The 70,917-nt window shown below is 50.7% G+C and overlaps 1 protein-coding gene across 2 annotated transcripts; it reads left to right on the top strand.

Annotated features, from left to right (window-relative positions):
• The first annotated feature begins 50,031 nt into the window (after nucleotides 1-50,031).
• Nucleotides 50,032-67,755, top strand: Meox1 (mesenchyme homeobox 1). 2 transcript variants are annotated; one of them, XM_041636183.1, is made up of 3 exons: nucleotides 50,032-50,494; nucleotides 65,725-65,897; nucleotides 67,542-67,755. In XM_041636183.1, exons 1-3 carry the CDS (start codon nucleotides 50,032-50,034, stop codon nucleotides 67,662-67,664), a joined length of 759 nt encoding a protein of 252 aa, XP_041492117.1. In that variant the 3' UTR covers nucleotides 67,665-67,755. The 2 variants fall into 2 exon arrangements, with proteins under 2 accessions (XP_041492117.1, XP_041492118.1); XM_041636184.1 differs by lacking the exon at nucleotides 65,725-65,897 and having other exon boundaries at nucleotides 67,542-67,727.
• The last annotated feature ends 3,162 nt before the right edge of the window (nucleotides 67,756-70,917 follow it).

The raw sequence follows: 70,917 nt of genomic DNA, 5'->3' as shown, positions 1-70,917 counted from the left end.
TGGGATTATAAAGTGCTGCCTGTCTTCCAGAAAGCAATCACACAGTCTATCAGGAGCCACAGATCTATCTCCCTTCTGCAAGAATAAATAATTCTAAGTGCAGAGACATATATATCAGACCTGCATGGCTGCATCCTACCCATCAGATGGACGCTCACTCAGGCCATGCAGCCAGAGCCATTAGAAGGGTCCTTGGCCTTAGGTGGAGTGTACACCCATCCCAGAACTGATTGGCCCTGCTACCTGAAGACCTATCCCCAGCCAGATTTTACCCAGCGAGTCCCCATGATTGATCCCAAAGGGTGTTTGGAACATCTGGTGTCTTCTGGTACTTTCACCACTGTAAATATAATGGAATTCTCTTGTTGGCAGCTCCTTTCTTTAGCTTTTTTCTTGGAACAGGGTCTCTGATCAAGGTTATTTTGAACTTACTACGTAGCCAAGGGTAACCTTGAATTTGTAATCCTCCTCCTTCCACTTCCCATACTGGGACTGCAGGTGTGTGCCACCGTGTCCTGCTAATGCAGGGCTGGAGATCAGACATGCACACTGCATGTGTGCTAGGCAACACTCTCCCAACTGAGCTCCCTCCGCTCTCTATGTTCATCCCTGGTGGAATATGTTCATCCCTGCTGCCAGGCGGTGGTGGCGCACGCCTTTAATCCCAGCACTTGGGAGGCAGAGGCAGGCGGATCTCTGTGAGTTCGAGGCCAGCCTAGACTAGAAGAGCTAGTTCCAGGACAGGAACCTAAAAGCTATGGAGAAACCCTGTCTCAAATATATATATATATATATATATATATATATATATATATGTATGTATGTTCATCCTGGTGAAAAATTTTCATCCCTGGTGGAATATTTTCATCCCAAAAGTCACCAGAGCAATTCAATGAGAATTGACCTGGAAACACAGTTGATTGTCTCAAATTCCTCCACCTAGAAGGACACAGGCTATATGTGTTTCTGTTTTAGACTCAGATTTGCTGACTGTGAGTTTCTAAGATATGAAAGTCAGACAAAGAAGGAGAGATCAAGGAAACAGGTTGATGTATGCTGTGGACCAATGGGAGGATGATATCATCTGCATCCCAGTGAGAGGAAGTGGCCCTTGCTGGGTCCGCCTGAGTGAGTGTCCATCTGGGGACCCCGATGGGTAGGATGCAGCCATGCAGGTCTCACGTACATGTCTCTGCACTTAGAATTATTTATTCTCCCAGAAGGGAGCTGTATCTGTGGTTCCTGATAGACTGCTTGATTGCTGTCTAGAAGACAGGCAGCATTTTACAGCCCCACAGCATGAGCAGTCCAGGAGGGGACCACACTCTCCGGAAGGCATTAGTATGTGTTAATGTACGGTAGTGGGATGATGGGCGCTCTCCCAGGCTGGCAGGCTGTAGAAGAGCAGTGCTTCCACCCAGCAGTGAGAGAGAGCACGCAGCTCTTTAACCCCTGGGGCCCACTCCAGATACATTTGCGAGGGATTTAAGGGTCATCAGTAGAGATTGCTGAGCCACATGACCAGCGTGGGGTGTGAGCCTTGAAGTAGGAATTTACTTAGGTCCCTCTGTCGAAGGCTCAAACAGAACCCCTCTCTATCACTGACAACTGCCTCCACATTCAGCTTCCTGGGGATATGAGATGGGCGGGGCCAGAACCATAGCCAGGGATCATATCAGAGCTACAAGGAACAGAAAATCTGGGCTGTGGGCAAAAGCAATTGTATAGCTCTAGCCTGGCTGCCTTTAAACTTCAGGGGTTGCTAGGCATTAGCGCTGCCTAGCAAAGTATGGCCGTTCCCCAAGGCTGGCCCTCTGCCTGTTGCTTTGAAGACTGAAGCATGACCATGAATTTTAGGGGTGGATGTTAGCAGTCATGTTGATGGTAAAGAATCCGAACTTAGAATTCCAATCAGATGATATACCATTAAAAAAAAATACCACTCCAGCAAGGTCACACCTCCTAACCCTTTCTAAACAGTTCCACCAACTGGGAACCAAAGAGTCAAACATATGAGCCTATAGGGGCCACTCATTCAAATCATCACACCTGTGAAGACACTAAAGCCACTGAATTATACACCTTAGGTATGAGACCCATCACAATGTATTTTAATGTAAAAAATTTAAGAAAATCCAGTGATGGGTATAATGTTCTTGGGCTAAAGATGATCTATCATCTATCATCAATACAGAGTTTTACTGGAACACATTGAGAGACAGTGAATTTATAACATGTGAATGATATGAAATAAGAAAATAATCAATGAGCAGAGCAGGGTGACAGTAATCCCAGCAGTAGGGAAGTGGAGGCAGGAGGATGGGGAGGTCAAGATCATCCTCGGCTACATACATAGTGAGTTAGAGGCCAGCCTGATCTGATCTCTACACCCTCGTATCATCTGCACCATGGAAAAGAAAAGAAGAAATAGAGCCCACAGTACCTGACATATTCCAGATGGAGTTCTCGGAACGTCTAATGTGGAACTCGTCCCCTCTCTTTCCCCTCCACTCCCTTCTCCTCTTTTACTGTGCCAGGGATTGAGCGGGAGTCTTGGAGCATGCTAAGCATGTCCTCTCCCTCTGGACGACCTTGCATTTCTAACCAGCTCCTAGGCTGTGTCCTTTTGGACTCGGAATATACCAACATGTTTTGGCGGTCTAGTTATGTCTAGATCATACAATTGCTTCCCACCCCCTCCCTCTGTTAACCTAATTGAATTTAATCACATTCATCTGGGACTGGAGAGTTGGCTCCGCAGTTAATGGCACTGACTGTTCTTCCAGAGGACCCAGGTTTGATTCTCAGCACCTACATGGTGGCTCACAACTGTCCGGAACTCCAGTTCCAGGGGAGTTGATGCCTTCTTCTGTTCTCTGAGGGTACTAAGCACACATGAAACACACATGCATACATGAAGGCAAAACTCTCTCTCTCACACACACATACACACACACACAAAATGTAAATAAGCATATAAAATACTAAAAGAAAATAATAAGGAATGCTAAATGCTGGTGCCGGGAAGAAGTCAGCTGGGAAACACAGGTTTTGAAAGCAGGTTCCTGTAGGGTCCAAATGGCCTTTCCTAAGACAGAGAAATGCCATCAAGAGAAGAGATGACACTGGAGCCCCAGCCAGACCACAGACAACAGGGTTTTCTCTTGGCTGCAGCATGAGCCATCCGGCCAGAAGAAGGCCACCTGCAGAGCTGTGGGCTGTGAAAACCGGTCTGTGTGAGCCGGGCCCCCAGCCTGGGAACTCACAGTGGGTATCCCGGGACCTGCACAACCTCAGGCTTCTGTCTAATGAATGGGAAGATGTTGCTTCCTTCCTTCCCTTCGAGGCATTCCAGGCTTTTCCAGTGACCACCCAGAACTTAAATAAGCGCTCAATGGGCATGGCGAGATTCCATCACGAAAATAAACCTAAATAATATCCCAGGAAATTGTAAATTGTGTATTTAGGAATCGGGATGGACGAGGTGAGGTATCCCTTCCTCTATTATAGCTTTCGTGAGATGAGTAAGAATGCTCCCCTGGGCTAAAGTTAGAGTCGACATACAGTTTACACCAGGAAGCATCCAGTCAGCCCTCAATTTGGAGCACACATACTTCCAGGGAGAAATCTCTTCCGGGACCCACAAGATCCTCACAGGCAACACCAAGGGCAGAAAGGCCTTGGTGTGGTCCATAGACTCAGGAAGGGAACGTAAGGCAGGCTGAGTGGTTACCACCCACCTGGCCACAGCTCACATGCTCTCCCAACTTCCACACCACAGCACCCTGAGAGAGGTTCCAGATGGGGATGGATGTTTGGGATGGAGAGGCCGTGTGTCCAGCACCATGGAGAAGCAGAACTCTCAACCTGAAGCCAACTCGTCTGATAGATTTTTTTTTTGTCTAATTGCTTCATTTAGCATTTCCTTTCCCCTAATTATTATCATAATTATTTTATTTTTATGTATGTGTTTTTTGGGTGTGTGGAGGGGGTATGTGCGTGTGTGTGTGTGTGTGTGTGTGTTTGTAGGTGTGTGTGTATGTGTGTGTGTGTAAGCCAGATTTCTACCTCAGATGTCCTTCCTCAGGGGCAGTCCGTCTTGGTTTTGAGACAGGATCTTTCTAGGAACCTGGGCCATTTTAGGTTAGGTAAGACTAGTTGGACAGCAGCCCCAGGGACTTGCCTCCCCTATTAACTCCCCGAGCTGTGATTAAACCTATGTGCCACCACACTGAGCTCTTTGTATAGGCAATGGGGAGAACTCAGGACCTCATGATTGTGCGGCAAACATTTTGCCTATTGGACTATCTTCCCAGCCCCTGTTTTTAAAGTTTTCTTTGATGGTGCTAGGGATCAAAAACAGGGAATTTTCGTATTCTAGGAACTTAAAAATAAAAAGACTTAGATAAGGAGTCAGACTTGGTAGCATTCCCCTGTAGTCCCATTTGAGAACTTGAGGCAGAGAAACCAGGAGTTCAAGGTCATCCTTGGCAATATAGCAAGTTCAAGGTTAGCCTGAGCTACAAATGAGATCTTGTCTAAATAAAATAAAACAGTAAAATAAAATAGACTCTTAGGTAAGTCTATATTTTCCTTTATGGATGTGACTGCTCTACTGTTTGGTTCATTGATTATTTGTGTGTGTTTGTTTTTGTTTTTTGAGACAGGGTTTTTCTGTGTAACAGCCCTGGCTGTCCTGGAACTCGCTCTGTAGACCAGAATGACCTCAAACTCCTCAAACTCCTGCCTCTGCCTCCCAGATGCTGGGATTAAAGGCACGAGCCACCACTGTCCAGCCTTGTTTTTTTTTTTGTTGTTGTTGTTGTTTTGTTTGTTTGTTTGTTTAGAAAGGCTTTTACTATTTAGGCCAGGCTGTCCTTGAACTTAAGTTCCTCCTGCCTTGATTTTCTGAGCGGTGATACTATAGGCAAGAACATTACACTCTATTCTTTTTTGGTTTGTTTTGGTTTGGTTGAAACAAAGTCGGCTATATAGAACTCACAGTGATCCTCCTGCCTTAGCCTCCCACGTTCTAGGATGATAGGTGTGTGCCACCATGCCCACTCATGCATTTGCGTCCGTAGCTCACGGTAAGACTAATGTCAGAGGGGTAACACCAGCAGCCTCCCAACTAGACACGCTCTGCAATCTACCTAGAACCCTAAGGGACAGTAGCCCTGCTCCATCCTGGCATCCAAGGTCGAAGAACCCACCAGGAACCTGAAGTGATGAGGGGTCCATGAGAAGTCAGCTGACTTCCCAATGCTCCCAATGGGAGATGCCAGGTGAGACCCGGAGGCTGAGGGGCTGTGTGCGGAGGGAGAAGGACTGGCTGGGAAAGTGACAGGCTCGTTCGACGTGAACAAGATGTGGGTGGATTGGCAGCAGAGCCGGGACTTCTCCTAAGAGGCTAAGGAAGACAACCATGACTGTGGCCTCGCCTCATCTCTCTGCTGTTTCCCCTACGCCCACGAGTCCCTGGCACTACAGAGTTGCTCTGGAAAGGAAGATGAGAAAAGCTCAAATTCACATTTGCAATTACTGAGTCTAGCTGCAATTGATTAACTTCAGTTAGCTGCAGCTGGGCGAAACAGGATCTCAGCGAGACACCAGGAAGAGAGTTTGTTTCCTATTCAGCCCCTGCCCCATAGCAGGTCATTTGTTTCTTCTTTTCGTTCAGCCACTGGCTGACTTAGACATACAGCCTTCCTGGCTGTGATCCCTTGGACTTCTGGGCCTCTCTGCAGCCACCACAAAGTTCAAGGTGTAGCCAGAGTACATGCAGGACATACCCCAGTGGGGCATGGCCCAGAGTGTTGTTTGCCTTAAGTCCTTCAGAAGACAACTGGTTATGAAAAAAATATAAATAAATAAGCCATCTCATATAGCCCAGGGGCCCAACAGATTGTCCTGGGATGTAGTGGAGTAGATCCTGGCCTAATCAGCCACCAATTTACAGCCCTGAGGCAAGAGCAGTTAGAAAGTATGGCCCCTCGGACTTAAGAATTTCACCTGTGTGGAGCGGGGAGCATGGCTGAGCTGGTTGGGTGCTTGTCTAGTATTTATGAGACCCTGAGTTCAATCCCCAGCACGGCATAAACCTGATCTGGTGGCACATGCTTATTATCCCAGCACTTAGGAGGCAAGGGCAGAGGCGAGAAAGTTCAGAGCCATCCTTGGCTACACAGTGAGTTTGAGGCCAGCCTGGGCTACATGAGAGAGCGAATGAACGGCAGTTGGTGACTGCTTTTGTTAAGAACCAACTGGCCAAGTGTGGCGGCATACACACCCATGATTACAGCAGTTTGGAGATGGAGGCGGGAGGATTGTGTTGAGCTCAAGGCCAGCCTGGGCTTGTAAGACCAGTAAGACCTTGCCTTTAAAAAGCAAGCAAATAGATAAAAAACAACCCAAAAAGTCAGCTAGTACATCTCTGACTATTAGTATTTATTGACTCCTTACTATCTATATTGAATTCCTACTGTGTGTATTAAATAATTATGTGTATTGAACACCTATGCTGTATACAGAACGCCTATGTGTATAACATATACTGTATGTATCAAACGCCAACACTGTGTATAGAACACCTACCTACTGTGTGTACTGAACATCCACTGTGTGCCAGGCTATTTTAGGCAGCGATATCCCTGAATGAACAGGCAACATGAGCTTAACAAATGAACCTTGAAGATCTGTTTTTGTCTCTGCTCCCATCAGCCCGGAGGAAACAGGTGTCCCTGTTTCAAACTGAGAGGTCCTGTGATAAATATAATTGCAAGGCACTTCCTACCCACCCACCTCTCCTCCCCCTCAAATCAATCCCCAGTCAAGGCCAACTTCAAAATCCCTCCCTCGATTCCAGCAGATTCTGCAGATTGTGGGAAGGTCCCAAGAGGAACAATTTTTTTTTTTTAAAGAAATGCAGAGAGTTTAATTCCTCGCGGCTGTGGAGGTGATTTTCATTCATCAGAATACCGAACAGACAGGTCCTGGGAAGGCCCTTGTGCTGGGCCCAGGTTGCCCTGGTGGCTCTCTGGGCTGGGCCCCAGGCACGAACATTGGAAGGCTTTGAAAGCCTCCGCTGCATGTGGCCTCTGGTTTTACCACTGGCTCTGTGGGCAGTTTAATTAATAAATGTCCAGTGCTTGTCATTTGTCATTTGTGAAACAGGAGGGGAGGGGAAGTGCCAAGAGGCCAGGCAAGCTTGCTCTGAGCAAGGTACATGGACAAGTTAAAGTCCTGCCTATCAATCCCATGGACCAGCCCGTGCTGTGCCTGGCAGCCCCATGCCAGGCCTCTCTCTCTCTCTCTGATGCCATGCCCATGGTTGTTGGGGAGCCGCATTGGTGGGAACCAGTTCCATTCTCGCTACCAAGATCCTGCAAACCCCCTTCTTGAACTCTGTGAACTCCGTAGGAAGGTAGCGCCCACCCACCCACCAGCACCAGATGAAATGGATGGCGGCGTTTGTCAGGGCCCAGCACAGGGTCTGGGGCACAGTGAGGGTTCAATAAACTCGCCCAATTAACAGAATCCTCTTCAGCTACCATGGCACATTCTTGGGTTTGGGGAGACAGTGCCTGGGGAGAGAGGCGCAGGGGGGGGGAGGGGCTGGGAAAGTCAGGATGGGCTGATTTGTGCTGCTTTGTTGAGTGAGTCCAGGGTTCAGAGGCCCAAGAACTGAAGTCAAGTTCACATCCCTGTGTCTGTTGGCTCCTGCCTGGCTCTGTACTCTTTACTCCTGTGCTAGGCTGGGGCGATGTTTGTGGCTGGGTAACCTCCATGAGTACAGCAAAGGGAAAAGCGATAAGCCACGATGAACCACCCTCAGCACTGGAGTCTTCTAGGAGGGAGGGCGGTAGGATGGAGACTTACATTGGCTAGGGCTAGTCACACCATCTCTCAAGCCTAAGTCAAGTCAGTGGGTCAGAGAAGTCAAATTCTTCTTAAGAGAAGCAGACATCTGTGAGCATTGGCACTATGAAGTCCATACATGCCCTCGGGCAATGAGGAGAGAGAGAGACAGAGACAGAGAGACAGAGAGAGACAGAGATATCAATGCAGGTGCCGGGATGTAAAAAAGGCAAGGGTCAGTGGCAATCAGGGAGGGCCTCCTGAGGAGGTGACAGGGAGTCGCAAAAGGAGGAAGAGTTCACTAAGTGGAGAAAAGAAAGAACATCCCGAGAAGGCAGGGGTGAAGCTGTGGGAAGGCAGGATATGCTGGGTAGGGGGTGGGTGAATTGGGTTGCTCCCCCCCCCCGCCCCCACCGCTGGCTTTGCCCACCAAGCTAAGGACTTTAACAACTCTCCAAGGGAGAAAGGGGACATTTCAGAGTAATCAGACATGACTTTCAGCCCTAGAGAAGGGGAGACAGGATGGAGGGCTGTTTCTTCCAAAATGCAAAGAAAGTCACGGCCTGGGGGTTCATCAGGGAGAATCCACAGGTGAGGTTTCCTGCATTGCACCAGGGATCCGCGCAGTCCCCTTGTGGTGCCTGGAGAGTCACGCTGCAGGGCACTGGACCGAGCCTGGGTCCCTACCAAGCCCCGCGGACCCGCGCGACCCCGCGTCCTCCCCCTCCCCCATCCCCACCGCCACCCTACGTCCCATCCAGCCCCTCCCGGGCCCCCGCAGGACAGGCCTGGAGGCTATTTGTGTGGGATCCGATTGTAATTTGGGCCCCTGTGGGCCGCAGTCAATTGTCGCGTTTGCACAGCGCCAGGCTGAAATAGCCCGGCGCGCGGCCCAGGAAATGAGCTCAGGCCCAGGCCGCGGCCAGCGCTGGGCTACGGCCTCCCCTTCCCGGCGCCCGGCCGCGACCGCCCGGCGCGGCTATTTTTTCATTTGACCGACTTCAACAGGCAATTTGAATTATGAGCATGAAAACGTGCCCTGGGCTCTGTCTGCCACTGAAGGCTCGGAGAGAGTGGGAGTCGCTGGCACGGGTCCCCAAGAGGCTCCTCTGGGGTCGGGGTGGGGACGAAGTCAGGCGGGGTCTGGCAGGCCATGGTTTCAGGAGGCAACAAAGAAAGTCATCATCCCGTGGGGACAACTGACAGCTTTACAAAGTGGAGTCTCACTGTTAGAACATTCGAAGGACAGTGTATCCATCTTGGCATCCCTTCCACAAAAGCTATTGGTTACACACACACACACACACACACACACACACACACACACACACAGCTATTGGTTACACACACACACACACACACACACACACACACACACACCAAGCATGCTTGGATACGTTTGTCAGTATTGCATACAGAATTCTGAATCTGAAAGTTTAAGGAAATAAATGAGTATTTTTATTAGTTATTTGAGACTTTGATACAGTGTATTTTGACCACATTCACTTAGACTCCTCCTGCTCAGTGCTTCCCAGATTCATTCCCATCTCCTTAACCCTGCAGGTTCAGGTCCTTTAAAAAAAATTAATAACCAATCCATTCCGACGTGTGTCATCCAGGTATTTCTGGGTGTGGGGCCATTCACTGAAGCATTGGTCAACCTATCTTGAATGACTTCTTTAAAGAAAAGCTTTAAAGAAAACTGACTCTCCCTCCTCCAGAGGCTGATTGCTGCCCATAGCGCCTAAGGTAGGGGTGAGGTCTCACTGTGACTGCCCATGTGCCTCAGGTAGGGGTGAGAACCCAATGTGGCTGCCAATAGTACCTCAGGTAAGGGTGAAGACCCAATGCCATAGTGCCTCAGGTAGGGGTGAGGACTCTTGAACCCCTTTCCACTCCGTTCTATAATGCTGGCTGGGTTGATCTTGTGACCATCTTGAGCAGGCAGGTGCCACAATGAGGTCATGCATGCAGTGTCCTGTGTGTCCAGAAGACAGTGACTTGCTCTGGTCCTCCCTGACCCCTGGCTCTTGCAACCTTTCTGCCCTTCTTCTGTGGAACTGGATCTGAATTTTTTTTTCCCTAATCGTTCTTCCTTTTTTCTTTTTCTTTTGAGACAGTCTCCTAGGCTGTAGCCTAGGCTGACCTCAGACTCTGCACTGCCAAGCAAGACCTTGACGGTCTGTCGGCTCTCCCTCCCTGCCCCCCACAACCTGGGTGCTGGAGAAGTGTGAGGTGCCACCCACAGATTATGTGGTGCTGGGACTTGAACTCAGACCTTGTGCGTGCTAGGTGAGCCCTTTACCCACCCAGCTACATTCCCTAAGCCTCTGAACTCTCTTTGTCATCACTACATAATTTTCAATCTACCTTTGGTTAGTGTTTTGTTAGATGAATGTATCATAATTTATAGGCCCAACCCCCTTTTGTTGGCTGGTGGACGGCATCTCTGGTTTTCCCCATCATAAATAACACCCCAATAAATGTCTCTGTAGATACCAAAATTGTTCTGCCTTCCTGGTGAATTATTTCCTCAGGATTAATTCCCAGGAGGAAGATGATGAGGCCAAAGGTTGGAAACATTTTTATGATACTTGGTATTGTGACCAAATTGCTTTCCAAAGGGTTTGTGTCTGATGATTTACTGTTTCTAAAGAAGGAAGAAACCAAGTGTGTACAGTGTTTACACACACACACACACACACACACACACACACACACACACACACACGAAGAGCATGGTGGCCTTGGGGACAAGGAGATCAGGTGCCTCCCGAAGCTCCAAGTGGCCGCACAATAGAGGCCTAGCTGAAGATGGACTGGAAGGTGGGAACGCTGGGAAAACATGGGAACTTTCTAGAAGCACGGGCTGCTAGGAGTTTTGGACTCGCTCTTTTAGCGTTTCTTTTGCTCCTGTCAGTTGTTCAGATTCACCAGTTCCCACCCTCCATCTTCCTGCCTACCCCTCAGAATCCTGGGCCGCCTGGGAACTGGTCTCTCTGGGCTTTCAGATCTCAGTGTTTGCTAAGTCAGCGTTAGGGAAAAGGGAGGAGTTTGCACCTGCGTTTCTTGCCATCTTTGTGTTTTCCATGATGCAAGCCCATCCCTGAGGGACGGTTCTGGGTTCTGCTGGAACCATCTTAATTTTGTTTATTTGAGTTTTGTCGTTGTTGTTTGTGGGTGTTTTGTTTTGTTTTGAGGCAGGGTCTCACTGTGTAGCCCGGCTATCCTGGAACTCACTCTGTAAACCAGGTTGGCCTCGAACTCAGAGATCTGCCTGCCTCTGCCTCCCGAGTGCCATGATTAAAAGTATGAGCCACCACACCCAGAAAACCTCCTGTGCTTTCTGCAGATGGAGCTGAAGATGGGATGACTGCCTGCTCTCCATACCCCAACCACCACCCAGTTCGCTGCTGTCCTTCCCCAGGGTTGTTTCTGTATCACCCAGGTGACACTGAGGGCCTTTTTTTTTTTTTTTAATGTTCCTGTCAGCACTGTGAAAAGAAAGAACACTTTTAGGGGCAGTCGAAGGGAAGGCAGACTTGCTTTCTCCTCTGTATTAATCTGTACTGATAAGCCACTTAAGGGCATGGATTCCAACTTTACTAACTCGATCTTCATCATCCTGAGGGCCCCAAAACCCTTGATAGAATGTCATTCATATTTCCACGTCCTCCCGTCGTGGCTGCACTATGGAGAAGCAGGACAGAGGCGGCCCTTGCAGAGGGGACTCTGAGCGGTGGATAGGGAAGCCAGGGCTTGTGGGGAGAGATCTGAGTATCCAACAGCAGAAGACAAGACGGGATCAGGGTGTGAAGACAGCTGGGATAAACTGCATCTTGGGGCTCCTATCTCCAGCAGAGCAGACTACTTTCTGGAACTTTGCGGGGACCACCCCATGTTATTGGAGGATATGACACTCACAATCACTTCATCTGTATTAGTTAGGGTGCTCTAGAGAATCATAATTGATAGAATATAGTGTGTGTGTGCGAGCGTGCATGCGTGAACGTGCACGTCTGACTTATTAGGGTGACTTACAGGCTGTAGTCCGACTATTTCAACAATGATTGCCTTCCAATGGAAAACTCAAGAATCTAATATCGTTGGTCCATGAGGCTGAATGTCTCAGCTGGTCTTCAGTTATACCAGAATCCCAAAGCAGGCTCCAATGCCAGTGAAGGAATGGACTTCCACCGAGAGCCAGAGTAAGCAGGCAAAGAGCAGAAGCTTTCTTCTTCCACGCCCTTCATGGAGGCTGCCATCAGAAGATGTGGCCCAGATTAAAGGTGGATCGTCCCACTTCAGAAGATCCTGATCCAGGGTATATCTTCCCACCTCAAATGATTCGATCAAGAAAAAAAAAAAGGTGTACCCAGCCTCTTGGGTTTTAGTTCATTCCAGATGTAGTCAAGTGATGACCAAGAAGTTATCATGCCATCCAAACAGCGGTTCTCAGCCTTCCTGATGCTGCTGCGATCCTTTAATACAGTTCCTCATGTGTGCTGACCCCAGCTGTAAAATTACTCTGTTGCCACCTCATAGCTGTAATTTTGCTACGGTTATGTATCATAATGTAAATATCTGATGTGCGACCCCTATGGGGGTTGCGACCCAGTTTAAGAACTGATGTCCTAGATGAAGCTCGTGGCCTAAAGCGGAAGAAACCCTGTCATCCTGCTGAAGCCTGAAGGCTCTCTCCTGCGTAGCTTCCTTATGGCTTCTTCCCCGAAGTCAGGCAGCTTACTGACAGAGCCCACATGTGGAGGAACAATCTAGATTGATAACATGGACACATGGGTACCAGCTAGATGAAGATGGATGTACCCCCAGAGACCCAGCTGCTGGCTCTTGAATTAAATCGTTCCTGCATTAGCCCATATGCCTTCTCACCAGTCCCACCTGATAGGTACCAGGTTCCTCCCTTCACCCCAGCCTTGTTATCTCAAGCCTTGTGTTGGCCCCGTTCTCCAGGGGCTGGTAAACTTCACAATGATTGGGCTTGTCCAACTTGCAGCCTGATGACCATGGAGCTATGAATGCCACTCCACACAAAATTGTAAACTTACTTAAAGCACAAGGATTCGGAGGCTGGAAAAATGGGCCAGTGGGGGTAAAGTGCCTGCCACGAGCAGGAAGACCCAAGTTCCAATCTCCAGCACCCACTGGAAACCCAACATGGTGGCTTTTGTCTGTAACCCTATAAATGGTGCTGGGTCACGGGGCCATGCGCTCATGAAGGGGTTCATGGAACTCCCCTGATGAAGGCGTAAGTCACAAACAATGCCACACCAGTTTGGAATTATGATTAATAGGGTGGTATTTATTTAAAGGGGAAAAAACTTACAGATCACCGTCCCAGACAACAGCCCTCTGCGCAACCAGGAAGGGAGTCTAGTCACCAGCGGAGCAGGAAGTGAAGAGAGAGAGGAGAGGGAAGTGGCCGCTTTTTCAAAGGGAGAGAGACCACGCCCCAATGGGCTGGTATCTCAGTGGCTATAGGCTGGAGGAGCGGAAGGACCTCCCGCAACACCCTGAGAGTGGCTCAGTTATCTCAAGATCAGTTCGCTGTTTCCCTTCTTTTCTGCCGAGCTCTTGGCCCTCCAGAACCATGAGCCAAAACAACCTCTTCCTTAATCAGGTGTGGTGGTCCATGCCCATCATTCTAGCACTCGATAGGGGCAGAAGTTTTAAGTCACCCAGACTACATGTTAACCTCCAGTTCAAGGCCAGTCTGGGATACACCAGACTTGATCTAAGCACAAATAAACCAACTCAATAAACTCTTTATAAATTCCCTGGGGTGCTGGTTTGAATGAGAAATGCCCCCATAAGATCAGGCTTTGAACACTTGTCCCCAGTTGGGTAGTGCTGTTTGGGGGCCTTAGGGGGTGTGACTTTGTTGTCACTAGGACAGGCTTGGAAAATACATAGCCTTGCCCTACTTTAGTTAGCCCTCTCTGCTTATGATTGCCATGGAGGCTGTGAGCGCTCAGTTTCCTGTTCTGTCCACCATTCCCACCTGCCGTGTGTCTCCCACCATGACGGACTCTTGTCCAAAGGTAACACAGATTCTTCTTTTTCTTTTTCTTTTTCTTTCTCTTTCTTCTTCTTTTCTTTCTTTTTTCTTCCTTCCTTACCTTTTTCCCATTCTTTCTTTCTTCCTCCATCCCTCCCTTCCTTCCTTTTCTCCTCCTCCTTCTTTTCCTCTTCTTCCTCTCCCTCCTCCCTTCTTCTGTCTTTGTTTTGTTTTGTGTTGAAACAGGTTTTTTTTTCTGCGTAGCCCTCACTGTCCTGGAACTAGCTTTGTAGACCAGGCCTCAAACTCAGACATCCACTCTCCTCTGCCTTTGGAGTACTGGGATAAAGGACATGAACCACAACACCCAGTGACTCTTTTTTCTATAGGCTGCCTTGGTCATGGTGTTTTATCACAGCAAGACGTAGATGGCTGGTACAGTCAGTGCCACATATCCTGTGACAGCAATGGAAATCAGAGTAAGGCAGGCAGGCCATTGTGGTTGCTTGGCATGGCTGGGACACAGAGTGCAAAAGTAGGCTGGAAGAGGTTCTTGCAGTCTGTGCCAGTGATGTGGAGCTTTGAGGAATACAATAAAGGCAGTGTCTTAGTTAGGCTTTCTATTGCTGTGAAGAGACACCATGACCACAGCAACTCTTAGAAAGGAAAACATTTAATTGTGGTGGCTTACAGTTTCAGAGGATTAGTCCATTATCATCATGGTGGGGCATGGTGGCATGCAGGCAGAGATGGTGCTAGAGAAGGAGCTGAGATCCCCAGGCAAAAGGAAGTGAACTGTCTACCACACTGGGTATAGCTTGAGCATATGAGACCTCAAAGCCTGCCCCCGCAGTAACACACCTCCTCCAACAAGACCACCCCTACTCCACAAGGTCACATCTCTCGTAATAGTGCTACTCCCTATGGGCCAAGCATTCAAACTCGTGAGCCTATTCAAACCATCACAAGCAGTTAAAGCATCTCCTAAACTTAATAAAGGCTGAGGCTGTGTCTGGCCTTTTCCATTCACCCAATCCCCCAATAATCTATATATATATGGCCATCACTCTACACACCACACACACACACACACACACACACGTACACGCGCACAAACACACACACACACAAACACACACACACACGGGGTGGAAGATTGAACTTCTTCTCCTCCTGTCTTTACCTCCTGAGTGCCAGGATTGCAGGTGTATGCTGTCAGGCCCCATTTCAAACTCTATTTGGTGAATTTGCAAACTGAGGATCAGAGTTAAGGAACTTGCCTAAGTCCACACAGCTAGTAAGTTAAATTCAGGACTCTGAACCAGAGAAGAAGGAGGCACCCCCTGCTCCTCTCCTGGCCTTTGTCACCCCCTTAGACTGCACTTCATGAAGGCTTCTTTCTCCACTCTCTGCCCCCTTCCCTCACAGGACAGCGCCTAGCTATGACAGCCTTGGCGCCCAGAACTCTCATCCCTCACAGGGAGACTAACCCAAGGGGACTGAAGGGACGCTAAGAGTCATCTTGGGGCATGGAGTGGGCACGCAGTTTGTTGAGGGGGAAAAGTGGTTTTGATTCATTTAACACATACCCAGTGAGTGCCCCTGCACCAGCACTGTGCAGAGTACAGCAGGGGTCAGGAGAGCAGGGACTGTGACTCACAGGAAGGAGAAGCCTGACCCCTGACACTGGGGGTAGGGGATGGAGGGTTGGTGGGGCGCTCAGGAAGGCTTCTTAGATAAAGTGGAATTTGAATCCGGCTTCAGAGAATGTGGAATGCTGCAGAGTGGGGGAGGGGCCGTGACTAGCTGAGAAACTGCAGAAGCAGAAACTTGTCCCCAACCTCTTCAGCATCACAAGACCTTGCTCCTACCTCATAAGTCTGGACAGTTAGACCAGACGGACATACTCCCGGCATTGTCTGCTGATCCCTGGAGCTGGGAGCCTGCAACCCCTAGAATCTGGTGCTTGGCGCTACCCTAGAAAACCCGAGGCTGAAACAGAAGGACATACGGACTTGAATCTCAGCCCTGGCGCTCAACGACTGTGTGGATTTCAGAATGTACTTGCCAGCGCTGACCCTTAGTCTCCTGGTCTAGATGCAGGGGTAATAAAGACCACAGACTGGGGATAAAGCTTCCCATATGCATCCCCTGGTGCCCTAACATCTTGGCACTCGTTGACTTTATGTTTTATTTATTTATCGAGAGGTCTCATGTAGCCCAGGCTAGTCCCAAATTTTTTTATGTAGGTGAGGATGACCTTTAATTCCCAGCCTTCCTACCTGTCCTCCACGCGCCAGGATTACAAGTGTGTCACCACCCTTATGCTGGGATCAAGCCCAGAGCTTCAGACATAGTAGGCAAACCCTGCCAACTGATCTACACCTTCAACCCCTGCATCATCTTGAAGAACAGGAAATTTTCCTCTTTCTGTTTCATGGAAGTTCCAAGGCAGGCCTGTGACTACAGTAGGTCCTAAGGCCGGGGACTCCAGGCTGGGACGTGTTTGTTCTGTGGGTGCCTGGAGACCAGGATGAGCAGAGTACACCCAAGCCTGTGGGTGCTAAGACTTGTCTCTTCCCAGCACAAGTGACTTCTCTTCAGTGGACCAGAGTGGGGACCCATGCTGCCCTTCCACCACTCTCTCCAGGCAGAGCTCTGCCTGATGCCATTCGAATGAACGCCCGTGATTGACGCGTTCCGTGGGTACCACAGACATCCGTCATCACTGTTCTTATTCTGTTGTCTTCACAGCAAATAGCACATATGTGAGGCATGAGGTAAGTGGTGTCACCATCTCAGATGAGGAGAGGGACAGAGGCTGAAAGAAATGAAGTGAACCAGGTCTGGTGTCGCAAGCTTATAATTCCAGGGCCAGGGGTTTCCTGAGGCAGGGGAATGACAAGTACAGTCTCACTGGGCAGTTCAGTGAGATCCTGTCTCAAAACAGAAAGGAAAACGAGGACTGGGGATGTGCCTCGAAGCTAGAATGTTTGCCTATTGTTCTCGAGGTCCTGGGTTCGTCTCCAGCCTTGACAGACAGACATATGGATGGATGGATTTAATTAATTAATTAATTAACATTGTCGTCCTTCCTAGTTCACTCATTAAGTGCGAAGCAGGGACTCAGGCACAGATGCGTTCAATGGCAGTGTCCTCGAGCCTCATGTGTTACTCATGACCCCAGGGCTGCTTCCTTCTTGAGGTCCCAGGTCAGTTGCCACCCATCAGTTGGAGTCTTGGCATTTTTTTGGGGGGGGGGATGCCCGCTGAGACCTGGGTTGAGGACTAGCCAGGCCAGGCAGGCTCTAGGAACTGTGTGCTGTAGGTCAATGCCCCCCCCCACACACGAATGCCCTGCGGGTCAGCTTGTCCCTTGTCCCACTGTCCCAGATAAAAAACCTCAACCCAACCGGTCATTACCAGCTGGCACAGGGACCTTGTGGTTTCCGGATGGCTTGTATTGACTCGTGAAGTCTTCATAGGACAAGAGACTGGGCTAAATTTAAGCCCTGTCACAGACAATTTAACGGTTTTCAACTGGGGTTGGGGGGGGTAATTGAATGCTAAACCATAATTACCAATACAACTGATCCCTTAATTCCCAAAACAATGTGTGGAGGTGTGCAGAACCCAAACCAGCCCAATTTGAATTCTGTCTCATAGTAAAACGCGGCATTGAGGCCGATTGCTTCCCTGGCTCTCAGTATTTTAAGGCAGAACACGTTGGTTTTGTTTTGAATTTGACTTTTATTTTCAGGTATCTGAAATCGGAGGTCGCCTCCCCTGAAAGGGAAAGAAAGGATCTGGGTCTCTGGTCTGGGGGATTCTGTGGGATCCCAGCATTGTTCCCTTTGGTCACAGGAAGAGGCAGAGGACAGGTCAGCTGTGCCTGGAGCGGGGGTCTGAGGATGTCAGCGCCTGGCGGAGCTCAGTTTACCTTCCCTTGAGCCACAGAGCACTTTGGACCCATAGAGCCCCGGATCTGTTCTGCAGTGAGATGCAGAAATATAAAGCAAGACTGTAGGATCGGGGGCAATTAGTGACCTTCTGTGTCTTGTTTGTTATTCTGTAAAGTGGGTATCTTAAGACAGAGTCTCACGCAGCACAAACAAGGATGGTCTTGAATTAATCCTCCTGCCTGCACAGCACAAGAGCTGGGATTACAGGGGCCTGTGGTGCCAGAGGTGGAACCCAGGGCTCTGTGCATGCTAGTGAAGTGCGCTAGCAATGGAGCCACATCCTTGGTCTTTGCTTTCTGGGGGGATTTGTGGAGGCTGCTATCACAGCGCCTTTCATCTGTCCACTCAGCAAGTCTACACAGACACGCGCTGAGTGCCCCTTCCCAAAGTGCTGGCTGCCCAGAAGTATTTTTACAGCTTCTCTGATTTTAATTTTTTTTTTGCATAACACAATACTGACTATCTTCTCTAATCTAAAAACCCAAGCTCTAAAGTGCTTTGAAATTGAAAACTTTCTGAGTGTCATCCCTGCCCCCACTCCCCGCGGCGCTCACACAATTTTTTGGTTTGTTTGTTTTCATTGGGTTTGTTGTTTGTTTGCTTTGTTTTGAGACAGGGTCTCTGTAGCCCAGGCTGACCTGAAACTCAATGTGTAGTTCACACTCATAGCATTCCTCGTGGATCAGCCCCGCAAATGCTGGGGTGGCAAGCATGAGCTGTCACATCCAATCGAAAAGGGGCTTTTGATTTCAGGGCCATGTGGATTTGGCATTTTTGGTTGAGGGATCGCCTACTCTGAGCCGCTTGCGCCGGGCACTGTTTTGAGTGCTGAGGAGAGAAGAGTCCAGCAGAGGGCGCAACCCTTCCGGAGGCGAGCACTTTCGTGGGGGAGCAATGAAGTCTAACTCCCAGGGGGAGGTCACCAGGTACGCCAGGACGAGCTCTCAGAAGAGGTGACACCCTGCAAGACTGCAAACAGAAATACTCCGAGACTGGGGTATTTCTTGGGGGCGCATACACAGCAGTGTGCAGCAATAATATCGGGGAGTCGTTCACAGCCAGGGTCTGACACCAAGGAGGAGACTTGAGAATCTGCCTGCGGGATCTCTGCTCCTTCGCTTTAGACGCAGGCGTTCTTGTAATCACTCAAAGGTGGTGGCAGCCTAGGAAGAAAGGTCTACGAGAGGCCTGGCTTCAGGTCCCTGCCCCAGGTCTTCCTTCCAGGCTGCATCTTCTTCCCCTGTGTCCGCTGGCGCTGGGAAGATTGAGGTCACGGGGTCATTATCACAGCCTGTGTCAGCTCAGGCATTTCAAGGCCAGAACGCACGCTGGGCAGACAGCAAGTGCTGAGTCAGCATGACCTCCAGTAAAGAGGCCATGAGAAGAGCGGCTTGACTGGAGGCCACATAATAGGAGTCCACAGCTTTTGATCTCTTGACTCATGAGGGAGAAGACCTGTTTCTTCAGCGGCAAGTGGTGGTCTCTGCCAGACAGCTGCTGACAGGCAGCGAGTAGAAAAGACGTTTGAGAGGAGGGGATGAATGGCAAGCTAAGAAACGCTTCAAATTGCCCGGTACCTGAGCTAACAACTCCCGCTCCAGATTCAGGCAACTATACACTGTGGAGTGCCTTTGAGGTCAGGGGAGGTTAGGGGGATGGGGCGCTGCTCCAGGATACCCCCTTTGTGCTGAAATCGGCTCTGACATTCACAGACAGGCCCTCCCTTCCCATTTGACAAATCCCACTTCCCAGCTGGTATCTGAGGGGTCTCCAAGATTAAAAACCTGGTCACCCACTGGTTACAGGGCAAATGGCTACTATTACAAGGGGCTCTAGGGGCCTGGGAACCCAGCAAGGGGTGAACAGGTGCCTGCTGACACCCTTTTACCCAGGGGTGGGTCCACTCGGTTCCCACACAGAAATGGGGATGTGTATGGGGGGGACTATCTGGGTCCCCTGCAACTCCACAGTGATTAACACTCTTGGCTGGCGGCTGCCCAGGCCACCCCAGTGATGGGAACCTAGTCTTAGGGGGAGCAGGGCTTGGCTGGCAACTCTGAACCAATCCCAGGGTACGGTGTGGGGGAGGGGTGCAGGGTGGAGGACATAGAAGACGGTGAGTTTGGGGGATACTACTCAGAGTCTGGGCAGGCTTTCAGGAGCCAGGGAACCCTGCCGTGCCCTCAAGGGCTTGCTGGGGGTCATTTTGGACACCCTCATTGCCTAACTTCTGTTAGGGTGGTGCAGCTGTGGAATGAGTCTAGCGTGGCTCCCGGCAGCACCGGCCACAGCTGTTTATCAGACAGCTCAGAGTCACGCTACTGGCGATATTTTTTCTAACCAAGAGGCTTCAATTAAACAGCCCAGGAGCATTTAAATAACTGTTCCAGGGCGTCCTGACTAAGAGCTCTCGGCCCTGCCCTCAGCAGTGACTTTTGCACCACTTCTGTAAGGTTAGGTGTAACAATAATGAATTTATCTTGCAGCGAAACAAGTTTATTTAAATAAAGCCCTTAAAAAAAAAAAAAAAGGTCTGGCCAGAGGGCTTGCTTCAGGAATGGAAGGCCTCGGGTCAGCCGGGAGTCTCACGAGACAGTGTCACGAGACAGCCCCGAGCAATGCCCTGCTTGCCCGCTGCTTCTCTTGCTGACAAACAGGTAGGTAGCAGGGCTGCCTTCCTGCCTCTGCCACCTCCGCAGCCTTCTATCTGGCCCCTACCTTCCTCTCCGCCCAAGGCTGTGGTGAGCGTGGTTGGTGGTACTGTCACCGCAGGCCACGGTCAACACAAATTGCCTTGCGGTGACAACAAGCACATTTATAATCAGTGAAACCAGGGGGCCATAGTTCATCCCAAGATGTTCAGTAAACAAACCTTGGTCCTTGGGTAAGGGGACAGGATGCAGAGAACCCCGCATGGTAATGCAGGGGGGCTCTGTTCTCTGGGTGGGAATACCAAGGGCTTCATCCACCAGTTGGCTGTTTATGATGTGTGTGTATGTGTGTGTGCGCGCGTGTGTGTACATGTGTGTGGTGTGTGTGAGTATGTGTGTGCATGTGTGTGCGCGCATGTGTATGTGTGTGAGTATGTGTTGTGGTATGTGTGTGCGCGTGGGCATGTGTACGTGTGTGTGGTGTGTGTGAGTACGTGTGTGTATGTGGTAGGTATATATGTGTTTGTGTGTGGGGGTGTATGATAGCGTGGATAGACGCACACGGAGGTCAGAAGACAATCTCAGGCACCGCCCCTCCCCTCCCACTCTGTCTGTGACAGAGTCAGCTTGGTATTCACTGCAGCACACCCCAGGCTGGCTTCCAGGTAGTCTTTTTGTCTCCACCTCCCATCTTGCCATGGAAGTTCTGAGATGATAGACACATGCTACCGAGTCTGGCTTTATGTGGTTCTGAGGATTCGAACTCTGGTCCTCACACTTCAGCCTCTGAGCCATCCCTGGATCCGCAGTTTGGACTTTCCTTACTAAACTTATTTAGACGTTGCGATTCCACAGGAAAGCTGCAAGAATATAAACATGGACGGTCCTGTCTCCTAGATTACCACTAGCATTCTGCCCCAGGGCCTTAGCTTCTCCCTTGGTGTGTGTAGTGTGTACAACTACGTCACCATGCTCGGTACCCATTCACCTGTATGCGGCAAGGGTTCCAGTTACAACCCTCCGCAGCCCACTAAGTCATCCAAGACCATTTTCTTGGGGCGTTTAAGGTCAATGCCACGTGACAATTGGGACACTTGCAGCGCTCACAGACTGGCTAAGACTAAGCTTCATAGCCACCTCTTCCTTCTTCCAGTGCAGCCTGGCCAGCCCCTCAACAGCCAGGGTTCCAGGTAACCGTCTGCCCTGGCCCCTGTAATAGGACCCTGCAGTTGGCTGCGATCCCATGCTCAGGCAGAGAGAGCAAAACTCAGGTTTGCAAAGCAAGGTCAAGCTTGAGGCCCCAGGACCCCTGGTGACTGCTTCTGCCGGGGTCCCTGGGGGCGGGAGAACAAGTGGGCAGGGTGACATGAGGCTTTTGAACTTGAGGTCTCAAGGGAGCAAGGGAGGGCCTCCCATATTTTGCCAGAGTTCAGGGTACAGGAGAGTTATGGTAGGGAGATTGGAGACCCCCAACCTTTCAGGCCCAGAACTGGAAGGACAGGGACAGCCTGTCACCTTAGTATAACTGGATAGATAGTTCACGGGTGCACACGGCAATTGATTACTGCACCCTTTGGTCTATCAAGAACACTTCTCTTTTAGGTGAGGGGACGAAGGTTGGGGTACAGACCAGGCCCAGCCCTGTGGCGTTTGTGTTCTACTGGGAGACGGTATGACTTGTATTCTGTCAAGGAAATTCTTTACCTTCTCTCCTCTCCTCCCCTGCAGTGTGGAGTCTTTCTCTGTTCTGCCAATAGCGTAGGCTTGTCCTGGAATTAGCTCTCGTAGACCAGGCTGGCCTTGAACTCACGGAGATCCGCCTACCTCTGCCTCCCGAGTGCTGGGATTAAAGGCGTGCGCCGCCACCGCCTGGCTGGCTCTTATAACTTAAATGAACCCATTTCTATTCATCGACTTGTTACCACGTGACTCGTGGCTTCTGCCTCTCCTGCTGCACGTCTGTCCCCTCTGTGTCTGGCTGGTGATGTCTCCTTTCTTCTTCCCAGAGCTCTCTGTCTCCAGAAGTCCCGCCTAACCTCTCCCTTCCCAGCTAGTGGTCATTTTGCTCTTTCGTAAGCCAACCACAGTGACACATCTTCACAGTGTAAACAAATATTCCACAACAGCCCGTCCCTGCTTAGAATGGTATGTGATGATCTCCTAACTCTGCCCCCCCCAAAACTTTGGCTTCGAGATTCAGTTAGGGGCCAGCTGGTCCAAAGAGAATACAAAGACACAAGAATAGACCCAAGCCCAGCCCCAACCTGGAGCTGTCCTTCCCTGACCACCTGTGAACTCACCAGTGAGGAAAGCCAGTGTTTGCTGCTTGTGGCCTTTGAGCCCTGGGGATGGTTGTTACCCAGCACTGCTCTAGTCTCAGCTGACTAAGCCAACCAGAAATGCACGCTGTTGGCCAGTGATAGGAGGAGGAAGGCGGGGTAAGCAGGAGAAGGGCAGAGAAGCATTGAGCATGGCTGCAGATAGAACAGCCTGCTAAGGCTGAGCCCCTCCCCAGAAGCACAGAGCCGGAAGCTAGGAACTGAGCTGTACCTTGTCCACGTTTTCCATGGCTGGGAATTTTGGGCAGAGGAGATGGTAAGTGCAAAAGTCCTGAGGAAGCCTGTGTGTGGCCAGAGCAGGGGCCAGCAGCCGGTGGTTGATGGGCGTGGCGACTGATCCTGTGGGAAGGACTTGGAACTTCACTAGAAGAGCCCATTGCTGGCTGCCTGAGGAAAGAGACAGAGTGTGTGAGAAAAAGTTTGGCCAAGCTCCCAGGTTTCACATCTGTTCCCAAGGCACCGGTGTCAGTCACATTTAAACTCACAGACTAGGGGCTTTGTCGTTCATTTTCCTGCTTTCTCTCCCTCATCTCTGGGACCCCCCTCCCCAGTCTGGACTCCCCTCACCTCCCTGACACTCCAACTTTGCCTCTACTCCTTCTTTTAATCTGCTCTCTCTGTCCCTCCCTCAACGCTGGACCATTTATGCCTTGGCGACTATTGATTATCTTGCTTTGTGCCTTTGTCTTGTTTTTGAGTCTTATGTAGCCCAGGCTGGCCTTAATGCCTCAAACTCTTTAAGTAACTGACAATGACCCAGATCTTCTAAGACTCTGGCCTCTACTTGCTGAGTGCTAGGATTACAGGTACACACCTCATGCATACCCCATGCAAGCCTCATGCATGCTTCATGCACACCTCATGCATGCCCCATGCACACCCCATGCACACCTCATGCACGCCTCATGCACAGCTCATGCACGGCTCATGCACGCCCCATGCACGTCCCATGCACGCCCCATGCACGCCCCATGCACGTCCCATGCACGCCCCATGCACACCCCATGCACGGCTCATGCATGCCAGTCAAGTGCTCCACCAACTGATCCATATCCCCAGCCAAAGATTTCCCTTTTTAAAGAAAAAAGCAGTATTGCTGACATGGAAAATGCAGAGAACAAAGTGACAAAGAGAACGACGACATGAGGCCTCAGAACCCCAGTGGGAGTCGGGGTAAGGAGAGCCCAGAGATCTGCTAGGGTTTTGGGTCATTTTGGTTTGTTGCTTTTTGGTTTTTGTTGTTGTTGCTGTTTGTTTTTTGTTTTGGTTTTTTTGAGACAGGGTTTCCCTGCAGCTTTGGAGCCTGTCCTGGAACTAGCATGTGGTATGATTGTGGCTAGCCTGCTGCTCCCCTGGCTTTGCCTCATCTGCATCCTGGATCCCAGCCTGGGGCAGCATCTGGAAAAGAAAGACCCCATGTATTTCATTTTCCCCTTGAGTGCCACAGCGCCCAGCTCTGAGCAAGGTGGGAACACAAACACATTTATTACACACCTGCTGCATGACAGACGTGACTAGAGGCACACGGAGCTTACAACCACCCTCTGCACAGACAGGGAAAACCAAGGCCATGATGACTCGATCCTCCAAGGAAGGCAGGTCCCAAGGAACATGAGAGGGAGGAAATGAATGGATGAATGAACCGAGATGTGGCAGTGACCCCCAAGACCAAGAGCTGACCTGAGGTGTCTTGACCTTGGCTGAGCTTGCACCTAAGCATCATGGGGCCCTCGAAACAGCCAGAGGCAACCTCTGATGTTCCATAGACCCCAGGCCCACACTGACTTCCTGCTCCTGGAGCTCCATTCTCCCGCAGGTCACAGGATGCCACTCCTGGACACAGCTCCGGCCCAGTTTCTTACCAGGCTTCTCTGGGATGGCAGTGTCCCAGCGTGCTATAAATATGCTCTCCTGGGCCCCAGACGGCCCGTTGGCAAACATTGTAATTTACTAAAAAGTTTGGAATGTGTCTAAAAATGAAGGTGGCAAATGAGACCAGCCTTGGGGGCAGGGTGCAAGTGGCAGATCCATTTCAGAGGACAGCTGAGGCTCCCTGTCCCGGCCGGTGTGTCCACGAGGGCACTGGTGCCAAGGCACCCTGAAGAATGTGAGCATGGGAACTCGATACTATCCTTCCTCGCAGTGGTTGCCCACCATGTTGGTCTCCCCTTGGATGCTCTTGGCCACAGACGACAGAAATACATAGGGACCCCGGGAGCCAGAATAACATTGCAAAAAAATGTCACTTAATTCTCTCTATTTATAAACAAGGGAGAGATTTCTCCAAAGCCTAGAGCATATGGAAGTAGAATCATACTTCTGACACCCCCGCCTCCGATCCCAGTTTGGGGTGAAGTGAGAGCAGCTCCCTGTGGGGTGGGAGATGGGTCCCATGGCTCTCTGGTCCCCCCGAGGGTTGACACCGGACTAGTTCTGTTCTTCTGATCTTATCTGGCTGCAGAGAGCCAAAGACCATGGCTCAGAGTAGATGCTGATCGCCACCTCCAAAGCCAGAGGAAGCACTCACTAGGAGCTCTGAGCCCAAGTCAGCAGCAGCGGGGCCTTCCTGTCCTCGGGGAGAGCTCACTACAGTCAAAGCCACATGTCACTGTCATCTGTCCTATCTTCTAGAGGTTTGAGTCTTCCCTGCAGAAAAGAAAGCAGAGCATTGAACAGAAGCAGAACTGGGGAAATCGCTTCATCCATTAAACACTTCCCTCAAAGGCACGAAGATCTGAGTTCCAGCCTAGCACCCAAGGAAAGAGTTGGGCACGGGCGCTGGCACTTTAATTCTCAGGCCTGGGGACGTGGAGACAGGAGGATTCCTGGGGTTCATCAGTCATTCAGCTGAGCCTGAGTGGTGAGATCAGGTTCCAGTGAACAAACTCACCCCAAAAACAAGGCTGTGGCCGAGGAGACAGGTCAGTGGGTAAGACATTTGCTGTCTGATCCTGACAACCTGAGTGTGGATCCCTAGCACCCAGGTAGGAGCTGGGCTCAGAGTCACCCCTAAAGGGAGACGGGGAATAGAGACATCTCAGGGTCACTAACCTGCTGTGTTCAGCAGTGAACAAGAGAGACCGGCTGCCTCAAGCAAGACAGAAGACAAGGACTGACATCCGAAGGGGTCCTCTGACCTCCACACTTATGTCACGGCACACACACACACACACACACACACACACACACACGCGCGCGCACCAAACAAAACCAAGGTGAACAGCTTCTGAGGAACAACGCCTGAGGTTGACTTCTGGCCTCCACATGAATGACACCCCCACCCCCGGCCCCCACATTAGTAGACCGAGGGTCAGGAAAAGGGAAATGACACACCAATCCCGCACTCTCTCCCAGTGTGACTTGAGCAAGACACTCGCCTTCATCAAGCCTCTCTCTGACTGCCCTTGTGTGTGTTAAACTAAATGGTGTTAGAAGCTTGTTGATAAAATGTCTGTGTGACCTGCCCCTGTCTCTCTTTAATAGCCACACAAGCAAGACAGACGTCTTGTCCTATTTTACAAATGAAGACCCTGAGGCAGAGAGATTAGGGAGCTTGTCCAAGATCACGCAGTTTTTGTTTTTAATTTAAGACCCCCCCCCGCCCCCCGTGCCCAACCCTCAGAAGTCCCTTCGGGTGCTAGTAATTCAGTGATTCCAGACACAGTTAGAGCTAGTACTGGTTTCATTGGTAGCTCCCAGCTCTCAGAAGCTGAAGGCAAGGCTTGAAGACAGAGAGAGACAGGAGAGAGGGACGTTCACATCACTGTAGAGTTTGGGCAGGATCAGGAGCCAGGATGCGGAATGCTGGCTCCCCAATAAAAGCCACTACTACAGAAGGCCACCGCTACTTACTGCAAGAGTCCCTTGTGAGAACTGTGGTTGGAGATCGCCACCTGGTGGTCATTTGTGGAGCTGCACAGTGGCCCCTTGGCCCTAATTCCCAAGCAAGATGGATGAGCCCTTGACTAGAAGGTGTTAGTCCAGGATGGGGTCTACGTTGTGCGTTAGATGTTGGAAGCACTGCTAGACCTGACCCCCACATAGACAATCAGGACCTCAAAGACATAAGAAGTCTGTGATTTTTAGGCCCAAACAATTCTACCACAGCCCAAGAACCCCAAGAACAGAAATGATGGGCACTGGGTATTTCCGAGTACCAACTCTCTAAACCACTGGCTTTTCTAGACAACCGATGGAACCAACCCTTCCAGAATAAGGAATTATGAAAGAAGAAATTTGGGGACCAGCAAGATGGTTCTTGCTGCCAAGGCTGATGACCTGCGTTCAATACCCAGGTCAAGAAGGGGAGATAGAATGCCCACAACGGTGTCCTCTGGGACACATGCACACGATGAGAATTACGTGATGAGGAGGAGAGGCCCTGAATTAATAAACACTAAGGACTCCACTTTTAGGTACCCGGCCCAGTTAGCATACGGCAAAGCCACGTACACGTCTACACGACACAGTCTGGAAAAGCCCATTTGGTGGTGGAGAAGCACTCCATGAGACCAAAACCCACTGGGAAGAGGGGGCAGAAAAGTGAGCTCAGATCCAGGTAGACACAGGTTCCATCTCAGCTCCTCCAAGCTGTGTGACCTTGAACCAGCGAAAGAGAGAGAGAGAGAGAGAGAGAGAGAGAGAGATCAGTTTGGTTATCGGGACCTCCAGGCACACTTTTCACTTCAAAGTAATAAAATTGGCTCCAGGGTATTCCCTGTGGCCACTGGGTCTCCCAGGGAAAATTTGTAGGTCCTTAGTCTGGTCCTTGCTTTGCCCCTTTGCATGCTCTGTGTCAGCACCCAGGTGTGGGGTGGGGTGGGGTGGGTGCTCCATTGCTGTAGGTCACAGACTAGGTGTCAATCTGGAGTCTGGAATTTTCATTGGGGGACTGGAGGACTGTGGTAGTATCAGAAGTCCCCCTCTGCTGTGTGTGGGAATAGGTGGTGCACGCCTTTAATCCCAACACTTGGAAAGCAGAGACAGGCAGACCTCTGAGTTCGAGGTCAGCCTGATCTATGGAGTGAGTTCTAGGACAGCCAAGGCTACACAGAGAAACCCTGTCTTGAAAAACCAAAAAGAAGAAGAAGAGGGGGAAAAGGAGGAGGAGGAGGAAGAAGAAGAAGAAGAAGAGAAAGCGGAAGAAGAAGAAGAAGAAGAAGAAGAAGAAGAAGAAGAAGAAGAGGAAGAGGAAGAAGAAGAGGCGGCAGTGGTGGTGCACCTTTAATCCCAGCACTCAGGAGTCAGAGTCAGGTGGATCTCTGTGAGTTTGAGACCAACCTGGTCTACAGAGCTAGTTCCAGGGCAGCTAGGGCTATTACACAGAGAAACCCTGGCTCAAAAAAGAAGGAAAAAAGGAAGGAAGGAAGGAGAGAAAGAAAGAAAGAAAGAAAGGAAAGAAGGAGGAAAGAAGGAGGAAAGAAGGAGGAAGAGGAGTCCTCCCTCTGCTATATTCAAGTTCTGTGTCTCTAAACAAGTGGCCTTAAGGGCTGTGGCCTGGGAGGAAGAAGTAGAGAAGCCTGGAGCACTCTATGAGAATCAGATGTAGAGTTTCCAGGTGACCTGCCTGGCTTAAGCGCCCCTCTGAAAGCATGGGACAGTTAGTCATCACACTGAAAATGGAAGCCAGAGGGACCGAGCTGGAGTCCACACCAGGCTGTGTGCTCTTCATGACTGAACTTGGCCTTGAAGTACCTGATGTATCCCAAATTTGACTGCCTCCAGACCAACTGATCAGACCCCTCCAGCAGGGGGACCCACGTGACAGTATTTTTAAGTGAGCATGGTATAAAACAAGGGGGAAACAGAGACCACTGACTGAGATAGCAGTTTGTAAACTGGTCAGTGGGGCACGGGTCCCTTTGGGTCATCACATGGCTTAGTCATCATATCTGTAGAGGGAAGCTGTCAGCGCCCTGAGCAGGGGGTTAAAGCCCACGCCCCAGCTGCCTTGCCCACCTGCGCACTTGTGCTATTTATTGTGGAGTTGGTTGCGTTGCTTAGGTTGGGTTTTGTGGAGATGAACTCTCACAGAGCCAGGCTGGCTTGGAACCTGCCATTTAGCTGAAGATGACCTTTTGCCTCCACTTCCCAAGTGCTGGGAGCTAGCAGTATGCACCACCGTGCCCGTCTTTTACGATGTCACCCGGGCCACTCTGGAACTCATAGCAATTCTCCTGTATTGGCCTCTTCCGTGTCGGGATCACAGGGGTGAACCATCACACTGCCTTGTTTTGCTTTGGTTTGAGTCTAGCCCTTTGTGCCCATGAACAGCCTATTTTCTTTCTTTGGGATTTTCATGTTCCATTGTTGCCCTGACCCTCTGTCCAGGCGACATCATACACACAGGTTGAGGTCTTTGTTCTTTGCTGTGTCCTAAGCAGCAAGTGGCATGTATTAGTCATAAACCACATGGAATGAATGAATGAATGAATGAGTGAATGAATGACTCCTTATATCTGGTACCCCAGTCTGCCACTAATCAACAGGGCTGGTCCCATTGCCGCCATCCCTGCTCTGTTTATGGTCTGCTGCCCTCTACCCTGAGCAGCTCACCTGTTGAGCTCCTTCTAGACCTAGCCAGGTCCCCCAGGCCCCCCAGGTCCCCCTTTGTCTCTTCCTTAGGCCACATCGTCCGCGCCACTCCCTTAGATCTGCAGGATTGGAGCCCTGGCAGGTGAGAAGCAGAAATGTTTCACGATTTCATTTGGAATTCTTCTCAGATGAAATGTCAGAAATATTAGCAAGGCAGAGCCGTAAATCTGATCCTAATACAGCATAGAGCTTATTAATGAAGAATAAATCACGGCGGGAAGCCTCCGCGGAGTGCTCTCGGAGCCCAAGGGAAGATGGCATATTTATGAGAGCGCCGATCGGGCCTTTCGATTTCTCAGATAGATGGCCAAGGCAGATCTGTCAGGGCAGTAGCCTTAACATCGGCCAATTATATTTTTTTTTCTAGTAAAAATTAATCTGTTCTATAGAAATTTCCTAAGCATTTATTGGATTAGGAACCCATCCAAAATATAGAAGATTAAATACACACTCTACACACATAGGAGCCCACACCTCTTGGCTAAAATAGGCTGAGAACTCCCTACTACCCTGAGACACCCTTCCACAGAGAAACCCAGAGTGAAGCAGCTAGAGGGGACACCCTCTTTGCGCAGTGGGGGATCCCGAGGCTCAGAGAGAGGGTGCTCCCTACTAAGGCCATGAATGGCTCAGGTTGATGTGAGACAAGGACCCCAAAAGATATCCACAACTTAACCTACTCATCATCTTAAGGTGAATCTGGTACCTGAGATGGCAAGAGAGGCCTCGGTGTGATCAACGGAGGCTATTCAGCCAGGTGTGGTAGCACGCACACCTGTACTCCAGCATTGAGGAAGATGAAGGGGGAGGTTTGTGAGTTCTGGGCCAGCTTGGGCTATATGGTAAGGACCCGTCTCAAAACCTCCCCCGCCGAAAACCTGGCTGTTAAGACAGGATTACCCATGATGATCAAAGGGATCTCAGAAAGAACAGAGGGAGTCAAAGGAAAGATGGCGTGGGGCCCCAAGGAGGGGGTGTGAAAGGAGGCAGGAGATGGGCTGTCCCCTGGAGCCTGGGTCAGAAAGGCAGCCTGCCATGGCCCTGCCTGGAAAGCTAGCTGCCTCTAGATTTGCAAGATCCGTTGTTTTAAACGTCTCTGGTCAACGGTTACCACGCTCGTAAGAAATTAACAGAGTGGCCGGTTGTGGTAGTGCATGCCAGTAGGGTTTGCTGAAGGAGGCAGAGGCAGGAGGATCACAAGTTTGAGGCCAGCCCGGGTTGCAGGTTGAAAAGAAAAGAAGCCACACTTGACAGGACTGGCTTCTGTCTGCACACAAGGCTAAAGAAGGAGCCTCCTCCTTTGGGTTAGCCCAGGCTATTCCTGTCTTCAGGATGCTCATCCAGACCAGAGCACACAAGCTCATGGTCCCCCACCTGCCTGTTTTTTTTTTCTCACCAGGGATTCACCTTCTCTTGGTAGACTGCATGGGGTCTTCTGTGGCCTTCTCTGAGGCCCCTAATGCTGTTCTGAAACCCAGGCCACCTGTCTCAGGGAGAAGAACCCTGCTCTCGTTCTCATTTCTCTCTCGTCTCTCCCATCTCCTGTCAAACACTTCTTTTAACCCAAATAGCTCAGGAAGCAGGACCCTGTGTCCCAGGGATGCCCCTGCCAGCATCTCCTTGGGACTCAGTAGATGCTGGGACAGGCCGCAATGCAGATGCCTGTCCTTAATCGTGTCTGCTTTGGGCCTGCACCAATCTGCAGTGTTTTTTTTTCCTTTGTTGGGCTCTTAGGGATAGTGATAAGACTCATGAACCCCCAGGGTGGCTGCAGGGAGCCTTTCTTGATGTCTGGCCACTGGTGTGCCTCAGCCATTTGGGGGTTCTAAGCACATACACCTCTACCCACATCTCCCATCAACCTGTTCTCAGGGGACCCAGGAACCCGGGCCTTCCAAGCCGCTCTGTGTGTCTTACTGTAGGAAGGCTATGCCAGGGCTCGGGAATCCTTCCTGGAGTCTGGCTGCTCCGGGATGAACCCCCTTCTCCCCACCCCTTGGCTGTGGGGATGCTATGGAAACTTTCCAGTCTCCAGCCTTTCTCTTTGGTGAACTGGGAGGTTCCAAGGCACATGTGGGAGAAATCTAGTGGATTGCATACAAGTATATTCTCCCACACAGACACGTGCTGCGTGTCCTACCCACATACCCACGGCCCGTCATCTTAGAGGTCCTCCACACTCGGACCCCACTACTGACCCACTATGGTCCTCTGAAAGTGTTGGGGAGCTCGTGCCCCCTTACCAGCAGCCTCTATCAATGACTTTTGGGTGTGACCATCCTGGAGGGTGGCTTCTACACTGGGTCCTGAGCTCCTGTCCCCGGCCTGGGTCACCTACCTCTCTCCTCCTGCCTCTCACTTCTTCACGTGTCTTCTGGGGTTTGCAAGAATCCATAAAGCCAACAGTACCCCCTTGATTCCTTTCTCCGATCAGATTTCGGAGACCTGAGCTGAGATCAGCCTCAGTATGGAGTCTGGCAGCCTAGAAGCAGGTCCCCTTTCCTCTTCTCTGACACTGCAGAGAGCAGGCTGGCAGAGACCAGGCAAAGCTACCATGGGACCTTAGGCAGCACTGTGGCTTGAAGGGCTAGATACATGACCATGGCTGTCTAAGGGACCAGCAAGATGGCACCCCAGCTGAATGAAAGTCTGTGCCACTGTAGCCTCAGGGAAACCAAATCCCTCTTCCCACACATGGGTTCCCAATATCCTCTTGTTAGGGAGACATCTTTATCCTCATCTCCACGAATCCCAGCTCCCCTAGTCCCAGATTCCTTAGTCTTAAATGCCCCCAACACCATCTTATCTCCCCCCGCCCCAGATCCCCTTCCTAATTCAAACAGAAAGCAGATCGCGGACTCCTGAGTTAACCCAGGGTGAATCTTGTCTGGCCAAGCCAAACTCAATCTGACTTGGCATCCCGCCCCCCCCCCCAGCCACATGTCTCTGGGGACACTGAAGTCACCTCCCAGAAAAAAAAAAAACCTCTATGATTTCATCTTCTCTTTAATCTTTATTTCTCCTCATACTTTTTAGAACTTCAAATAATTTCTCATTTGTACTAACTAGGAAGCCATAAATCGTTCCTTTATGTCTAAGGAAAATCAATTGTTATTTGACATTTTACCTTAATATTCCCGACTTCCTCCCACTGTAATAAAGCTTCCATCTGCCTTTTATTTTACAGGCAATTAGTTAGTCACCTTTTGAAAATTTCTCCACATTTTCCTTCAGATGGATGCCGGGATGGAGAGGGGAGCGCTGTTTTATGGGACTGAACTCACGGGCTAAAGGGGATTTATCTGTAGCCTTCGAATACCAACACTCATTAATGGGTTTTATTGATTTGGAGGCTTTTTAACCCTTAGCAATAACACAGGTGTCACCTGCTTGTGGAGGCTGGGAGGGGGCAGGGATGCTGGGAGAGGTGGAAGAAGTCCTCACAATTCCAGCTCTGGGCCCAAGTGGGGAACCCAGAGAGGTGGTCTAGCCTTCGGAAACAACATCGCCAGAGGCCTAACCACGCCTCTGGGGAGACCCCAACCCATGCACACACCCCAATTTCTCTTTTCTGGGAAGAAAGTTTGGGATTGAGGTTTTTTTTTCTTTCAAATTCCCTGGGGGAGGAATGGAACACCTCACACTCTACCCCAGCTAGAGACAAGAGAGAGGGAGAGAGGGGGGGGGGGGGAGATATGCCTATTCTTAGAGTCCAAAGACCTGGGCCTGGGCTGCCTCTATCGGCTCTGGGATCTTGGGAAGGGTTCTCTGAGGCTATGAAGGAAGGAGAAGTAGCTGCCACTTTTCAGGGCTCATGGTTCTTCCCAAGAACCTGTCCAGGATGTTGCCTTTCAGCCAATGTCACAGAGACATCACAACGACCACATTATGAAAGAACAGAGTGTGCACAAGGGTCTGTAGCGGGAACTGGAGCTCCTACCTGCTGGCTTGGCACTGGAAGAAGGCTGAATTCTGAGCAATACCGGGCATTTCCTTCCAGGGGCACCCATAGAACCACCTAGGAAAGGCATTTCGGAAAGAGAAGACAGAATTGGAGCCACGACTTGCAAGAAAGGACTTGAGGCTAGGCGGTGGTGGTGCAAGCCTTTAATCCCAGTACTTGGGAGGCAGAGGCAGGCGGATCTCTGTGAGTTCGAGGCCAGCCTGGTCTACAAGAACTAGTTCCAGGACAGCTATGGCTGTTACACAGAGAAAGCCTGTCTTGAAAAATCAACCAAACAACAACAAAAAACAAAAAAGGACTTGAGGGCAAACTCAATGATAATTTCACATCACTCCCAAGCCACTTTGTCCAGGAGACATAACTTCGTGTGTGTGTGTGTGTGTGTGCTCGTGCGTGTATGTGTATTCTTTTGCAGATATATGTCCATGTATCTGGAGGTCAGAGAACAACCTTAGGTGTTTTTTCCTCAGGCACTGCCCAACTTTTATCTATCCATTTATCTATCCATCCATCCATCCATCCATCCATCCGTCTATCATCTGTCTTGAGGCAGGGTCTCTCACCAATGAGGCTAGGCTGATTGGATAACAAGGCACAGGGATCCACCTGTCTCCACCTCCCTAGCACCTGACTGTGTTTTTGCTTTTGCTTTTTGTTTTTTTATGTGAGTTCTTGGGATTAGATTTAAGGCTTCATGTTTGCAAGGTTAGCATTTTACTAACTGAACCTTCTCCCCAGTCCTACGATTGCTGTTTTAAGGAGAGCAAATGCAGATTCAGAAAAATGAACTTACTTGCCATACAGGTAAGGGCAGGGCTGGACTTTGACACTGAAGCCTGTGGGGGTCCCTAGGGGGAAGAGCTAGGTGTGTGTGTGTGTGTGTGTGTGTGTGTGTGTGTGTAGGTCCTTTCCACAAAGGTCCTGGGCAGCTCTGTGTACTCCATGTGGGCCAAGGCTGCGGTGGGATAGAGATTTACAGCGGCCATGGCCTTCTTGACTTAATGGTCAGCAATTGAGCTATTTCATCTCATCGGATGGTTTTGCCTAGAAATAGCCACCGAGATCCATTCCAGGATGGCTCTCAGTCACGAAGGGCTGACCTGCACATCTCTTAAATCACGCTAACACCCAGGACGAGCCCATGCCTTCTTCCCTCTGCGGTATCTCTCACCGTCCACTGGCCACTTTCTTCTCTGTAAGAAACTTTCCTGGGCCTGTGGGGCATAAGGTGCCGAGGACTGGCAGGGAGGTAGTTCTGGTGTGGCAGGTCTTGGGGCTATCTACCCACCTACACAGAACTGCAAAGTTCCTTCCCCTTCTCCCTCCCCTCCCCACTGTCCTAGCCCCTCATCCAGATGCTCCCTTCACCCATAGGGTGTCACTGGAGGGCACCCTTGTTCCCCAGCTTGGGTGAAGATGACCTGAGGGATTCAGTCCTTGTATAAAACACTCCAGAGGTCTCGGAAAGAACTGTCACCAGCCTGCGTGTCCTTTGAGCCCTCCTCCAAAACACAAGTGTGGGGGCCTTTCTCATGCTTTCCTGGGCATCCCAGGAAAAGATAGATGGGAGGAGAGAGAGCAGGATGTCCCATTCTGAGAACCACTGGGAGACAAAAGTGGCGTGACCCTAGCACAGGCCTTGATCGGGCTCATTCGTGACTGACTAGTGGAGACTCCAGCGCACTGTCTTCCTGGGGTAGGTTCCAGGCCTGACCACTGAATCCAGGACCTCGTCAGCATGCCCTGCCCCAGTCTCTCCCCAGGTCCCAGCTTGCACCAGCTTGGTCATTCTTTCATTGATTCTTCCTGACATAGCCTACCAGTCTGTAAGAAGCTGGGTTCAAATCAGCAACAGCAGAAACCCGACCCCCTCGGGTTTGGGGGTGGGGTGGGGCGGGGTGGGGCGTCACTTGTCTCCTAACGACAAAGCAGGCTTTCGAGGTTCCCGTAGCTTCTCACATCCATGAGTGTGGGTCTCCGGTGGCGGGGAGCCTGAGCAAGCTGCAGCTGCTGACTGTTGGGTACCAGAGACCCGGCAAAGATGTCATGCTAAGATTGATCACCAGGGGGCACCAGCGACCCGCAGAGGTCCCGGCAGGAAGACGCTCAGCGGGGACCGGGTCAGCCCGGTGAAGCAGAGTTCCTCCTGGTGACCCCGGATGAACCCTTGAGACCAGGGGCTTATCTCTCACAAACTGCCAAGAAGTGTGTGGGTATTCGGGGCAAAACACTACCCAGGCGTTGGTTCCTCTTGCATCCAGAAACTGGATACGCCCTACCTAGTCAGCGCTGCCCTCACTGGCTTGGCTGCTCTTAGGTTAGTTCCAAGATGGGAGGCGGGGTGGGAAGTGAATCTCACTGCTGCCAGGGTTCTCTAGTCCCAGTTGGCCATGCGAAGACCGAAGCTTTAAGTGTCTTGGTTTCCCCAGTTGTGAAATCACAGAAACAGCGGCCCCAGAGTTCATCAGGAGGCAGGGTCTTCCTCTTCCATTAATAAACAAACGAAAAAATAAAGGGACCATACCTACAAGACTGCCCACAGTAGCCAAGGTGCCGAGAACAGCCACCCTGCAGACACTGGTGATGTCTGGTGGATTCATAACTTAGAAATATCTTCTGATGGAAAATGTGAAAAGAGCTGAATGCTACACACAGAGCGTCTTTCAAAAATACTGATTTCTTCCTTTTATTTTATGTGTGAATATTTTGCCTGCATGTAAGTTTGCATACCTCATGTATGCCTGCTGCCCATGGAGGTCAAAAGAGGGCATCAAATCCCCTGGGACTGGAGCTAGCGATGGTTGTGAACCACCATGTGGGTACCGGGAGTTGGACCTGGGTCCTCGGCAGGAGTGAGAAGTGCTCTGAACCACTTGCTGTCTATCCTGCCCTCACTCAGATTCTTTAGGAAAACAAAAGCACTAGGTCAAGGTTTGTGAGCTGGTGCAGGTACAGTGGAGATGAGGCAGAGTCTCTACCTGGGAGGCCTCTCTCCCTCCCTCCCTTGCTCCCTCCCTCCCTCCTTCCCTCCCTCCTGGATCTCCAAAGCCTGCCAATCTTTGTTCCTTGGCTTTCTTCACATTGCCACAACTGTTCTAGGCTGAACAGTTCTCTCTGCTGCCAAAGCCACAATTCAGAGGCAGATGATCAGACAGGAAGGGGCCATTTCATTGACACCTTAGGATCCCAAAGGACTTTGAAGTGGCCGCTACAGTGGTCCCCTTTAGTGGAGGGAAGATGTAAGCCCTCAGGTCACCCCAGGTACCCCAACTTGACCCCCAGATAATCTCTGCTTGAACTGTGCAGGAATCAGAGCCTCCAGGGAGGCACCAGGCCATCATCACCCAGCAAGGTGACTATCATGACCCCTTATCTTGAACTTCCATGACTCCTATATAGTTCCATAGCTCACAGGTGTGATAATGGCTGTGTTCAGTTTGGGGGCTCCCCGGTGACATGGGCTTGACCAAGGCAGCGAGGGGTAGAGCCAGATCTTGATGCTTCTTCTACTAGTGTACCAGGGAAGAAAGGTGGCTCCCACCTGTCATCTCAGCCCCCCAGAGGCTAAGACAGGAGGATTCCCACCAGCCTGAGGATTCTCAAGGCCAGCCTGAGCTACGTGGTGAGTTCCAGACTAAAGAACAGAGGAGGTAGGGGAGGTAGGGGAGGGAGGGAAGGGAGGGGGAAAAGGTGTGTGTGTGTCTGTGTGTGTGTGTGTGTGAGAGAGAGAGAGAGAGAGAGAGAGAGAGAGAGAGAGAGAGAGAGGAAACACAGAATAGCATGTGTTAGAGGCCTCTGCTAAGAGACCCAGCGAACAAGACAGCTTTCCTCGGGGTAGGAGTAGCGGTCCCTCTGCCTCTCTCTCTTCCTTCTGCTCTGGGACCGATGGCTCTGATTCATTGATTTGTGCAGTGACAATCCTGAGCCACCCTGGGTTGCTGGCCCAGATGTGAGCGCACACTCCTGCTTGGATTTATGAGACCCTAGACCTACAGAGCCCCATGACAGTGACTCACAGCAAATCCTAGAGACCTTTTGAACCCATAACCACTGCAGCAAAATTCCCCAGGGAGCTTTATAAGGATGTGGCCAGTCCTGGGACTCTGTTGAGCATCCTGCTGCCTCTGCTCAGCTAGCTCCCCTTCCAGGCCTGCAGCTCACCCCCAGGCCCTTCTCTCTTTCTCTAACTGCCTTCCTCCTGCCTTCCCCTTCCCGGATGGCCACGCTTGGCATCCCAGTTGGTGCTGCCCATCACCATCCTTCCTCCAACAAGCGCGGTCCCTGCGCTTTTCCTCTGATTCAGAACTGGCTTTCTGCCATCTGCCTCCTGGCTCCCGCTGGGTCCCCTCTAAACAGCAGACCCTCATCCACACCTGATTCTCTTCCTGCAGAGCTGCTTGGGGTCCCAAAGTAGATCCCACACCATGGAGTTCTCCCAGGGTCACATTGGAAGAACTACTGCCTGCCCTGTTCTTCCACCTGCCCCCTATCATCACCCAGACTCAGAAGCCACTTGGAATCCCAGCCTGCAGAGATCGTCCCCAGCTTCCTCACTGGACTGTGAACTTCAGGGCTACTATGCCCTGTCCTTCTACCACACTGACAAGGTGAGCACCGGGACACCTCACTGAAAGCCCCACATGTGTGTATCAGCCACGTGCTGCCCAAAGGTTCAGACAGGCTTAGAAACTCTCTCGAGTTTACCCAGGCAGGAACTGGCTCAGTGAGGATTTGAACCCAAGTCTGTAAGAAACCAGATGTCCTGGTCAGCTATAGCCCAGGCTGCATTTCGTACTTTGCATACAGTAAGAATGTTTGCAATAGTGAGCCCACCATTTGAAAGGGGAGTTTGAGGGGCTCACCACGGGAGTTGGCTTAAAATGAGGTGTGAGGATTCCTGGGGGTCCTGAGCACAGAGTTGAGGAAGGCCCCTCAAAGCCACACAGTTCTGATGGCTCCTCGGAGAAGCTCAAATTCACTCTTACGCTAGCCGGGTTCTGGGAGGTCGGGAGCTTGGGAGGGGGCTGCTGGGTTCCTGGTTCTGTTTCTGTATTCTCCCGGTCACTTCCGTTGCCTTGGTAATACCCTGACTAAAGAAAGGAGAGGAAAGGAAGAAAGGGTTTATTCCGTCTCACAGCTCAAGACGCAACCCGTCATGGTGGGGAAGTCGAGGCAGTGAGAGAGGGAAGGGATTGGTACCATGCTACCCACAGGCAGGAACAGAAGGTGATGTTTTCAGCTTCTTTTCTGCAATCCCAGGACAGCCTGTCATCCCCACCCACGGAATGGTGCCCTCCCATGTCAATTTACCTAACCGTCCCCAGACATTCTCAGGGGCTAACCTTAATCCTGACAACCCCTCACAGGTGTGCCTGGAGGCCTGCCTTCCAGGTGAGCCTAGATCCTCTCGGAGCTAATAATTACCAACAACCATTGCACAGTCTCAATGTGTGATCTAGACACAGAGCCCTCGGGACCAAGTATAAAAAAGGCTGGGGCGGGGGATGATAGGCTCAGAGCCCTCCAGAAACAGCAGCGGAATCCTAGAATGCCCCCTCCCTAGGCAGAGGCGGATAGGGAACCCCTCAAACAGCTCTCAGGCAGACACAGAGCAAGTCAGGAGGAGTGGATGGCAATGCTGGTGTTGACCGTGTCTGACCCACAAGGTCAGGGGGTGCTCACGGACTTCCAAATAGAGTTGGGGGCCTGTGTGGCGGATGGGGTAGCGTCTGTGAAATGGAGGGAGTCCACTGTTAGTATTGCTTTGCCTGCTCCCAGCGGCTGATAGGATAAACACGTTTTAAAAGGACTAGATGAACACATTAAAAATTGCCGTCATAACTCAAGAGTCGGCAAGCAAGCACTTGACTCCGCCTCTGTGACTCCATTCTGGCCACCTCGTCGCTCTGTCCTTGACACGTTACCCACTCTAAGGACTGATAATCGATGGCTGCTTCGTCAGACTCTGGGCTGAGTGGGAGAACTCTACCGGGACACTCCACCCTTGACAGACTGTGCTCAACACTCTGCTGGCGATTGTTAGAAACGGACCTGGGTTGGATCCCCAGAACCCACGATACAAAGTCAGGCATGGTGATGTCTTCCTGTAATCCCTGAGCTGGGGAGACAGAGACAGGTGGATCCCTGGGACTTGCTGGACAGCCAGAGTACTGTAAAATCCCTGGACAGCCGGTGTAGCCTGAGCAGTGAGCCCCAGGACTCAGGGAGAGAGACCTCATCTAAAACAAAACAAACAACAACAGCAAAAAGCCCCATGTGGATGGCTTTTAAGGAATGGCCCCCAGAGTTGGCCTCCAGTGCTCGTGCACACGTGCATGCACGCACACACACACACACACACACACACACACACACACACACACGCCATAGGGACTCAAGGCTTTCCATGTCTGAGGCTCCTTAGTCAGTGGCTGCTTCAAAACCATTGAGGAAGGGATATGGGAAGACATTGCTGAACTTGATGCCACCTCCTCCTCCTCTGGTTACACCCAGACATTTATGATAGAGAAATCTGTTATTGCCGTTCATCCTCAGACATGCTTTGTACTTTTTCTGTTTTAGAGACACCTGTCTGCCTGGTACTATTCCCGGTACTTTTTTTTTTTTTAGCCTGTGTGTGTGAAGATTCAAGTCATGTCTTTCAGCTCTGACACTGGAAGGGGACAACATCATGGGCTAAAATCCAGGACAGTCATCCAGCTCACCAGAGTTTCCCACGTCTTCTTCAACCTAGGCTCTTGTGGAAGGGTAGGGTTCAAGATTCTGCTGGCAACCCTATTTTTTATTCTGCGTATGCAAGCAGTGGTGAGGCCACAAGATCAGTGGAGGCCAATTTAACACCTTTATCAGGACCCTCCCATCGAATACCATTCTAGAGTCAGAATCTGACCTGGGCCTGTTGCAGATCTGGTGTGGTTCCGACTATCACCACCAGATGGCGCCCCCTAACTCACTGCTCCACAGCTTCTTAGCTAAAAAACGTTTCCGCACACCGGGAGTGTGCAGGTTTTCTTCCTCTTCTCACAGGAAGAAGTTGTACCTTCTACAGAGAGACCCTAGAGCAGAACCTTTTGCCCAGCGCAAGAGATGATCTGAAGGTATAAGAGCTAGAAAATTAACTATATTGGCATCCGAAAATGGGAGTTAGGTTCGGGGTTAAAATGACAGTCCAATGCCATTGTTTGAAAATAAGCCATAGAGTACAGCGTCCCACATTCCTGTAATGTCAGCGCTTGGGAGGCTGAGGCCGGAGGACCTCAAGCTCAAGAGTAGTGGAGGTTACACAGTAAGACTCGGACTCAGAAAACCAAGTGTTGGGGGGTGTAAGTCAGCAATGGTGATTACTGAACACTCAAAAAAGCCCTATGTTCTATCCCAGAACCAAAGGGGAGACGGCAAAGGAAATGTAGATACACACACTCAACACTAATAATGACCTCAGACTGAAGACACCAGGACCATATGTTCGTGTGTGTGTGTGTGTGTGTGTGTGTGCGCGCGCGCGGGCATGCATGCGTGTGAGCGTGCATGCTTTGGTATTTTTGTCCAGATAGAGGCTCTGCCATGCCGGGAACAGGTACACACAAGCAGTAGCATGTCTAAGAGTATTTGTTGGGCATACTCAAGCATATTGATGCCCTGAACCTATCTGTATTCTATTTTTGTGTGGCGCATGATCCATATATGTGGACTCTATGCAGGGACTCACAGGGTCCAAGGAGGAAGTCCTCGGCTGTGGACACTGGCGTGTGCACCCATGTCCTCTGTGGGCTCAAGCGGACCAGTTTCCTCTCCTCCCTGGATGGTCTGCTCTAATCACAAAGTCCTTCTAGGCTTTGGTTCTCTCTGTATGACGTCCCTCGAGCTCTGTCCCAGGCTAACCATGCCTTCGGGGAGATTGTTTATTTCCTCAATTAGAACAAGACAGACTCTGGGAAGCCACAAGCTGGAAACAGGCACATTCTTTGTCACTCTGACACTCAAGAAACCAAAAACCCCACGTGGGGTCTCAGCTGCCCTGACTCCTCTACCCTGAGGACTAAGGGTTCTCTTCAGTAAGACTCCACCAATCCTGCTCCCCAGGCTGCAAGATCTGATCTTCATTCTTTAAAAGACCCTGAATGCCTCTGTGTGTTTGTGTGTGTGTGTGTGTGTGTGTGTGTGTGTGTGTCTGTGTTCGCGTGTGCGCATGCGCGCGCGCGATGGGGTGTGTGTGTGTGTGTCCTCTGAATCTTTTTCTGCTTCTATGTGGGACTCCAAGAAGAAAGCCAGTTAATCAGAAACCCAAATATTTTACATCCCATCTCTTAGTCAATGCCATCTAACGTCTCTGGGCCTCCGATTTCACCAATGAATCTCCAACCGGCTGCGATTCCCGATTCCCACCACTCTGACGCCGCGAGCTCCGAGGCTCTCTGGTTAGTAGAAGCTTGGATGAGCACAGAAGCAGCCTGTGGAAGAAACGGAAGCTTGGTAGGATTAACTGTCTCCAGCCCTCCCAGGCTACTGCTGTTCCTAAGCTGCTGCTCTTCAGAGGACAGAGATGGAGAAGGCGTGGAGGCACCAGCCCCTCCCCACGTTCTGCTACTGTCCCCTCTCAGACAACAGAAGGCAGACAGGATTTCTACAATGCCCTTAGGCCGTGGCTCTCTAACAGGGGCCGCATATCAGACACTGTGTCTATCAGATACTTCTATTATGATTCATAATATAATTCATAATAGCAAAATTATAGTTATGAAGTAGTGACGGTAATAATTTTATGGTCGCAGGTCATTGCAACCTGGGGAACTGTATTAAAGGGTCACAGCATTAGGAAGGTTGAGAACCACTGTCCTGGAGCATCCGCCAAGCCCTCTGGGGCCAGCAGCGAGCCAGCAAACCTTGCCTAGTGTCACTGCTCTTTCAAATAGCTTTCACCTTATTCTTCCCCTTCGAGAACTGATAACCTAGGGATCTTCCGTTCGTTTTAAATTGCAAAGAATATTCTGTTTACCGAGTATTTTATTCATGTACAGGTCCCATTCAGCAGTTTTGATCTGGCTTTTTACGGGATAATAGAGTTGGGTGCAGAACGACCTACATCTGTAATGAGAGGTCCTGGCTCCATCCTTTTCAAAGGCTGTGACTTTATAACCAAGCTGCCTGAGCCTTGAGGCTTTATGTGCTTATCAGTAAACACGAGAGTCCTCGTCAGCCGTGCTCCCTTATGGTCAATGCCAAAAGCAAGTGAGTTATGTTGGGTTTGTAAATGTCACATCTATGCAAATGAGAGCCACTTGGGACAATTGAGAAAATGCTTGGTGAGACCCTCCCAGGGAAAGCCTGGGGAACAAGGTTAAGTTCCTGGACCTACAGTTTTCCCAGTGCTCAGTGGTGACTCCAGGAAGCAGGGAGACAGATGAGACCAGGGATTGCAATTTGAGATCTCTTCTCACAAGCTTTCTGTTCTGTTTTGTTTGCTTGTTGAGACAGGTTGTGCTATATAGGCCAGGATGACCCACAACTCGCAATCCTTCTGCCTCAGCTTCCTAAGTACTAAGATTATAGACATGAGCCACCATGTTCAGCCAGCCCCATAAGTCTCTTTGTTTAAGTGTTTGCTTGTTTGAGACAGAGTCTTGCCATGTAGCCTTGCCTGGCCTGGAACTTGCTATGTAGACCAGGCTGGTCTCAAACTCACAGAGGTCTGCCTGCTACTGCCTCCTGAGTGCTGGGATCAAAGGCGTGGGCCACTCACTCTTCCTGGTCTCTCATAGACTCCTGACCTGATCAGCAGTATTTTAAACCCATTCTCAACATTTACACTGGAGGACTGACAAGGTGGCCCTGTACATACGGGTACTTGCACTAAGCCTGACAGCCTGGGTCTGAACCCATACGGTGGAAGGAGAGAACCAACTCCCAAAAGCTGTTCTCTGATCACTACCTGTTCACTGTGGCACGTGTGCTTGTGTGTGAATGCTTGTGTGTGCAAGCACACACACATAATAAATAAATAAATGTAAAAATAATTGAGAGACTGCTTACTTTAAAAGTCCAGACTTGCGGTTTCTTTTGAAAAACGGAAAGACCTGGTAAAAGCCAGCGCATGTCCTTTCAAAGCGAAGCTGTCGATGCCAAATGGTTGAGGGTCCCCTTCTCCCGTATCTTCCCAAGTCTCCCTCGGGCTGCTTTGAGCTCTCATGTGGGTTCTCATTATAGCTTTAACCATTACCACCCAGGGGATGGCTGCATTTCCTCATAGAGGCTGCCCAGGGCCACCCTTCCCACCTGGACAGAGCTGGAAGGGGGCAGTCTGGTGGGCAGCACTCTGGAAGAGGTGCCCTCGTGACCCTTCCAGCCAGAGCCCATAATTCACAGTTGTGGTTCCCCGCATGCTGATTTCTGGTTTAAAAAATACTGCTGGGTAAACAGTGAGGGAAACCGGAGCTGTTCCCACACCACATAAATCGCTGGCTTGCTGTCCTATCTGCTTAACTGTTTCCCCCACATAATGGCTCTGTTGCCTGGAAAGAAACAGTTGGAAAGGGAGGCCCAGAGAAGGGAGTGGCCCATATCCCAAGCTCCTACTGAAGCCCATGGTCCCCTCTCCTCCTTCAGTGCTTCCCGCCCAGGGTACTCCCGGGTCCTTACCCCTCCACAGGGGCCACCTTTCCTCCACCCTCCTCATCACCCTCATCTTCTCTTGCTTTTCCGGGACTACCCAGGACTCTTCCAGCAGCAGGCCAACAGCCCATCATTAAAGACTATCCAATCCCCATACCACTGCCTGGATGGCCCATTTAAAGTTTCCTTCCAGATCCTGTGGTCCAAATGCAATGTCCTCTCTCAAAAAGCCAGGGCTTTTCCCATGCAAAACAGGAGTCTGCTCTTAACAGAGAGGAGAAGTCTAAGGAGAAAGGGAAAAGCACTCAGTTCAATTGGAGTTTCAGATACATCACCTCTTGTTGTTGTTTTTCTCCTTGAGTCTAAGTACGTCCCAAGTATTTGATGGCACATACTTAGTGGGGTGCTCTCAGTCCTACTTAGCAACTCCTCCTACCCTGTTCCTCGATGGCCATTCTGGTGGGGAGGAAGAGGGAAGGATTGTCGGGGTCCAGCTTCCTCACCCCCTCCCTTGGGACTCTCCATGGTCAAGCGCACGGGTCTGGTCAATGGAACAAGATGCCGAGGTTGAAGACTTCCAGAAAGGCTCCTTCCAGTGGGCAGAGATGTGAAGAGGGTACCTGCCTTGCCCCCTTCCTTGGGGCACCCCAGATATGATACGAGTGTGAACAGCCACCTCGTGTGGAGAACACAGGTCCGGAGGTGGATTATGGCAGAAAGATGCACGGGGCTGGAGGGACGGCTCGGTGATGCGGAGCACGTTTGCTCCTGCAGAGGACCTGAGTTTGATTCCCAGCACCGTCATGTGGTTTACAACCATCTGTAACTCTAGCTCCAGGAGATTTGATGCCCTCTTCTGACCTCCAAGGGCACCAAGCACACATGTGGTCCATAGACATACATGCAGGTCAAACAAACAAACAAGCAAACCTCAAAAAGACACAGTCCTGGGTGACTGAGACTAGGAGGTGTTGCAGTCACAGCCTGGATCCACACCTGAGGATTTGGTTTATAGGCAAGGCAATCAATCATCTCTGTGCCCGCCCCCTTTGGTAATCCAAGTTTTCTGGGTTTCTAGTCTGTTGGGGACCAAGAAGCCCCCCGACCTAAAGTATTGGCCAATCTTCCTCATCCTCTCTGCAAAAACAGCTTGCTGCACAGACAGCTGTGATACAGTTCTCAGAATGACCTGACCACAAGGTGCCAAGACACAAGGTGCCAAGACACGGCCTAACCACGTAGGTGTTTCAAGAGATATATTGCTTCCTCCCTGGCCTAGGGCGCGATAGTTTCCGCTCCCCTCTAACCCCACCCCTCCCAACCAAAACCACTCTATAAGAATAAACCCCTGCCTGCAATAAACGGAACCTAGACGCATCTCAGACTGACTCTGTCATTCTTTATACGCGCTTGGTTCTCTTTCTCTTTCCCCCCATTCCTACCCAGGTGATCCCGAACTCGAGGCCCACGAATTACGTGACCTGCTGGCCAAGTCACTAGTCCTAGCCACAACCATGTCTAACATACTCAATTTGGTTCAGTCTCCTATCCCATCTCTCGGGATCCTGCTTCAGAACTGGACATGGGGGTGTGCCCCTTTAATTTCAGCATTCGAGAGGCAGAGGCGAGTCAGAACTGGACATGGGGGTGTGCCCCTTTAATTTCAGCATTCGAGAGGCAGAGGTGAGAGAATGTCTGAGGGTTTGAGGCCAGTCTGTGATCCACAGTGAGCTTCAGGACAGTCAGGGATACATAGTGAGACCCCGTCTCAGGGGATGCGCATGCGGCCTGCTCAGAATGTGCTGGCTGGTGTGATTGGCCTGCTCTCCTGTGGGAGTGGATGCTAACTATCACACAGTCCCCTTGAGACAGGCTAGAAAGGCAGGGAAAGTCTGTGGGGAGATAAGAAGAAAGGTTCCTCACTCTGGAACCACACGGGAGCCTCTCACCAGCAGACAGACAGAAACCCCAACACAATCCTCAACCACCTGTGGGCTTTCTTCCCAGCCAGAAGCTAATGTTCTCCAGGAATCTCACCAGAAAACCCCCTAGAGGGAAAACACACATTAAAGTCCATGTCCAACCATAGTGACTTGGGATTTTGCCTCTCCTATCAATGCCACCTCACCACTGAGGAGAAAATCTCCCATTCACTTTTGACCACAGTGTCCAGGGATGACAGAAATAGATTCCTTAAATGAGGACCTCCCACCAACCTTCAGCATCTCCAGACACAGGTGGCTGAGGTGGGTGCTTCAGAAGCCGGCCTATCTGGTCATGGAATGCCTGTTTGTCACGAGCAATGGAGGATATTCCCAGCATTCTGAGGGATGGCTCAGGTGTGGCCCAGCTGGGGGCCTCCCGGGTTCCCAGGACCTCCCCCTGACTTTTGTCTTTCCTCTTCCCCTTTCAGCTACCCCCCAGCAACACCAGAAGCCAGGGCCCCTCCCTTCTGGACCACTCCCCTTGGCTGCAGCCAAGGGCTTTCTCTGCAAACAGACACCTCTATCCATCTTCGTCTCCTGGCCTCACAGGGCCTTGGCAGGGAAAGGCTGACTCTGAGGAGGTGAAAGGTGTGGTGCCCAGCCTTCACCTGACAGATGGGCTGCGGCAGGAGGGGGCTGTTATTCTTTCCTGGCCTCAGAAGAGGGGCCTGTCAGGAAGATGTAGAGGTGGCGGCCTTGTGGTGCCCCCAGGGGGGCTGACAGACACCAGCAGCTGCTGGGGCACCAGGGTGCCAGGGCCTAGGTTCCCAGCACAGAGCGTCCTGCTGGGAGCCCGCCCCATGCCCTTCCTGACCTCTCCACCCACCCCACCATGACCCAGTGCCCACCCCTTCCCAGGGCAAAGGGCCAAGGGGGCCTCCCTGGGATGGGGACCCTGAGCCAGATGTGAGGAGGACAGTCCAACAGGGATCTTGTTACAGCCTGTCAGGTCAGGCCCCCAGGGCTTCCTAAGGAGCCTGCCCCTCCCGTGGGCTCCCGCCATCACACAGGGCCTCACAAGGGCTCTTCCTCTGGAAATCTCTCAGTTCTCTCCTGCCCACACGTTTTCCATTTAGATTCGCTGGGTTAACAAGGAGTGAACTTAGGAGCCTCGCTCATCTCTTGCCCACTCTGCCTTTCACAAAAACAGTTTTATTCAAAACTTCAGGTGACCCAGTCTGGGGGCACATAATACCCATCTCAGCACTTAGAGTGCCAACACAGGTGGACGGTGAATTGAGGCCAGCCTGGGCTACCAAGTGAATTCCAGGTTAGCCTGAGCTACATAATGAAACCTTTTCTCAAAAACAAAATACAGGCCAGGGAGAAGGCTCAGTGAGAGAAGCGGGTGCTACACATTCTAGTTTGGGTCCCCAGCACTCATGGAGAAGCTGGCCCCGAGGCTGCGGTACAGCCCTGAAACCCCAACACTGGTGTGGAGGCAGAGATAGGTCAGTCTTAAGGAATTGACAGAGAGAGAGAGAGAGAGAGAGAGAGAGAGAGGCAGATGGATCTCTGTGGGTTCGAGGCCAGCCTGGTCTACAAAGTGATTTCTGGGACAGCCAAAGCTGCACAGTGAAACCCTGTCTCAATAATGAATTTTTAAAAAGAAGTAGAAGCCAGATGGTGGTGGTGCACGCATTTAATCCCAGCACTTAGGAAGCAGAGGCAGGTGGATCTATGAGTTTGAGGCCAGCCTGGTCTACAGAGCAAGTTCCAGGACAGGCTCCAAAGCTACAGAGAAACCCTGTCTCGAAAAAACAAAAAACCTGAAAAAACAAAACAAAAATGTAGAGCAATCAAAGAAGACTCCTGTCCTCTACATGAGCACACAAAGATCTCACACACACACACACACACACACACACACACAGCCCCCACCCCCACCCCACACACTGCTTACAATTTAATTTAGGAGAGTAAAATTCCCAGGCAGTAGGCTGGTTCAGCCAGTGCAGGCTGCCTGGGTCCTGAAGCCCTTCCCCTATAATATGGCCTGGTACAAGCTCCTCAGTCTTTCTGTACTTCATTCCCAGGGAGTCAGACGGTTAGAACAGTGCAGGCTGCTGAGAGTGCTGCTGCAGATGGGGATGGGCAGCGGGGGGGGGGGGGGGGGAGAACCCCTCACCGTGGGTATGGGGGTAAATCAACTGGAGAGACCCAGAGAGGTGAGGTGTCCCACAGACTTCCTCATGGGGTTTCTGCCTTGCAGGGCCCTGCTGCTCTGAGCAGGGGGAAATCTCTCCAGAAATACTGTCAAACATCTAGAGATCGAGTAGCTAACCAATATCCTCATAGTTTAGACCAGTGATCCTCAAACTATGGATCTCAACCCTTTTGGGGGTCAAATGACCCTTTCACATGGGCCGTCTAAGACCATCAGAAAACACAGAGATTTCCATGACGATTCATAGCAGAAGTGAAATTATAGTTATGAAGTAGAAACAAAACTAATTTTATGGTTGGGAGCCACCACAACTTAAGGAACTGTATTAAAGAGTCGCAGCTTTCGGAGGGTTGAGAGCCACTGCTGTAGATTGACTAGCAAGGTGAAATGGTACCTGGGGCACACAAGCCAGGAAGACTCATGGGAACTCCCTTTGGGATGAACTCTCAGCGGATGGAGGTCCCTGGGTTCCTGTCTCCATGCCCAGGGTTCCAAAGATGCCTTCAGAGATTGAAAAAGGAAGGCAGGTGGAAGAGGCTGAAGGTGGGGGTAGGTAACACGTGGAAACAACTCCAAGAAACTTCAAGGACCTAAGAGCCTTGGCTATCAAGACAAATCACTCGGAGGCTCCCTAGAGAAGCGTGTGGCCAACTGGCATGGAAGTCGGAGGTTGAAGGTGGCTGCCATGAAATTCTTCTTCTTCTTCTTCTTCTTCTTCTTCTTCTTCTTCTTCTTCTTCTTCTTCTTTTTCTTCTTCTCCTCTTCCTCCTCCTCCTCCTTCTCCTTCTCCTCCTTCTTCACAGAGAATTTTTCTTTATTTCTTCCTTTCTTCTTTTTTTTTCTTTTTCTTTTTTTGTTATTGTTGTTGTTTCTGGAGTATGTCTTTCTTTACACCCCAGACCACACCACTGGGCTGCCAAGACTCACCAGATTAAAAAGTAAAGGGGGGGGGAGAAAAATTACTATTTAAAAATTCCCCTCCTTTTTCTGTTTCCCCAGAGAGAAGTCGAAACCCTTTAAATCAGTGCACACTCTGCAAGTCTGTCTCTTGCACCCACTTCCCTCCTTCTCCCCAGATTTTGGCATTTGGTGGATTCTGGATTCCACTGAAGGCTTTTTCTAAATCCAAGACTCGGGGAATTTTGTTAACAAGGCCATAAAAATAACTTTATTGTGTTACAGGAGGCACTCAGAAGAGCGTGTGTGTGTGTGTGTGTGTGTGTGTGTGTGCACGTCCACCCGCGTGCATGCATGCTCTTTCTCTCTCCTTAAAAAAAAAAATAAAACAATGTTTCTTTAAAAGTCTACGCCTGCAAATGCCATTAGAAGTGGGTATAATGTTTCTGATGATAGTGTTGCCTGCTCGGGCTTTGGTTGGAGGGGACCTTGTGTGAGTGGGCTGACCCCTCCCTCTCCTCGCTCACATTTCACTTCAGAAATCTGTCCCTCTCTCCCCACCGCAGGATTTAAAAGTGTGTCTCTACCGCTGGGTCCAGCCCTCTTCAGGCCTTCACTCAGAGTCCCCGGGAAGGGAGCTTGTCAGTATGGGTGCGTCAGAGAGAGAACAAACAAAATGTTTAGTGCCCTAGGCACCAAATACATGCATAAGGGACCCCGACAGTCCGCGTGTGTCAGGGGGCAGGAAGGCAGCCGTGAAGCCTAGACAGGTGTGGGCATGCACATGTCTATTACTGGCCACGTGTTTGTGGACGTGGAGGCAAAATTTTTGTTTCGTTTCCTGGGGAAACTTTTTCATTCAACATTTTCCTCTACTGTTTAATTTTTTTTTTAATTACCAAACTCTGTATAGAAAAAGTGCGGGGCAAAAATCCTTGAATGGACTGAGGCAGGCAGCGGACAGCAGATGGATCCGGTAACCAACAGCTGCGTGAGGAACCCTCACCCTCCCGCCCCTGTCTGGGGCTGCCTTCGAAACCCCCACTCGGAAGGTAGCAGCGCCTCAGGGCTGTCCCATTATCCACCAACCCCATTTTCCTTCCACCAAAAATCAGATTTCCCAGCGCCAGCAGCATACCCCGACTTCTCTGCTTCCTGCCTGGCAGTCACTCCACACAGCCTGCCCCGGACCGAGCGCATCTTCAACGAGCAACATCCTGCCTTCCCACAGACCCCTGACTGGCACTTCCCCATCTCCGAAGTCGGCCAAAGGCTCAACCCGGGCCCCGCTGGGAGCGCTAGAGAGATGGGGGCCGGCAGCCCGGGCCTGGTAGATGGCACAGGAGGCTCCGGTGAGGATTACATGATACTTGGGAGCACCGCCAGTGAGCCTGAGAAGAAATTGTCTAGAAGGAAAAAAGAACGGTCAGGTAGGTGGTGATGGGAAGAATTTACCATGCCTGTTACTGCATCACCCTGGGCAAGTTGTTTGCCCTCTCAGAGCCTAGGGGTCCTTACTGGAAAAAGTGTTGTCTAACTTACTCCAGAGTGGGAGAAGTCTTATACTGTAGAAGTTCTAGAATTCTCTGGTGATAGGGCTGGTATGTTTTCTGGGTCTCTGCAAAGAACGGGTGTGAGCAAATGCCATATGTGGCCAGGGAGGATTGGAAGGCTGCATAGAATGGGGTTTCGGGGTTCACACTGGTGAGGTCTGCCGAGGGCTCTTGCTGGGCTAGGCTGCCTCTGACTCACACGTGACCACACTCAAGCGGCAGCCAATGGTCCCAGAGCCATTGCTGAAGCCTGGGGGTTAAGACCGCCGCAGGGTCTGGGTGGCTAGACCCAGGACCCTATATCAGGAGCCCAGAGGCAGAGGAGCAGGTCTGTGTTGGGGATAGGAGAGATGAGGGGAATAGGGAGAGTGGGGTTTGGGCAAACTACCCAGAGGTATTGCCACACAGAGGTGGTGCCTACACTTAGTGGACAGCTCACCTTGACAAAGTCTGGCGGGGCTTCAGGGAATCGACAAAGGAGAACTTGCTGGGTTTCTCTTTGTAAGCCCCCTCTGACCTAGTGTATATCCGGAGTATTCACCTTTTCCTGAGCGCTAGACCCTAGAAAAGAGGTCTTGTCTCTCTGAAGAGCTCAGGCTGAGAGGAAGAGGAGACCTGGAGGTTGTTCCCAGAGTGCCTAGGGGTGAAGGTGGGGGAGCAGGGCAGGGCGGGAATGAAGGAAGGAAATTCCAAGTGGTGGGAGCCACAGACAGCAGTTTTTGTTGATTTGTATTTCAAGTCCCGCAAGTTTGCAAAGTGGAGACTGTAGGCTTGGTTGGCATCTCCATTCCACACTGTGAAAAAGGAGACAGGGTTTGAGGGAACCCTGGGCACGAGACCATAATCCAGTACTCAGGAGTCTGAGGCAGGAAGACTTAGAAGTCCAGGTTAACCTGGACTTTTCTGTTTTGAGGGTGAAAGTCTCTTGTCTGGGAATCAGACAAACCATCTTTGGTCCTCTAAGAAGTGAAATGAGCCCCTGGATTCTAAGCTCCAAACTCTACACCTTCAGAAGATTCCTGCCCGGTCCTCAGGTGGTATTGATCCCGAGGTTTGAGGCTCCTTCTGGATGAACTGACAGTGGGTAGGGATATGACCACAGTGTATGCTCATGGCTAAGGGGAGGGGCCTTTTACAGTCCCCACAGGGGGCTCTAGATCTGGCAGGTGGGATCAACCATTTTGACTAACTCAGCTGAGTGAGCCCTTTGGAAGGCTAGAGCAGGTGCCAGCCCCTCCCAGGTGGAGCTGGCACCGAGGTAGGGCTACAGCTCTCTCCTTGGCAGTGCCTGCCACTCTTGTTCCTCCAGTTCTGTGGACATCTTGCAGCATCTAGCCACTTTCCAGGAGACTGAGGGTGTAGGGAAAGGAGCTGGGAGAGTTCTGGACTCAGGCAAAGTCTCAGCAAAACCCAATGACCCATCTTCCCTTTTGGCAAGTAGCCAATAGCAGGGCTTTAGAGAGTGAGCATGCACGTGGCTCATCTGAAAGCCTGCCTCTGACCTGGAAAGACTCCCACTCATGGGGGACCCTGGGTCCTCTCACTTGGGACTCTTGCAGATTTCCAGTGGAACAGACGGCGGGCGTGGGGCCCGGGGAGCTGACTTTCCCTCCAGCCCATGTGGCTGGTCAGCGGGGAGATCTTTATTGCCCAGGTGCTTGACTCTGCTGTTGGAATTTAACTGCCGGGGAAGGAGGAGGCAGGAGGGTCAGCTTCCCAAGGGCCTCACGGGGGGGGGGGGGGGTCACAGCAAGGCTCACAACTGACTACAGAATCTGGAACTCTCAAAAGAGACAAACCCACGGAAAAGTCCCCAAGTTCCCCCAGGAGCTGCAGTCCCCCCCATCCTCTAATGGTTTTTACTGTTGTTGTTCATCATAGATTACTATGAGGGACCTGGGAGCCCAACCTAGAGCCTGGTGCATGTCTGGAAAGGGTTTCACCACTGAGCTACATCCCCAGATGGTTAATTTGGATCCTTGTTTGTGTTTTGTTTACTTGTGACAGGATCTCAAGGAGGCCAGGTTGGCCTCAAACTCATTTGTAGCCAAGGCTAGCCTTGAACTTCTTGATGCTTGTGTCTCTGCTTCCCAATGTGCTCAAACACTATTTATCTTGATTGCTGGGATTTGGGGCGCCTCATTCAGGTCCCCATAAGCCAGCCCAGGAAGGTTGACTAGCCTTGACAACTGGGTTGGAAGGATGGGGTTCTTGCAACTTGGGGAAAGCTGTTACCTTCTTGCTGCCTCTACTTCCGGAACTGAGAAATGGGACTGGAACAATGTCACTTAAACCTAGAGCAGCTGGGATTGTTAAGTACAGTGATCTGAGATTTCACATTGCTTCTGGTGCACTGTAAAAGTCCCTTAGCAGCTGTGGCTGATCGCAAGTCCACATTGTCTGAACTAAGCCTTTATTTTTTTTTCAAAGTTATTTTTATTTATTTATCACGTATACAATATTCTGTCTGTCTGTATGCCCGCAGGGCAAAAGAGGGCACCAGACCCCCATTACAGATGGTTGTGAGCCACCATGTGGTTGCTGGGAATTGAACTCAGGACCCTTGGAAGAGCAGGCAATGCTCTTAACCTCTGAGCCATCTCTCCAGCCCCTGAACTAAGCCTTTAGAACAGTGGTTCTCAACCTGTGGGTCTCCACTCCTTTGGATGTCAAACAAACCTCTTTGCAGGGGTCACCTAAGAGCACCAGAAAACAAAAATATTTACATTACAATCCATAACAGTAGCAAAGTTACAGTTATGAAGTAGCAATGAAAATCATTTTATGGTTGGAGTCACCACAATATGAGGGACTGTACCAAAGGGTCACGGCATCAGGAAGGTTGAGAATCATTGCTTAAGAACACAGAAAGAGGGCTGGGGGTGGAGCTCAGTGGGTAGGGTACAGGAGCACGCCTGAAGTCTCCCCCACCCCCACCCCACAGTTCTAACCTCAATCCTTCACAAATAAGATGCCACAGTGAATGCCTGGAAACCCAGCACCTAATAGTGGAGGCAGGAGAAATAGAAGTTCAAGATGGTCTCTTGCTTGATAGAGTTCCAGGCCAACCTGGGATACATATATATACATATCAGGAATATATATCAGGAATAATCGAATTGAATATTCCAGATAGAGCGTCTCAGAAGTTCCTGGGTCGGTGGGATGTATGAAGTTCTTGCAATCCTTCTGTCCTAAACCCCAGTAGTGATCAATTAGCGCTTCAGTCAGAGCTGTGGAGGTAGGCGGAGGGACAAATTGTGTCTCACATTGCTGTCCCAGGAGGCTCCAGGCATGGGCTCTGCACCCATCTTTACCATCACCAGCGTCCGCAACCCACCCCTGCCCTGCCACTCTCCCCCTCCCGCCACGCCCAGTTACCCCCACCCCCGCCCTGCAACGATCAAGAAAGACGGGTGTCCCTCCCCCCACCCCAAGAGGTCTCGGGAGACCCGCAGCGCAATCTTATCTTACCTACCCCCAGCCCTGCCCAGGGGTGTTAAAGACCCCTACTGGCAGGGACAGCTGCGAAGCCACTGCTGTTTCCCCCTAAACTGTCAGGCTACTGCTGTTGTCTTTAATTTATGGGAACTGGGGATTTCTCGGTGACTTCCTGACGGGGTTCAAGGGAAGGTTGCCTGTGACCAGCGCGGCTGCCCTGCTGCCTGGGAGCGGCACTGGGCGCCCAGGGTCCCTGAGATCCCATTCTCAATCGGCCAAGCGGCGCCTTTGTCAGCCTCGGCATGTCTCAGCTTCCTTCGGAGCCTGGGCCCGCGGCTCCTGGGACCTGGTCCTGCCCCGAATTCTACCCTCTGAGGTCTTCTCTCCAAGGCCCGCACAACTACCCAAACCCTCAAACCTTCTTTATTCTTTCCCTCCCTCCCTCCCTCCCTCCCTCCCTCCCTCCCTCCCTTCCTCTCTTTGTCTCTCCTCTCTGGTCTCCGGTCCCCTACTCTCTTTCACTCCTTCTCCTCCTCTCTTCACTCTTTCTCCCTCACCCACTCTCCTCCTCCTCCCCCTTCCTCTTCCTCCTTCTCTTCCTCCACTCCTACAGAGCCACACCTTGTGCTGGCCTCCCCACACATCCAGTCTTTTAGTCTTGATTCCCTGATTTGGCCTTTTAGCCCTGGTGTTTCCCTTCTCCCAGTCTACACATTCTAATATCCAGCTCAAAAGCCACCCGTGCTGACCGTACCCTCCCTCCCCTGTCCAAAACCTGCGGCTGTATCGTCCACAGCATCACACCAGTAAGAGCAAGAGTCAGAAAGCTTCAACTTTGCCGAGGTGTGGTAGCTGCACCTGAAATCCCAGCAGGCTGGGATAGGAGGGTGACAAAGTTGAGGCTAGCCTGAGCTACACAGAGAGGGCTGTCTCAAACAGGGAAGCTACTGATGGTAGCGTGATTCTAGAACCTGCCCCGATTTCCTGTTTTCTGGCTTTGCTCGCAACTTCGTAAAGGGACTTGAGGGAGATTTCTAAATGTGGACGATCTTTGGGAAATCTTTTTTTCTTCTCGTGGTCCAAAACACACAGCAGAACATTCGGCATCTTTACAATTCTGAAATGACCTTTTATAGCAGCCAACCGCAGATCCACTGTCCTAGGACAGAGTTCCAGAACCGTTTCATCTTGCAAACTGGAGTTTCTCTTTGGACTAGATCCCCCAATCTCCTGGCAGCTGCCTGCCTCTCAGTAGGAGTTTGGGAGTTATAGGTACCTCGTGCATAGACTCAGGAAGCGATTGTCTTTTTTATTACTGGCTTATTCCACTCTGCGGCTAGGACTCGTATCAGGTTCTTAGACCCTGAACTGGTCAGTCCTCAAGTTTCGTTGACATTGTAGCACACGGCCAGGATTTCTTCCTTTTAAGACTGTATTGACTAGATATGGAGAGAGTGAACACCCTTGTCTTGCTCCTGATTTTAGTGGAATTTCAGCCCCGTGTGTGTGTGTGTGTGTGTGTGTGTGTGTGTGTGTGTACAGTCTTCCCCTTACTGCTTGTGGCAGAGCTGTCTTCTTCCCACTGTGTAGCCTTGACCACCTACTGAGGGCTAACCTCCGGCTCCCCCTCTTTCCTGCTCATCTGTCCTTATATCAGTTGATTATCTTAGATTTATAATACGCTTTGAAATTAGGAGGCCCAAGGCTCCCAGTTTGCTTTCCTTCAAAGATTATCTTGGCTATTTGGAGTCCTTTGACATCCCATTTTCATAAGAATTCAAAAAAAAAAAAAAGATTTGGAGGCTGGAAAGATGGCTCGGAGGTCTGGAGCACTGGCTGCTCTTCCAGAAGACCCAGGTTCAATTCCCAGCACCCACATGCCAGCTCACAACTGTCTAACTCCAGTTCCAGGGGATCTGACACCTTCACACCAATGCATGTAAAATGCACATAAAGTTAAATAAATTTTTTTAAAAGGTCATGTTTAAAAAAAAAAAGAATTTAGCGTGTGCCACCAGGAGGCAGAGGTAGGTGGATCTCTGTGAGTTCGAGGCCAGCCTGGTCTAGAAGAGCTAGTTCCAGTACAGGAACCAAAAGAAGCTATGGAGAAACACTGTCTCGAAAATCCAAAAAAAAAAATTAGAATTTGTTTGTGGGCTAAAATGTCAGGATTTTGACAGGGTTTATATTGATTTTGCTACGGTGCTCTGCAGTGTGAACATTTTAACAATATTCTCTTCTAGTCTGTGAACACAATGTCTTCTGTTTGTTCATGTTTAATTTCTTCCAGAAACGTCCTGTGACTGTCAGGATATAGGCCCTCTGTCTCTTTGGTTGAGTTTATTCTTGAGTGTTTTTAATGCTGTTATTTTATTTATTTATTTATTTATTTATTTATTTATTTATTTTGGTTTTTCGAGACAGGGTTTCTCTGTAGCTTTGGTGCCTGTCCCGGAACTAGCTCTTGTAGACCAGGCTGGCCTCGAACTCCCAGAGATCCGCCTGCCCCTGCCTCCCGAGTACTGGGATTAAAGGCATGCGCCACCACTGCCCGGCCTTAATGCTGTTATTTTAACTTACCTTTGGTGTCCTTCATATGTTTAGACACAGTAACTTCTGTACTTTCATTTACAACTTGATGAATTTATCAACTCTAAGTTCTTGTTTGTGGGACCCCTAACATTTCCTACATGCAAGATGGTGACATCTGTCAAGATAATTTTACCTTGCTTGTTTTTTATTAAAAGAATTAATTTTTTTTTTACTTTTCATGTATGGATGTTTTGTCTGCATGTGTATCTGTGCACCATATGTGTGCAGTATCCGTGGGGGCCAGAAGGGGGTGCCAGAGTCCCTGGATATGGAGTTACAGATAGTTGTGAACCACCATGTAGATGTTGGGAACTGAACCCAGGACCCCTGCAAAAGCAAGAGTGCTCTTCACGTCTGTGTCATCTCTCCAGCCTGGCCTGATGGCTCTGTCTGGAACTCTAGTGCTGTGTTACTGGGTGTGACATGGTGGGTATCTCCACCTTGTTCCTGATCTTGGAGGGGAAGCTTGAGATTTTTCACCCCTGAGTATGATACTAGAAGCGGACTTTTCATGTAGGGCCTTTATTGGGTTGAGGTCATTTCCTTCCACTGTGAGTTTCCTTAGCAATCTTTTTTCTTCCCTCCCTCCCTTCCTTCTCCCTCCCTCCCTCCCTCCCTCCTTCCCTCCCTCCTCCCTCTCTTTCTTTCTTTCTTTCTTTCTTTTTTTCAAGATAGGGTCTCATATATCCCTGGCTGTCCCGCTGTCCCAGAACTCACTCTGTAGACCAGGCTGGCCTTAAACTCACAGAGATCTGTCTGCCTCTGCCTCCCAAGCGCTGGGATTAAAGGTGTGTGTCACTACTCCCAGCAAGAATCCTCTCTCAGCCTCCCTTGTTGCACACTTGGACTGTGCCATATTCCTAGCTCCATGGTGTCATCAACCCCAGGTGACCCTGCATCCAGAGTCACAGACGCCTATGACTCTATCTCTTCTCTCAAACAGAAAGATCTAGAGGGCCAGAAGGAGGCCGGATTCCTCTTTTGAGTCTTCCTGGTGACACATTCGCACACAGGAGGCTCTCTTTCAACTTCTACTCTACTGCAGCCTGGCATTCCTTCATTCCTTCATTCCTGTCCTTCATTCATTCTCTCTATTGTGTTGCCCTCTCTGTGAGAGCATGCCACACTGCCTGGCACAAAGGTTTCCATCCCGTGCCATGTGTCTGAAATGCATCAGGACTATGGAAGTCTCACTTATAAGGGTGTTTTCCAAAGCAACAAACTTCAATTCTGAAACCAGCCCAGAGTCAAGGTGCATAAACACGTGGGCTGGGCTGACTGAAGGACCCTCCATGGAACAGGGGGTCAGAGGACCCAAAGCACCCTTCTCTCTTCAGTCTCTTCCCGGGGCAGGCTGCATCTTGGGAGGCTGTCAGAGCCACGGCCATCTGCCACCAACCAGGCCTGCTCTGTCCTTGGGTTCCCTGGTGAACTGTCACTGCAGTGCTGAGCGCTGAGTTTTGAGGGATGAGTAGCTTTTACCACTCTTCTGCCATCTCAAACCCAGAGCCCCCAGCAAGGAGAATCCGCCTTAGGGCCCTTCATGGCCAGTGCGGGAGGAGAGAACAACTTGGTACTTGCCAATGTCCCTCTGGGTGTCCCTTGCCTCTTACTTTACTGCCCTGCTCTTCCTCTGAAAAACAGATCTGGCTCCAGAGAGGTCCTCCGGTCTCGGCTGTGTCTGAGCTCAGAGGCCTGAGCACAAGTCTTTCACCTGCTCGGGTTCCCGACCATGCAGAGCTGCAGAGTTCTAGAAAGAGTGGGTTTCTGCTGAGGCAGAAGATCCTGCTGGACATCTAAGACAGGAAGGTCTGAAGACCCTTTAGGCCATGAGCAGGCCAGCCAAAGGGCAACATTAGCACTGTCCACTGTCTTGGCAGGGCCGAGCTCAGGAGCTGCCTGCTCACTGACCTGTCACTCTGGCTTGACAGGGACACCAGGACACAGGGAGGAGGGGCTTTAGAAGCAGGTCTTGCATTCCCTGCAGGCCCCAGAGGCAGCGCCTCACCCTAGATCCCTCTTTGCCCCCTCACTGGCCCTTCGTATCCATCTCTCCACCTCTGGTCCAGACACACCCATCCTTGACTGTTCTGTGGTATCTTCCTGTTTTCTTTGCTCTCATTGTAAAGGAACTGTGTGGGCATTGGCTCCGGGTCCTGAAGCCCACACTTCCTTTGGTGACAGCAAATGAGAACATCTAAAACTCAAAAACACAAAACCCAGCTCTGCCTGTGCCTTTCCAGTTCGTCCCAAGGGCTGTCCCCAGGCCTGGGGGCATGGCTCCGTGATAAAATGCTCACCTGGCTGATGAGGACCTGGACCAGTTCTCTGGAAACATACATGTGGTGGTGGGTGGGGTGGACACATACATGCACATACACATACACACATACACTGATGCTCCTGCCTCCATCCCAACAGTTCCCCTCCTGTACTCCTTTTGTCTCACTGCACCTTGAACTCCTCTACTGTCCCCACAGCCTCTCATGGCCTCCTCTTCCCATCACTACTGCCCACCCTCACTGCTCCACCCTGGCAGGGACTTTCAGTGAAGACTACCCTGGAACCCCCTCCCTGCTGGAAATTCCCTAGCCCCACCACTGGGCTTCGTGTCTCTTCATGCACCCACAGGACCGTGGTGGGGTCTAGACATTGGGATGGTGTAAAGTCAAGCTGAGCTCAGGAAGACAGGCAGGTCCCAGATGTGAACATGCAACTGGCCTCTCACTGTCTCTGTCTGATTCCTGCCTGCCTCCGGAGACTCTCCAATCTCCTTCTGCAGGTAAAGGTACCAGGTCCAGGAGTGTGGCAAAGTGTCTGCTTCAAGACAGTTCAGGAGACTACAGACTCACCTTTCTGAGGGCTTGCCCAGGTATCACCCCAGATAGACCCTTCCTCTCTCCTCCCTGAGGCAGACTTAGCCCCTGACCTGGACATTGTCCCCAGAGCACCTTGAAGTAAAGTTTCTGTGGTCATCATCCCCTGAGGTAGCATGACAAATGACTATTGCTTTGTTAAACTGGCCCCTTAGGCAAGCCCTGTGGCCTCTGGATCTTAATCTCTTCATCTGTTCAATGGGCTCATATGTATCTTTCCTGCCTCACAGAATAACTAACAGGAGAGGCTGGGATGTGGCTCAGTGGGAGGCACTTGCCTGGTACGTATGAGCTCTGAGTTCTATCCATAGCGCTGCCAAAATAATAATAATAATAATAATAACATTGAAAGTAAGAAGCCATAACAGGAAGCAGACTGATCTCTATGTAAGTGACTTCCTATCAAGGAAACTTGAGTTCCGGACCCCAATCCACCACCAACTTGCTGTGTGTCCATAGGCAGACCCCCTTGCCATTCCTCTGCTCATCTGCAAAATCAGCAAATGGCATAAGATCATTCCTGAGTCCCCTTCTTTTCCTGCTCCACCATTCTGTGATCCGGGTGTCAATTTGAAAGCCCCAAAGAAGTTTCTGTCTGGGAGAAAGAAATCTTTCCTTCACTGCAAAATGCTGTTGAACACAGAGCATAATGCTTTCCGTCTGGCCTGTTAGAAATTACGGAAAACGGGGCAGTGGAGTTGGGGAGCAGAGGTGCAGCACCCCCGGGAGGCGTGTTCCACTGAGTCTGTCTACCCTCTCTGTCACCCTGATAAGGCCGTCTGCTAACTTGAGGAAATACTGCCAGGTCTGACAGCTCCTTCTGAAATGATTTCCCTGGGCTGATGTTAAAGCCCATGGTGAGAACCACAATCGCACACACATCCTGTTTGAATTTCTTTGGGCACAGCTGAGTGTCCCCGTGTGGTCCCGCTTGGTCTGAGGGCTGTGCAGTACGGGCAGATGGAGGGGGGAGCTCCTCACTAACCACAGAGTGAGTCAGCAATGTGCTTGCCTCCTCCCTCCACAGTCCTGGACGGAGGATGGTTACTCTGCCACAGTGCCTGAGTCCCATGGAAGGCTCTAGCAATAGCAACTGGCAGTGGCCACAGCTGCCGACCTACAGAAGAGGAGATGGGAAAGAGGTATCCCAAAGACAGATGTTTAAAGACATCCTTAGCTCGCGCCTGTAATTCCCATTCCTGGGAAGCTGGGGCAGAAGGTTACACATAAATGTTAGGACGGTTTGAGATACATAGTGAGTTCTGAGACAGGCCATCCCCTTGTCTCGAGGAAGAGAGAGAGGGAGGAAGGGAGGATGGATGGGCAGGCAGGCATGCATGCATCCTTTGTACACAGGTCTGGGATGTGGTACCCTCTGATCACTTCTACATCTGTGAAATCATCATTCAAACATCACAGCCAATAGGATGTCTCCTGGCAGTTCTTTCAGATCGGCTCAGCTGTGTGCCTGTGCCAAGCACCGTCCAGCGGGCTAACATGTCATCAGCCTCATTTTGACTTCTGAGCAGCCTTAGGCTCGTGATGGGTGCAGCTATTCTTGTCTTGGAAGTGAGGAAACTGAGACCTGGAGAACTGCAGGGCGGCTCCTCTGAGGTCAGGAAGCTCCTCCCTGAGGCCAGTACCTGCAGGTGCCAAGACCCAGGCTCTCCAGGGGGTTTTCTGAAGCCTTTACCAACACAGCTCCCCTCCCCAGGGTCAGGGAAGGGAACTCTGCATGCGGAAGAGAAACTCCCTAGGGATATTCTGAGCTTTGGGCTGAGGGCCATGAAAAGATGAACGGGAGCTTTGTGACAAAACAATGAACAACACACGTCAGCTGGGACTCAAGGGAGCAAGGGGGACAGGCTAAACAAGAGCGTCCACGGCTGCAAGGGCCTCCAGTTCCTCCAGGCCCGGAGGAAAAGCAAAAGAATTAGGGGAAGCAGATGAGAGTGTTGGGCTCATGGCTTGGGAGAAAACTCTGATATCAGTTCTTCATGGGGATGAGGATCCCATCTGATCCTATTATTTTATACATGGGGAGACAGATCCAGAAAGGGGAGGCAGGAGGCTCTCAACAGACATACACATTGTAGGGGCTGGAGAGATGGATTAGAGGCTATGAGCACTGGCTGCTCTTCCAGAGGATCAGGGTTCACTTCCTAGTACCTTCATGGAGGCTCACACCCTTCTGTAACTCCAGTTCCAGGGAATCTCATGCCCTCTTCTGGCCTTCGGCATCAGGCATGCACAACATGGTGCACAAACATACATGGAAGCAAAACATCCACAGATACAACATCATTTTAAAAAATGAATGCTACACTCTGTGTGGTCGGTGCGTGTGTTCCCTCGAATGCACATGAACTTTCGCATGAACTGTGTGCTTGCACATTTCCCATGCGCATATCCACACATGTGAGCTATGTGTGAATCCGAGCCTGTGAACTGTGTATCTCAGGCCGGAAGGGCCAGGGAAGCCCTCACACACCTTGTCTGGATAAAATGTCGCAGGCTTTTTCATACTGTTATGACACAAATTGCCACTTCCAGTCCCTAGCTCCTTCTGCTGCTTCTGGCTGTCTCATCATCTGTGATCGTGACAAGAGCTTGTCTGTCCCATTCTGGGAAGCTGATGAGGGACCCAAGTGTTCTCACTGTGGGAGGAATTGCTGTATTGAAAGGTCAGAACCCAAATCAGGACAGTGGGGTGCAAGAGAGGACCTGTGTCCCTGGCAGTCTGTCCTCAACTGGCTGCAGAGGGGTCCCTTCCCTCTCTCCCAGTCCTTCTTTCTAGGGAGGATCGTGTTCAGGACTTAGGGGCATACAGCATTGTTCTGTGAGGTGTGGTAGGGCAGCTGTGCACACAGGGCAGCCCTGGGAGAAGAGGAAGGTGGGTGTGGATGGAAACCCCCAAGTGATAACCTGAGGGACCACAGAAGTGGGGACAGGCTATGTTCCATTTCCAGGCCCCCGCCTGGGGCATCCAGCCTGAAGATAGAAAATCTGACATCAAGGTTGAGAACCTTGGCTTTAGTCAGGTGGATCTGGATTCAAATCTCTCTTCTCCCACTTAAACACTGCTGGGCAAACTTCCAGGCCTCTCCCTCTACCCAGGGATAGTTTCACAAATGCCTCCAGTATGGCAAGTACTGAAGAGTGGTCACAACCCTGAGAGAGAACATTAGCCTGAGGATCCTGGCTAACCCACACGACCATACCAAGAAACAGGGATGATCAGAATAGCCGCTGGCAAGGGGGTTTCGATGAGGATTAAGGAAGTGGGTACACTTGGCTGCAGAGAGCATGCCAACTGTCAGCCACACAGGGTGGCATGTGTCATCCCGGCACTGAGAGGTCTGGAGCAAGAGAATCGCCATTGACCATGTCTGAAGAAGAAGCAATGGACGAGTAAAAGCCAGCTGTCATTACCCTGTTCCAGATTTTTCAAGGGCATCTCATAGAATTGAAACATTGGAACAATTAATACCTTGATATTTTCCCTGTAACGTAGGTTTTCAGAGCATTCCTGCACACATCGCTTCTCTGGGTCTTCATGAAGACATGGAGACCATGACTTCGTGGTTGTGTTTTGAGATTAGCCTTGGCTAGGCAGTGGTGCATTAACTATAGCCCAGCACTAGGACCGTGAAGGCAGGAAGAAGAATAGTTAAAGTCATCTTCCACTACCTATTAAGCTTGAGCCCGTTCAAAATGAAATTTTGTTTTTAAAAAAAATTAACTTTGCAAGTAGATGCTTTATTTTCTCCAATTTCTTGGAAAAGAGAGTGGAGATTGAATCCGCAGTAAAATTCCCCTGGCTCATCCACTCCCCGCAGCTGTGACAAGGAGGGGCTGGGGAACACCGTGGGCCCCCGGGACGGGAGTTTGTGGACACCCGGAATCTCAGCGGTTCCCCAGCTTCCTGGCCTCAACCGGCTGAGCAGTGCTCCGGGAAGCCTTCGCATCCGCTGCGTGACCGACCCACCTGGGCCAGCCGCCAGAAGGGTTAGTGGCGCTGGTAGGCGCCAAGGCCGGCGGACTCCTAGGGGACCCGCCCCGGGACTACACGTCCTTCCCACCTTCCCATCCAGCCCAAGCTCCAGCATCCCGGACGAGGTCTGGGCCCGCCTTCTCTGGCCAGGAGCCAGCGGCCACTGGGCAGAAACCCGGCCGCCACCGACTCTTACCTCTCCTAGCCTGGGGGAGTCCACCGCGGACCCCATAGGGAGTTGAGCCACAAGCGCCCTCCCCCATCACACTCCCTCGCCCACCAGCCACCCTCCTGAGCGTTCGTCCCCGACCCAGGCAGCTGGATGGGGAGATGTCAGCTAAAGAAACTGAAGTACAAACGAGTTGCCTGAGAAAGTAAGCCCCCAGGCCCAGAGTTACAAACTGAATCTCAAGGTTAAAGTGGGGTCCCCAGCCATCTCCACAAGTTGGCGTCGCAGCTGAGGGTGTGGGCGGTTTCCCTTGCCTGACTCATCAGGCCTGCATCCTTCCACGTACCCTGCAGGTGGCTTAGGCTCAAAGCCTCTGAGGACCTCAGCGAGGTGCGGTCCAGTTAGTTCTTTTGAGGGAATGAAAGTGGACGGGAACAGCTCACAGAAAGCGTATTTCCCTCCTCATGGTCTCCAAGACTAAAAAGAGACACGGAAGAAGAGAAAGCCCAAAGTGTTATGAGCCCTTCCCCAGGCAGGAAGGGTTCCTGTGGCAGTTGACTGTCTGACTTTGTTAACTGTTAGGTAATTGTACAGGTATGTTAGTCCCCTGCCTGTGGCCTCTCCATCACTACTGTTGCTAAGTGAGAGGCACAGTCACCTGCTCTTGACATAAGAAAGCCCTTCAATCCTAAATACAGTCCCTCCTCTCCAGACCAGACTCCAGTTTGTAAACTCTTCAAAGATGTCTCACATTGGGCCAGCAGTGGTGGTACACGCCTTTAATCCCAGCACTTGGGAGGCAGAGGCAGGTGGATCTCTGTAGGTTCGAGGCCAGCCTGGTCTACAGAGTGAGTTCCAGGACAGGCTCCAAAGCTACATAGAGAAACCCTGTCTCAAAAACCAAGAAAAGAAAAAAGATATCTCATTATCTCATACTGGGACCATGTATTGACTCAAACCACCTGGGTCTGAGTCCTGCCTCCCACACTTAGCAGTTAGGTGGCTTTGTTTCTGCGTTTGGTCTGTGAAATATGGTCAATACTGAAACTATTCTGCTGGGTTAGTGTGGAGATGAAGAGGTAGAGGCATGGCTTAGGACTGAGCCTCTGTGTCTAACAGAAGCCCCAGAGTTCCAGAATGTTCTCCAGGGTTGGCCTTCTGTAGCAATCTGAGTTTAAGCCCTAGTACCCATGTTTGAAAAAAACATTCTGGCCTGCTGGTGGTGGCACACGCCTTTAATCCCAGTACTCGGAAGGCAGAAGCAGGTGGTCTCTGAGTTTGAGGCCAGCCTGATCTACAGAGTGAGTTCCAGGACAGCCAGGGCTACACAGAGAGACCCTGTTTCAAAACAAACAAACAAAAATTCTGGACAAAGTGATGAATGCTAGGACTGAGCAGATAGAGACAGGAGGATCCCTGGGGCGTACTGGTCAACCAGTCTAGCCAAATTGATTAGATCAGGTTCAGTGAAGGACCCAAAGCTCAAAAACTAGGTAGAGGGTCAGTGAGACGGTTCAGGGGGTAAAGACACAGAAGAACCTAACAGACCAGGGTCAATCTCTGGAACACACACATACACACACGCACACACACATACACACAATGGTTGCCGAGTTTCCCATCCTGCCCCTGTGAGTTTCTGATGTAAAAGGGATTTCTATTTCCCACGAGTTTTCAATTGAAGCTGCTGCTGCAGTTCCCAGTGATGGGCAGCTCTCCCCTATCCCTGTCTCGCCACTGAGTGCCCTGACCAGATCAGGCATGGGACCCAGGGCCAGAATACCAAATACCCAGAATGCCCTGGAGGCAGGCTGGGTGGGACTAGAGCCTTCAAACAGCCCAGCACAGCTTCAAGTGCCTTGGGACTAAACATATTTTTAAGGGACAAGATTCTAGAAGAATTAGGGACACCATAGCTTCTCAGTGTACTTTAAAATGAGAGCGAATGCTGCCCAGATGTTTACAGACTAACGGAAGGGAACTGGAGTCCCCACCTTGGCTCACTCATGTCTCCCATGGGGCTTTCTCTTCACAGACAACCAGGAGAATGGGGGAAAGCCAGAAGGCAGCAGCAAGGCCCGGAAGGAAAGGACCGCCTTCACCAAGGAGCAGCTGCGGGAGCTAGAAGCCGAGTTCGCCCACCATAACTACCTGACCAGGCTCCGTAGATACGAGATCGCTGTCAACCTGGACCTTTCGGAGAGGCAGGTGGGGTCCGCACGCTTTCCTGTTCACCTCCCTTCCTGCTTTCCTGGTCGACCCTGCCTGGAACCCCTTGCTTGCCTCTACCCAGCCAGTAGTTCTCAGCCACAGCTGTACCCGGCAATCAACCCACAATCCACCGTACTGGGGAGATCCCCCACGGAGATTCTGTAATTGGTCTGGGATGGAGTTTAGGCAGTCCAGGTCCCCCCCCCCTCCCAGGTTCTTTTTTTTTTTCTTTTGGTTTTTTGAGACAGGGTTTCTCTGTAGCTTTGGAACGTGTCCTGGAACTAGCCCTTGTAGACCAGACTGGCCTCAAACTAACAAAAATCCACCTGTCTCTGCCTCCCGAGTCCTGGGATTAAAGACGTTCGCCACCGCCCAGCTCACGGGTGCTTCTTACGTGGACAAGGATTAGAACATCTGAAATCTGATTTCCACTAAACTTGGATCAGCATTTGCTTCTGATTGACGTAGGCAATTGTTTAAGTGGAAATTCTGAAAGCCAGATGTTGTGGCACCCACCTGTAAACTCAGCCCTTGGAAGTTAGAGGCAGGAGAATTTTAAGTACAAGGCTACCCTGGGCTGTATAGTGAGCTGAGGCCAGCCTAAGGAATTGTTTTCAAAAAAATCAAAAGATAGGCTGGGGATGGAGTTCATTGGTAGAGTGCTTGCCTAGTGTGCGGGAGACCCTGGATTTAATCCCCACACCACAAACAGCAAGGTTTCACAGGTTTATAATCCCAGCACACTGGGGAGCCTGAGGTCAGAGGACCTTAAGTCGGGGTCATCCTTAGCTGCGTAGTAAGTTCAAGGCCAGCCTGAGCTACGTGAGATCAAATTTATAAATAAATAAATAAATAAATAAATAAATGCAGAGTCCAGGGAACAATTTTGCAGTGATAATCAGGGGGACTGGGAATCTGCACCCGAATTAAGTTCTCAGGTGGCGCAGATACGCAGCTGGGTCCTGGGACACCGAGGACAGGGTCCCTGGCCCTTGGCTTACACATTTCCTGGAAGCGTCACAACTGCTCCTGTGTGTCACAACGGGGCTAATAACAGCATGTAATAGCAGTCTCCAGATGCTAGCGTGCTCCGCAAGGGTGTTGGGTTTTGGATTAGAAGGCTTAGATTTAAATCTCGCCTCTGCCACATCCCGGCCCCGTGACCTCTGGGTTTCCATCTCTGCAATAAGATCATAACCCTAATGTCATGTGATCATGAAGGTCAGATCTTTTATAAACGTGTATTGATCAGAGCTCTAGGAACTAAGAGGTGATGTATCAGCGTGCCAAAGGATGAAGCCAAGTGATTCTGTCCTCAGTTCTAGGGATGCAGAGGCTGAGAGATTTGGGGCCCGTTTTCAAGGAGCCTGATGTCAAGGAGTGGGCAGGATGCGTAAAAGGAGGGGCCGTGCGGGGTGATCTTTCAGAGACACCCCCCTCTGCCTGACATCTGGAGACACCTGCAGGCCTCTGGGCAGATCTGTGTGTTCTCACTTCCCTCTCAGTCCCTGGGTCCTCATGGGCTGGAGAGCCACAAGTGAGGGCTCCAGATCCCGGAGCCACTTAGCTTGAACAACAGCGTGGTAAGCCCAGGCCCACCCTGGCCCTGGAGTGAGCCTGCTCCTCTGCTTCCTCTCCCAGGTCAAAGTGTGGTTCCAGAACCGGAGAATGAAGTGGAAGCGTGTGAAGGGGGGTCAGCCCGTGTCCCCTCATGAGCAGGACCCAGAGGATGGGGACTCTGCAGCTTCTCCAACTTCAGAGTGAGATGCTCCAAAGACCCAAACCCAAGAAAGACTGAACCCCCTTTCCTATTCCTCCCACCCGGTCCTGCCATCACCTCTTCTGGACTGACCCAGAGAAGCCTCTGCGCGTCTGATGTCGACTCTTAGATGTGAAATTACCCAGTATGTGGGAGCCTTGGATTTCCCAGATGTTATAATCCCTTCCCCGGAGCTTGAATTTCCAAGACTCTCTTGAACTCCACAGTACCCACTGGTCTGGGAAAATCTAGAAACAGCACCTGGTACACTTTTTTGTGGGTCTCTTGGTTGCTACCCACATCTTCTGCCATCCTCCTCCTAGATCAGGGTCTCCTCTGGGTCTGGTCCCCATCTGGCTTGTGCACAATCCCTTCCTTGGTACCAGCTGGTGACTTGTGAAAGCACAACCCTCTCCAGATGTTCGCACTATTGAGCTGAAGGCTAGAAAGCGACCCCTGTATCTAAGGATGGAGAGGATAGTGCAAGAGCTGATGGACGAGGACCTCTGGAGTAGAGAGTTCTCAGGCTGCGGCATCCTGTGCTCTCCAAGGACTAAGTACAAACGAGGACAGGAAAACAGCCCCTTTCCCTCCATGGAATGCCTTTTGGCCTGTCCTGCATGTTCCCTAAAGGCTGTTTTGTGAGAGAAACTCCCAGATTCACACACATCCGCAGCTCAGACCTCAGACCCAGCTTCTAAGGATACTGCCGCAAAGAGCCTTGGGCAACAGCCACCTTAGAGGAGAGACCCCTGTGTGCTGCAGTATTAGATGCTGGGTCCCTGCTGGTGCTGCAGAAGGAGGTCAGCAAGTATTTTAATTTCTTGTGTGTAGATTTGATCATGGGTGCTTAAAAATAACCCAAGTCCCCCACCCCATAAAGACAAAAGCTGTGGAAAATGATTGTCAAATGGGATTGGGATAGCAGGTTAGAGCATGTATCATTTTCCCCCTAAAGTATACTTCATATGTTTTTTTTCTAAGATTACATCAAGCTAATTGTGCGAGGTCAATTCACTTTGTAAAAAAAAAAAAAAACTCCCAAAGAAATAAATCAACAAAAAGAAAAATGCAAGGTTTCAGGCCTTTTCTTTATAGAATTCGGAGTCATGATTCTCATGTGTCATGCCGATTCTCATCTAAAGATTACCCAGACAATGTCTAGAAGGAAAGAGAGATGGGAGAGAAGTCACCGAGACCAAAGAACCCTCCCACAGGTTCTTCAAAAGGTGGATGCCTGGCTGGAGAGATGGCTCAGCGACTAGGAGCACTTGCTGCTCTCTCCTAGGACAGAGTTCAGTTCCCAGCACAGACATCAGAGCTGCCTGTAACTCTGGCACCACGGGGATCTGACATCCCCCTGTGGCGACTATGGGCACAGCACCCAAATGTACATCCATCCTCAGTGCGCTCTCTCTCTCTCTCTCTCTCTCTCTCTCTCTCTCTCTCTCTCTCGACACAGCTCAAGCTAGCCTACTTGGTGATTTTCCAGACAGTGAGAGATTTTGTTGAAGGAAAAAAAAAAACAGGGCTGGAGAGAGATGGCTCAGTGGTTAAGAGCACTGACTGCTCTTCCAGAGGATCCAAATTGATTGCCAACACCCACATCATGGCTCACAACCATCTGCAACTCCCGTTCCAGGGGACCCAACACCCTCCTCTGGCATCCTTGAGTTCTAGGCACTCAAGGGGCGCACATACATACATGCAGGCAAAACATCCAAACACATAAAATAAAAATCTTTGAAAAATCAAATGGACAGTGGCCAGAAAATGACACCTGAGGTTATCCTCTGGCCTCCACACGCATCCGCACACAAATGCACCCTCCCATGTTCACATGCACACACCCGCACACATAGGACAGGTGATATGGCTCCTTGTCACCAAGTCTGACAATCTGAAAGAGGGAGCTGACTCCTGCAAGTTGACCTCTGACCCCCCCATGTGCACCATGTGCACGTGCACCTGCTCGTATACATAAATGAGTAAAAACACACGTAATTAAAATTTCTTAAATTGTGTAAAGGTGGCCCAACTACTTTTCAGTAGGAAGGCAATGTCCAACATTAGCCAACAATATTCATTTCTGAAACAGGAAACAAAAGCCTTCAGTGTGAGAGCTGTAATCCCCCAAAACCTCCCCCAGTGACTAAGTCTGCTGGGTCTGGCAGGGAAATGGGGGCTTTCATACAGATCACACAAATGCTCTCTGGGTTCTTTTGCACACTCCCGTCTCCCTCTCCATCATGTGACTGATCAGTGTAGGGTGAACGGTGGCTGGGGCCTGCTGCTCTTCATGTTGGGAAAACCATCCACTAGCTGGGTATGGTGGCACTTGCCTGTAATCCCAGCACTTGGGAGACTGAGGCAGGAGGATCAGGAGTTCAAGGTCAACCTTAGTTACATCAAGAGTTTAAGGCCAGCTGAGCTACTTGAGAACGTGCCTTAGAGAGAGAGAGAGAGAGAGAGAGAGAGAGAGAGAGAGAGAGAGAGGAGAGAACAAAAATCCATCTGCTATCTCTCTATGGTGAAGATGTTTCAGGGAAGCAAGCCCCCCCCCCGCCCCCGGTGACTTCCTGATGGGAGCCACTGACTATGGCAAGAGATGGTGAAACCATAGGAATCCAGACAACTGAGACTCTGCAAGTGGTACCTTTTTAGTAACGACTTTCTCTCTGCTTGAGAAAGCGTTGGGACGAGCAAGCATATGACTGTCCTTCTGAGAGAGGTGGAGAGATGAGCGAGAGGGTGATGAAGGGAGAGAAGAATCATTTCCAAATGAGAGCTCTGGAGGGAGCTTCAGAATGCTGCCCACCCTTGGCTTTTCTGACAGGGCCTCCACCCACAAGAAAACCTGTCCAGGCCCCAACGTACTGCCGTCCTAGCAACCAAGTGTACTAAGCAGGGCTCTCTAGAAGAACTTAATCATTTGTGTGTGTGTGTGTGTGTGTGTGTGAGAGAGAGAGAGAGAGAGAGAGAGAGAGACAGACAGACAGACAGACAGACAGTCAGTGAGACAGAGAATGGAATTTTTCAGATTGAGCAACGCGACAGACCTGAGTAGTCTAGCTATGGCTTCTGAATGCTGGAGAAGCTGAGAACTTAGCAGCTGCCCAGTCCACCAAAGCCCCAGTCTTGCCCTGAAGGCACAGATTCCTTCAGCCCATGAAAGACTGAACTGATGTCAGTGGAGAATGGCGGTGGTGGCAAGCAGCAGCAGCAGCAGCAGCTATGAACACGCTCAGCCAGGCAGCA

The sequence above is a fragment of the Microtus oregoni genome, unplaced genomic scaffold (genome assembly GCF_018167655.1).
Source record: "Microtus oregoni isolate MIOR12 unplaced genomic scaffold, Mior012 000048F_ref0000485, whole genome shotgun sequence".
In the NCBI taxonomy this organism is placed as follows: Eukaryota; Metazoa; Chordata; class Mammalia; order Rodentia; family Cricetidae; genus Microtus; species Microtus oregoni.
The sequence above is the reverse complement of the archived record's forward strand: the minus strand, read 5'-3'. Positions and strand labels throughout refer to the sequence as shown.

Bases quoted from the DNA above. Each gene is read 5' to 3' on its own strand.
- Meox1 (XM_041636183.1), top strand. From the start codon at position 50,032: ATGGATCCGGTAACCAACAGCTGCGTGAGGAACCCTCACCCTCCCGCC. The intron at 50,495-65,724 runs GTAGGTGGTGAT...TTCTCTTCACAG, and splicing joins AAGGAAAAAAGAACGGTCAG to ACAACCAGGAGAATGGGGGA. The intron at 65,898-67,541 runs GTGGGGTCCGCA...TTCCTCTCCCAG, and splicing joins TGGACCTTTCGGAGAGGCAG to GTCAAAGTGTGGTTCCAGAA.